This window comes from Camellia sinensis, chromosome 2, assembly GCF_055761805.1.
Source record: "Camellia sinensis isolate YWXY chromosome 2, ASM5576180v1, whole genome shotgun sequence".
NCBI lineage: Eukaryota > Viridiplantae > Streptophyta > Magnoliopsida > Ericales > Theaceae > Camellia > Camellia sinensis.
In genome coordinates, this window is record NC_138962.1 from 167,071,487 (window position 1) to 167,143,575 (window position 72,089).

Genomic DNA, 72,089 nt, shown 5'->3' on the forward strand with positions numbered 1-72,089 from the left:
ATGACAAACAAAAATCTCCATATGTACTACCTTTTTCTTTTTCAACCCTCAATCAACCACAGTTATAACTGATTGAGACTCCATATTTGTTTTTCATTTCTTTGACAATATCCACTGGATGAGTTAAAGGCTTCGTACTTACCTGTTCAAGTATCACCTAGGAAACTAAGCCGGAAGTCATCATACTATGTTTACTAGTATGAACTGCCACACTGCACATATGGTCATTGTTCTAAGTTCTTATGTAAAAGAATCCATTTGTTTTTTCAACTGAAGCATGTACATGCCACATATATCCCCTTGATTCCTTATATGCAGATTCTGCCGTAACCTTGAGCTTGTCATTTTTAACATACGTAAACTCAAAACCAACCTCAATAGCATATTTGCACAAAATAGTATGGAACTCAACCACGCCATCCTCAAACTTTTTTCTAATACTTCTAATATTATTTCGCCAACCAACTAACAATGACAATTTTTCTTGGTGAGAACAAAACTTAGAGAGTGAATTCCTTTCAATATCCATAAGCATATAACATTCACCATACTCAATATTTACCTAATTAGATAACACTTCATCCTTTTGATCAAAAGTACTACACTTAACAACTGAAACATCAATTATATCAACACCACATGTACGTACGAACAACCCTCAACATATTCAGAAAATCAATATTATTTCGAACCATACAATTCGGATGCCCCACAATACAATATGAAATAGAGATCATCTCAGGTTTCAAATTCTCCCATGTTTTACACAAAATGCCAACCAATTCCTCAAAGTTCAACTCGCATGAAACATTAATGACAATAATATCATTCCCATATTTGCAAAGCAACAATACTGTACTATCCATCTAAACTGGAAAAAAAAAAAAAACACATTCACATCAAAACACAAAAGGCTAACTATTTAACAAAAACACAGTAAAAATCACAAAGAAAATCAAATTTAATCACAAAAAATTCAATTAAATACCCAATCCATATATCTAATCCAGAGGACATTAAAAATTGAACATAACAAACTTATAATAACATGTCCATATAAAATTATGATTTTCTCTAAATTATAATAACAAATTTATAATTTTCTCTAGACTACAAATATAAGTCCAGAGAAATTTACGAACTTATATTCATTTTCAAGATCACAAAAACAAAAACACATTAACATTAAAAAGATAAAAATGCCAATTATTCCATACAAATACAGAGAAAATCATAGAAAATATCTGTTATGCTCACAAAACATTCAATTGAGAAAATTAAAAATTAAAAATAACAAACTTATGATAACATGTCCATAATAAATTATAATTTTCTCTGTGATTTTCACTAGACCACAAACTTACAATTTTCTCTATGATTTTATCTGCATTAAAAACTTATAATAACATGTCCATATGAAATTATGATTTTCTCTAGATTATAATAACAAACTTATAATTTTCTCTGGACTACAAATAAAAGTTCAGAGAAATTTACAAACTTATATTCATTTTCAAGATCACAAAAACAAAAACACATTAACATGAAAAGGCAAAAATGCTAACCATTCCACACAAACATAGATAAAATCATAGAAAAGACCTGTTATGCTCTCAAAACATTCAATTAAGAAAATAAAAAATAAAAAATAACAAACTTATAATAACATGTCTATAACAAATTATAATTTTCTCTGTGATTCTATCTGTATTAGAAACTTATAATAATATGTCCATATGAAATTATAATTTTCTCTGTGATATTCGTTGGATTATAATAACAAATTTACAATTTTCTTTGGACTACAAAGAAAAGTGCAGAAAAATAGAGAACAAAACTTAGAGAATAAAAAATGATAAGAAATTCACACTTATCTCTAGTTTAAACAAATTTCTCTTGTTTGAAAAAATAGAGAACAAAATTTTTCATTGATATGCATGTTGATAAGAAACAGAGAACAAAAAATAAACTCTAAAAATCAAAATCAACTCCACTGTGGACTCTCTCTGAAATTGATCAAAAAATAGAAAATGAAAAACGAACTCCAAAAATCAAACTCCATCGAGTTGGTCTCTCTTTAAAATTAATCAATAATAGAGAATGAAAAATCAACTCCAAAAATCAAAAACAGCATCACTGAGTTGGCCTCTCTCTCAAATTGATCAAAATTGAAAAAAAAAACCTAATTCAAAATACACTTGAAAAACTAATATGAAATCGGAATCCTTATATCAAATCAAAAATCAAAATCCATATGGAATCTCCATCGAAACACACCCGATTCAACTCCACTGGAAAACAACACAAAAACAATCAACACCACAACAATCTCCATTGTCAAGTCCACTGTAACACCTACAAATCCCTACAAATCTTCATCGTCAAGTCTATTCCCACAAAATCTCCTACAAAGCAGCAATAAAATCTTCAGTTTGTCAAAATAAACAACATATGTTATAAAGAAGGGTAAATTAGGTATTTTACAACCTAAAATAAGGTTGAGTGACCTTAGGCATAAAAAAATATTATTATAGACCTCTCCTCCAACTAAAAGTTGGGTAGGGATTTTAGACCAATTTTTCTTTTAAAAATTATACAATATTTATCAAAATAAAATAAAAATGAAGAGCAAAAAAATATAGAGAGATGAAAAGACATGAGAGACCAAGAGTGTCAGAAAAAGATATGACTTTGTAATAATTTTCCCATACTCCACCACTGTTGAAATTTTAGAAAATCAATCATTGATTGTAGACACCCAATTTTTGACCGCTTTTAAGACTTAGCATCTCAGGTTGATCACTCGATGATGAAAAGTTACGCTGTACAACCGCTCAATGTCTTCAGCAAAAAGCTTCAGTTTTGAGCTTCTAATCCCAACCTTACACCCCATTTTGACCAAAAACTATTTTAGACCTTAAAGCCCTATTTTTAAAAATATTTTTCCAAATTTTTCAACAATGTTCCAAGGCTTGCATTTCGTTTAAAATATTACACTTTTAGATAAACCGAGTAACGACAAAGTGGAAATAAGTGGAAGGGAGAAGAACTCATTGAAAAATCTTTAAAAACATCTTATTTATAGGTTTGGATTTGAAGGAAATATGAGGGGTTCGAAGAAAACTAGTTGAGGGAAAGGTTGGGCATCAAACTGTTAAGAAAGAAATGGGCATCCTTCACTAAATTAGACATATCTCTTTGTGTACTTAGAATTTAGATGTGAGGCTACCACCATTAAAACATAGACTTCTGGGGCTTCAATTTAGATTCAAGAATCACCTAAAATTGAGTCTAAATGAAGGAGACATGGCCGTTTGAAATCGGGCTTGAGAGCAATTTTTTGTGGCCGGCCGTAAAGTCATTGGCCAGCCTGCCAGGTGTCCTGGTAGGCAAATATTTACTGCCAGTTGTCCTCCCCATGTGCATGTCTTGCACCAACTATCTCTATACAGATATTTCTGACCTAAGAGGCTGTTTTTTCTATAAATACAAGACCAACCCTCTTGATTTTAGGTTAGAAAAAATTTCAAAGAGCTCAAAGCTTACAAAACACTCTCCCTCTCTATCTTGAAATATACATACACTCTACATACACTTCCTAAACCAAAAATTTGAGGCTTCTTGCTGAGGTACTTGAGCTAAAATTTCAGCCCTTGAGAGTGAAAGCTTGTTGGTTTGTGAATCAAAGAGTAACCTCTCTTCAAGAGGTATAACTTTGGCCATCTTTACACTACTTCTTCCTCTCTTTTCTTGTTGTTTTTATACTATTTTGAACTGTTTTGTGGGCTGAAACTTCTGAGTTAAAGTTACCAAAGGTGGAGAGGTTAACCACCATTCTTTGAACCTTATTCCATAAGCTTTTCTCCTTGTGTTTCCCACTTGTTTCTCAATTTTTGGCCACTGATTTTCAGAGTTTTACAAGGCTAAAACATGTGGTTTTGAGGTCCAAAAAGTGGAGGGGTTAGCCACCCCTCCTTAGGCTTGCTTACTAGCTTTAATTCTCTTCAATTTTGGCTTACTTTTCTAACTTCTCCAAACCATTTTCAGCCCTATTTTTGCTATTTTAGAACTCTTTTAGTGTGTTTACTTCATTTATGCTGTGAATATTATGCTTGCATTGTTGTAAGTCCTCATAGGTTTGGTGGTTTAGGTCTTAGACACCAACTTATTTGAGATGATAGCTAATATTTCCTAGCTTTTCATACATATACTCACACTTGTACTAATAATTTTTTCGACCTCTCTCATTTCTTGGTTTTCTTTTTTATTTGTAAAAGTTGTTTCGAACAATAGTTGTTTAAGCATGAGAAAGAGACCTTCCATGCTTAATGATTTAATCTTTTCGGAGGTTCATTACTAGGGCATTCCATCTCTCTCATGTCAAAAATAACTTCTTGTTTGACACTTCTCTTCATTAGTGGACATAACTCTCACTTTTGGGACAAAATGATTAAAGAATGGTAAGGTAATAAAAAAACGCTAATAAAATTGGACTAAAAGTGATAACAAGATAATAAAATCAAGTAGGGTTCAATCGGACGTTAATTGAACCTATTGAGCATTGGATCATTACATACTCCTAGTTATGTTAATGGTTCAAGGAGCAATGTCCACTCCTTTTCTTAATGTGAGTCTATGATAGGAAAATGTGTTGTTGGTCTTTCATTTCATGTCATTGATCTTTTGTCCAATTAGTTCATAGATCATCATGCAATAGCATTGCGATCATTGATGATTTGTGGATTGATTATACTCATCCTTGGTCAATTCCATTACAGGGAGAGGAAGAAAAGAGAAACACCTCCTGAAAACACTCTGTTTGTGCTCTATTTTCATTCTTTTGCAGCAAGGCAGAGCCCAAATACAGTCGTTGGTCGACCACTTCATTTTACACAGGCAGTGCCATTTTCATGGCAGAACAGAGCAGAGGCTTGGGTGAAAAAAGGTTAATTTTCTGACTGCGAGACAGAATAGAAACTGGCAGTAAACAGAGAGTTTCTGGAAGGATATTCTTGTTCGTATGCGTGCGACTCCACGTCTCCCGTTCCTTAATTTAGTCCATAATGAGTACTTTAATAGTAGTGTGTTGTAATTAATTACTTAAAATTATTTGAATTTGTAATAACTAGTTAAGTTAGCTCATTCATTTATTCATTCATTTGGTGTTGTAATAATTAGTTAATCCGGACACTCATTTAGACCCTCTTACATGAGGGCAAACTTGTAATATTGTGTATGTTTTCCAACCTCCATTTCTTTCTCATTTTTATTTACCTGCTTATTGTGGTTGTATAGCATCATGTTTTAATTAGCATCTTCCATGACTTCCATCTATTCGTTTTGCATGCATAAGGGTTCAGCTCATCATACTAATCAATATCAATTTCAAATTCCAATACGTGTTGTATTGCGTGTCTTGAATTGACTCACATGCCACGATAGTAGCCAAGCCTATTAATTGCATGTTGTATGTGTTGCATTAGTCACTTGCATAGTGGCGCATGCATTTTTTCTAACAATTTTCTTTCTTTTGGCTCACCTCAGATGTTTGGGTTAAGCATTTTTTGCTTTAGTATATTGTATGCATGCGATTGTTGCCATGTCAAGCATAACTATCATGAGGCTAAGTGCTTAGTTGATATATCTCTTGAATGCCTGTGGATGAAGGCTTTTCGCTTAAATTGGGATGATTTGATTAATGTACATATGAGATCACTTTTTCAAGTAATACATATTCAAAACACTTTTCAAAACAAACATGAAATCAAAGTGTTCCAACTTTTGTGAGTTAGTCTATACTTGTGTGTATCACATAGTAAAGATAGCATAATAATCGGAACAAGAGCATATAATGTAGATAAAAATCACATCATGATTAGTAAAGGCCAATCTTTGATCAGGTGAGTGGGGTACTCAATTTATGACCTTCCCCTCTCATACTTAAGTTCCCAAGCCGAGACACTTTTGGTGATGACGGACTAATGGCCTTTGACACGAGTCACGGATTTTCTAAATTTCTCAAAAATAGTTAGGTGGCGACTCTGAAATCTAGCAATGCAGTCCATTTTTGGCATCTTTGAATCAAAATTGATTTTCTAAAATGATTTGCAGAATTTGGACTCTTTTGTGTTTATCCGTTTCACATTGTACTTGTGAAATCAAATTTAGAACCACGGGAGTCCGAACTGTAGAGCTATCGTATCTGAAGAGACTAAACCCCTTTGAGGAGCACGATAAGCAAGCTACAGTTTCTGGTGACTCTACTGGGGATTTAGAGAACTTGACTTGGACTTCATGATGTGAAATTTTATCTCTCTCTATATATATATTCTTTGCATTGCATTTGCAGTCACTATGTTTTCTATCTGCTCTTCCTGGACGGCTTGCCTAAAAAGCTTGCCAAAAGGCTAGTTGGTCGTGGGCTCTACCATGTTAGAAACACAACTCTCGGATCTGGAATACCATCGTACTTCTTGATCCTTCTTTCACTTCTCGATGTTAGGTATGAGAGGTATATTAGGTAGTTTTGCTGAGGTACCATTTTTGACCAATCGGCCTAGCTGCATATAGTAAAGCCATAGTGACTGTTCCAACTTAGGACAAGATGCTCACCCGTATGTAGGATTTTGTGAAACTACTTGCTTGAAATAGTAAAGCCTAGATCACTCTAAAAACTAGGACAGAGAAACCCTAACCTCTCATAGGGGTGTTTTGAATGTTTATGTGCAAAATGTGAAATCTTTACAATTATGTGATGAAATCCTAGGAGAGTCTTAATCTTGAGGCGATTCCTTTCAAAACGTGAGGGTCATATCAGAATTAGAATTTATGTTGAAATCCAAGGGTTTGTGTTTGATATGGTTGAATTTTTAGCAAAAATCAAAACTAGGACCAAAAATTATATCTTGCTTTGTTTTGACCAGTATACCCGGTATCCTGATCTGATGGGGCATTTATTTTTAATGTTAGGTTTGTCTGAGCCAAAGAAGAAGTTGTACCTAACTCAGCAAAGGCCCAATCCATCCAATCCCAGAAAAAAAAACCCATTTAGCAAAGGTCCAGTCCATCTGATCCCTAAAAGAAAAGATCCATCTAATGCCAAAAGACCTATTCTAAAAAAAAAAAAAACCCAATCCAGTCAAACTCGTCTAGACTAATTTAGTTCAGACACATCAAGTATAACCAGGTCAAAGTCCTTGTCAGTTAGCTCTCAATTTACACCCATCCATTTCTCCGATTGCCAACTTAGCAGATCTGTGATGGCTCAAAGTCCAGAAGAAGTTGTGGCCATGATAACGACCCTAAACTAGGGAATTGCCATGCAGGATAAGACCAATGCTGAAATGCAACGCCCATCTGGGGCATCTACTACATATCTAGTCCCGGGCTGCTAGTTGAACTCTGATCTACCTCCGCCATTTGAAGATTTGCAAGGTTCGGATTTTGATAAGGGTTGGCTTAAGCTCGAGTTTTCAAACCCCTGGTGTAGCCTAATGAGGGGCTTTATCCCCTTGATATTAATGATCTTGACCCGACCTTATTAAAAATTGCTAACCTTGAGAAGCAATTCAAAAAGGCACAGGGAATTAATTGCATTCCCAATATTGAGAATGGGTACATCGAGGCTGCCGTAAGGCTCCCAGACAGATTCAAAACGCCACACATTGACCGTTTTGACGGGTCTGGAGATCCTATGGTATATATCCGACTTTTTTTGGATGTCCTGAAACCGATGGGTCTGACTAAGCCTCAGAATCTCTCTCTGTGTGGAAAAATCTTGTCGGGTATAGTAGCCACTTGGTACGCCAAGTTGGAGGATAAAATGAAGTAGAACTGGAAAGATATGGCTGAGGAGTTTGTTAATCAGTATTCTTATAATACCCAAATTGAAATGACCACCCAAGAGCTTGAAGCAACCCACCAGAATCCTAAAGAACCTTTTGTGGAATTTGTTGCAAGATGGAGAGCAAAGGCAACACAAATGACTGATCGACCTTCTGAGAGGGACCAAGTGCAGATAGTGGTGCAGAACCTTGAGCCTGATATGTTACAAAAGTTAATAGTTGCTCCACTGTTCACTTTTAAAAATTTGCATGAATTAGGGGCTCAGATTAAGAGCGCATTTAACAAAGAGATTATTCCTAGAACAAATGAACCAACAATGAGGGTGTTTTCTAGGAGTACCAATGCTAGCAGTAGCACTATTCTCAAACCCACTAAAATCAATACCGTTACTACCGATCCTAAAATTGCCAACCCCTTTGCTACTACCAACCCACAAACAACCAGCCTAACTCGAGCTCAAGGTAGAACTTTCACCTCCCTCCATATGAGCCTAACCAGCGCACTAAAAGTCTTGATGGAAAGAGGGTATCTCAAACCCCTTGATCCCCAACCTCTTCCTAACCCATTCCCTGCTAGACATAACCCACCAAATACTGTGCGTACCATCAGCAACGCGGTCATGGCATCGATCGTTGCTACCGCCTTCGTTACGAGGTTTAGAATCTCATCAACAACCAGACAATAGCTCCACTTCAAGAAGCCAATGTTACCACTAATCTACTTCCCAACCATGACCAAGTATCTCATCCTCACCTTAACCTCATCCATACATTACTTCCTAGCTTCAACCCTAGTATATATATCACCCCAGCCCACTTACCTAAGCCTAAGGTGTTCATTCCAGAAAGCATGAACTTGTGCATGATGGATGCACTTGAACCCCAATCATCTCAAACCCCAAAACTTGAACTCAAACTCCACAATAGCCCAATTCCAGTCCAAACTACTCCAAGGAGTCTGACCCAATCAATTCATCAAGACCAAGTTGTTTCAAATACATTACAGGCACCAATGGCCAAACCCGCTACTCTTGAGTTATTGGGCATGATTGAAGATCTTCAGAGAACCATGGCAGATTTAGCCTTTGGGGTCTTGGCTCCATCATCAACCATATCATATGCCAAAAAGTTCAGGTCAAAAAGCTCCCCAATCTTGGGGCGAGCTGTAGTTGGAAAAGGCCAACCTGAAGTTATCTCAAGTCTGCAGGTGATGACATATTAACAACAAATGGGCCTCGCTTTGATATAGCTACCCAATCCCTTGACCAAGCTGAAGCAAGTGGCGAGAATAGGGCTGGGACAAGTATTGATCCCTACGCACATCTTCAGTGGGCTATTAAGACTTTGAAGGTCAAAGGGTTGAACAAGCAGCAAGTACTCGCAGTTGTTACAAAGATTGTGGATGACACTTTTGTCGCTCAGGTTGGGAGCATTTTGAATTAGGAGGTAAGCCAAGAAAAGGGACGCTTTACCAAAACACCCATCTTGATTCTAGTCCCAAGCCCATGAATAAGCATCCAACACCCGCCAATCCATTTGCCAATATTTCTAACACTGATGCTTCTTTTTCTTAAAAACGAGCCTTCACCCATCTCTATATGAGCCTAATCTATGCATTGAAGGTACTGATGGAGAAAGGGTATCCCAAACCGCTCAATCCTTGACCTCTCCCTAACCCTCTCCCATATAGACATGACCTACCCAATATTGCACATCTCATTAGCAGTACGGTCACCATACCGACCGTTGCTTTCGCCTTCGCCATGAAATTCAAGACTTGATTGACAATAAGGTCATTACCTAACCTGAAAATCCTAAAGCTGTCAATAAACCTCTCATTGACTACAAAAGATTGCAATCCTATAACATAAATCCCATCCATGGCTTGCCTTGACCCCAACCAGCACAGTCAATAAGATGCGTGGGGACAACTGTAGCTCGACTTTTTCATGCCCCCTTTTCGAGAGGTCAAAATAAGCCCTTCAGTTTGGACTCCCGTGGTTCTGAATCTAATCTCACAAGTGCAATGTGAAATTGATAAACACTAAAGAGTCCAAATCCAGCAAATCTTTTAGAAAATCAATTTTGAATAAAAAATGCCAAAATTGGACTGTTTTGCCAAATACAGAGTTGCCACCAAAATATTTTGGGAAATCTAAGAAACCCATGACTCGTGCCAAAGGCCACGTGTCCATCATCACCAAGATTGTCTCAGTTCGGGAACTTAGGTATGAGAGGGGAAGGTCACGAATACATTTAAGCATCCCCGCTCGCCCGATCAAAGATCGGCCTCTACTAATCATGATATGAATCTTATGTACATTATATGTTATTGTTCTTGTGATTAGGCTAGCATTACTATGTGATGCGCACACATACAAGTATAGACTAACTTGTAATAATTAGAACATTTCGAGTCATGTTTGTTTTGAAAATCGTTTCGAAATATGTATCACCTAAAAAAAGTGATCACATATGAAAATTTACTCAAATTATTCCAATCCAAGCAAATAGCCTTCATCCACAGGGATTCAAGCAGTTTATAGCAATTAAGCACTTAGCCTCATGGCAAGCATGTTAGGCGTGACAATATCAACATTTCATGTAATTATGCTAAAGCGAATAAAGGCTCACCTAGTACTCAAAGCCAAAATAAACAAAAGAGTTAGAAAAAATGCATGATTCCTAACTAGGCAAGTTGACTAATGCAACACATGTGACATGCAATCTAAATAGGCTCAGTTACTAATATGGCATATGAACTAATTAAATAGCATACGGTCTAAGCACGTATTCAAAGAAGTATTGAACTAACAATACAGTTAGAATGATGAACCGAGCCTTGGTGCATGCAATACAAGTGGATGTAAACATGAAGTATGCTAATTGAAACATGATGTCCCTAAACTAACCATCATAAGCTAGTAAATAAAAGGGAGAAAGACCTGGGGTTGGAAGACATACACATTATTACAATATTGCGCTCTCACCAAGAAGAGTCTGAAAGAACTAAGCTAATTAACTAACTAATTAAAGCTAAGCTAAAGCTATTTAAGCTAATTATTACAAAACCGAATGAATGACTAGCTAAACTACTTAACTAGTTATTACAACACTTGAATTAACTAACTAGTTAACTAACTAATTACATAATTACAACACAAGTGCAATTAAAATGAGTAATTAAACCAAACAACTAACTACTACGTCTCGGGAAACGAGGAATGTTCATGCACATGCTCAGTTTCCACCCAAAAAACCACTGTTTTGCTTCTGAATGCGTCTTTTTACACAGTTGAACACCAAAACTGCTGCTTACTCTGTTCTGCCTTACAAACATGCTGTTGAAATTTGCATCAGTGGCTGGCCGGCCAGTGATGAAGGTTGCCTACCACCTGCTGGCCATGAAAGTGGCCTGCCGGCCACCGATGCACAGGTTCATCTTGTACAACAGAGGATAAACAGAGCACATACAGGGTATTTCAAAGGTTTGTTTGCACAACTTGCCCCTCATTTTCATGAGCAAATCCAAGGAGTAGCAAGTTCGGTTCACAAACCATCAATGGATGCAATTTTATTGCATGATGGCATGTGAAACCAAGTGTGCAAGCTCAATAAATGCAACGAAATGAGTCTCTAAAAAACCACCTCCCTATCATGAAAGATCAAGGGAAGTGATGACCTTGGAGACTTGAATCATTTCATCACTAGCAAGTATGAAATGGTCCAAGTTCCATGTGTTCAATTAACGTCCGATTGAACACAACCAAATTATTATCTTTCTCACTTTTAATTCCAAGTTACTCCATCTTAGTTTACCAACCATTCTTTAATTCAATTAAGTCCAATGGTGAATTAAAGTCCTCTAATGGAAAGAGGGCTCAAAACACAAGTTGCTTTGGATATGAAAGAAGCATCATACGGTTGGTAATAACCCCCTAAGGGATTAAACCATTAAGTATGAAACCTCAATTTCATACTTGGGCAAACAAGTGACTTGAAACCACTTTCAAAGCAAAATAAAAAGCCAAGAATGGAGGGAGGTTACAGAGATTATTAGTGCTGAAATGAAGTATGAAAAGCCCAAAATAAGTGCTATTAACTCAAATAAGTGATGTCTAAGACCTAAAACATCAAGCCTATGAGGACTATTACACTAGAAACATGCAAAACCAAACTCAAATGCAAACAATAGCCCAAAATAGTCTAAAATAAGTCATAAAACATGCTGGAATTAAGCTAACAAAAGTTAGAATAAAAGGCTAAAACATAGCAAGAGCTAGGCTAGTAAGCAAGACACAAGGAGGGGAGGTTAACCCCTCCAAATTTGGACTTCAAAACATGATTTTGGCCACTGAAATGACTCTGAAAAATAGTGTTTGAAAGCTCAAAAATTAAAAATAAAAGGATGGAAAACACAAAGGTAAAGGCCTCCAAAACAAGGTGCAAAGAAGGGTGAACCACCCCTCAACCTTTAATGGCATTAAAACCCAAGCTTTAGCCCAAAAATACAGAGTTTTTATAGCCCCATAATAGTACAAAAATGTTCTGGAATGAAGACAAAAGTAGCTAAAGTAATAAGCGAGAACATGGAGCAATTTAAGCAAGTAAACAAGCCAAAGAATGGTGGCTAACCCCTCCATTTTGGGGACTTCAACACTACTTTTTTAGTCTGTGAAAACCTCTAAAAATCAGTGGTAAAAAGCTCAAAAAAAAGTTGATGAAAAGAATGGGAAACACAAGGGCAAAAGCTTAGAGAATAAGGTTTAAGGAAGAGTGGTTAACCCCTCCACCTTTGGTAGCTTTAAACCACAAGTTTCAACCCATAAAAATAGGTTTTAAATAGCTCAAAAACAACAAGAAAAGATGGAAAACAAGTAGTGTAAAGATGGTACAAAATCAAGAGAAGGTATACCTCTTGAAAAAGAATGAACCCTTAAGCCATAAACCACCAATTTCACACTCTCAAGTGCTTCAAGAGTTCAAATTCAAGCTCAAATCATCTCAGCAAGAAGTTCTCTAGGTTTTGTTTAGAGTGTTTGGGCATAGGCTATGCAAGTTGCAAAAGAGAGAGAGAATTGTAGAGAGAGAGGATTTTTCCAAAATAATTTCTTCACTCCTAAATGTTTCTAACCTTGAAAGCAAGAAGATAGGTCCTCTATATATAGAAAATAAGAGCCTTAGGTCAAAAATATCTAAAAGGGATAGCTGGAGCTTTTGAGGGATAGTTGGAAAAAATATCTGGGTTTTACACTGGTGGCTGGCCAGCCACAAATGGTGGCTGTCGGCCACTTGCCGATCATGCTTTCAGGCTCGACTTCAAATGGGCATATCCCCCCATCCAGACTCGATTTTAGGTCATTCTTGAGTCTAAATTGAAGTCCCGGAAGTCTACTTTCCAATGGTCATAGCATCACATCTAAATTATAAGTGTGCAAAGAGATATGCCTATTTTAGTGAAGGTTGCTCAGTTTTGGTCTTAATCGGATTGATGCCTAACTTCAAACAGCCATATCTTCCTCATCCTGACTTGGCTTTATGAGATTCTTGAGTCTAAAATGAAGCCCCGAAAGTCCATTTTCCAATGGTGGTGGCCTCACAACTAAATTCTAAGTGTATAAGAGATAGGCCTGATTTAGTGAAGGCTACTCAATTCTCCTTTAACAGTTTCATGCCCAACTTCTTCCCCAACTAATTTTCTTCTTTCTCCTCCAATTTTCTTCAACTCCAAACCTATAAATAAGAGGTTTAAAAATATTTTTCAAAGATTTCACCTTCCTTCCATTTATTTCCACTTTGTCCATGTTTGGTTTACCGAAAAGTGCAATTTTTAATGAAATACGAGCCTCGAAACATCGTAAAAACATTTTCAAAAATATTTTGAAAGAGAAGGTTTTAAGGTCTAAAATAGTTTAGGTCTAAAATAGTTTTGACCCAAAATAGGATGTAAGGTTGGGATTTAGAAGCTCTTCTTGCTAAAGAAATTGAGCGATTGTACATCATAACTTTCATCATCGAGGGATCAACCTGAGGTGCCCAAGTCTTAAGGGCAGTAAAAAATGGGGTGTCTACAACAACCAGGGTGATTGGGAGGCTCAATCTGTAAGACCCAATTTGAAAGTTTGAAATCAATCTTACTAGGTGCACATGTTAATGCTGAATCGAAGGCCGGTTTGGAGCCTCCCATGGGCTACTTGAAGTTATTTTTGAAATCGGCAGACGGACTTGGAGAGTGAAAGCCCCTTTATGTCTCAAGGATGCTGATTTTTGTTTTGAGTTGTGTCCTGTAAATAGTTGAGTTGTGAGTTTTATTTTCGTTGTATTTTCTTGCATTGTTGTGTTAGTTGAGTCTTTTCTCTTGAGTCACTCTCGTGTACCCTCAGGTTTTCATTTTTCTAAATAAGAAAGCGGGAGTCAAATTTCTAATTATTTTATTGTGCCTATAGTATTTTATGTATGACCTTTTGAAAATGGAAAAATTTCAAAATTATTTTTTGAATGAGATTCCATTAATAAGATCTAGTGTTGAGAAGGATTCTTCTAATGGTTTGAGTGGGTTCTGACGTATCGGTATAAAGTCCTTCATGATTTCAAGAATTTTAAGTTGTTTCTCTTGCAAACTCGCAAAGATAGGTTCAGAATTGTGTGTGGTATTCTACATCGTCCTGGGAATTCTCTTTGCTGTTAGGCGATCATTTTGGCAAGCACAAGGCGGCTTTAGACTTGCAAGTACAAAACGACTTTCAGGCCTCATAATTGTAAAATTTCTCCCCGTGGTGTTTTCATTACTTTAAAAAGAAATGGATAAAAGAAACCAAAAGAAAAAAAAAAAAAAAAAGAAGCCAAAAGAAAGAAAAGAAAAAAGAAAGAAGAAATGAAAAGAAGAAGGAAAAGGAACAAAGAAATAAGTCAACCATCAAGCCAGGGGCATTCATTGGAATGAAATCCAATCAACTGTGATGAAATGAACTTTTGTTTGAATCCGGGGAGCCCAATGCGAGGAAGTACCACATTGCGAGAAGAATCAACTTTGCAAATGGAGCGAAAGAAAAGGACAAAGACATGCATAAGAGAATGGAGAACCAAACTCAAATCAAGAAGAAGCCAGTTCTAATGTTAGGGCAAGGATAACTATGGATCAAATTCACCACAAAAGTTATAACGCTATTCTTGAGAGGCTCGCTAGGTCGAAAACCCAAAAAGACGACCTAGGAAAAAGTTAGAGAATTAAAAATGAGAAATCAAATACATAGAGCTCGCAAGGTTGAAAATCCAAAAGAGCGACTTGTCAAAAGTTAGAGCTCAAAAAGAGAGTGTTAATACCCGAGTGAACCTCAACCATAAACAACGTTGACCAGATTCCCATCTTGGGATACGTAGGCAACTTCATCCTGAAGTTCAGTCTTAACCATATCCATCTTATCCATCTAAACCCAATAAACTTGCCCAATTTGCGTCGTCAACTTCGTATCAATCCATGAGCTATGCCGATTATTACACATACTTGCATTAGGTAAGAAAGAACTAGCTTGAATCAACAAGTGGAGTAATTTTCAATACTTGAACTTATCAGTAGAATCTTTAACTTGAGCAAAAGAGGAACCAAAACTTGAGTTTTTGTAAAATTGAGTTCTAAAGGGAACATAAGTAATACGAGGGGCACTATGAATGATCAGTCACCTTGAGTCTTTTTCTACTTTTGGGTCAGTTGTGAGTTCTATTGTGTCATGCCTGGTGTTTGTCTCGGTTTGCACTCTTTATAGAGTCACCGTAGCATGTCTGTCACTCAAAAGCGCTCTTCATTGAGTCACCCTAGCGAGTCTGTCGCTCAAGAGTTCAACAAAGTGGCAGGATCAAAATTCCATACACGAATGTTTGCTCCAAACTCAAAAATAAGTCCATTTGTGGAATTCATTGTAACATCCCAGATTTTTAATTGTTCTGTAGAATTTATACTAATATTATTTAATCTCAGTTCGGAAAACATATAATTTATTATATATTATTATGTATAATTTTGTAAAATAATATAATTATTAAAAGTTTAGGAGTCAAAATATAAATAATAATAATATAGATAATATAAATAATAATAATAATAATAATAGATGTGGTAGTAAAATAAATAATTTATTTCTGTTGGTATATGATAATGTGTAATTTAATTAAAAATCAATTAATTTATATAATTATATTAAAATATTAGGTCAAAAAGTAAGTATCTTAAATATCTATTAAGAATATGAACGAATCTATATAATTATAGTCCAATCTGCGGATTGAATTGGGGAGGGATGCGTGTTGACTGAAGAGTGGGTTCACCTCCCTATATATAGGGGGTGATTCGGCTGAAAGAAGAAAAAAAAAAAAAAAAGAAGAAAAGAGAAAGAAAAGAAAGAGAGGAAAAGAAGAGAGAAATAGTAGAAGGTGAAAAGGTCTTTGATAGTGAAAAGAAAGAGTAAGGTATTAAAGTTAAGGTGAGTTATATTATACCTTGAGTCACCAAAATGTATTTTATGTATGTTTTGACTTACCAAAATCTGTTATATACAAGTTATGTTTTTAATAAAAGTTATGTTTTAGAAAGGTTTCAATTACGCGGTTTATCTTCTGAACCCTATTTGCTTAAAAGGAAATCCATGGATATGTCTGTTTATATTTTAGAGAATATTTGGCTATGACCTTATATAAAATTATGTTTTGTAAGTACCACCACGGGAGTCCCACACCTTTGGGGACTTAAATAACCATTGGCCTCTATTTGGTTACTTGTGGCCCTCTGATCCATTGACCTCTGTTTTGTGCGGAGCAAAGTGCTGTGCGGAACTAAGTGCTACATTATTATGGGAGCCATCTCTAGAATCCGTACGAGCCACCTCTTGAATCCGTACCTTTGTTCTGTGCGGACCAAAGTGCTGTGCGGACCAAAGTGCTGTGCGGAACTAAGTGCTACACTATCGTGGGAGCCACCTCTAGAATCCGTACGAGCCACCTCTTGAATCCGTACCTCTGTTCTGACTGTCACTTCTGTGACCTCTGTTCTGTACCGTGATTATGGTGATATATTTGCATAATATCTGTATTTCAGTTTCTGTTACTTAAATGATTTCTGCTACTCAAAGGATTTATTTATATAAATGTTTTGACCTAATTAACTATCCATGGTTATTTCGTGCCCTTATACTCTTGGTATAATATTTCTCACTCTGCCACGTGCTTATAGTTTTTTATCAATTTTCAGGAAACATGCAATTCAGAAATAGCTTCTGGAAAGTCTTAGAAACGGGGTTGCGGAATAGACACACACAACACTTTTATGATATTATTTATATGTAAATATCGGCATTTTTGGTCAATATATTTTGTAATCAAAATAGAAGCTCCAATGATTATTTTGGTACCCTTACTCAAATATTTCTTCCGCTTGCGTTTATTTATTTGTTTAAGAATTGGCCGTAGGTAACTTCAGTTACTAGCCATCACGATACTTAACCCTTGGGTACGGGGAGCGGGTCGTGACAAATGGTATCAGAGCAATGGTTTATAAAAATTAAAAAAAAAAAATCATCATTGGAGCATAGGACACATGCATATTTAAGAACTAGGATAACAGGTAATTAGTACTTAAATATTATATTTTGTTAGTTGATTTAATTATATTATAATTTTATATGATTATATATATAATAATTTTTTTTTTAGTGTGCCTAATTTGTGAAGGATATTAGATATAATTTATGTTTGTTATAGTAAAAGTAGGACAAGAAAAGAAGGATGTTGGATTCAAGCACCCACCAAAATTATAATATAATTAATAAATACATATAATTTTCAGTTCAGTATTCAAAAAAAAAAAATTTATTTTGATGTTTTTAAAAGTGGGTTTAAATTATAAAGATACTAATTTTGAAACTATTTCCTGTCAACGAAAAGTTCATCTCAAAATTTTCAATTCTTGAATATAATTCTGTCATTGTGTTCTCATTTTTATCTATTTTTATCATAAACAAAACGAGGGAAAAGTTTTTAAAGTCGCTCCTTATTTCTTATTTTGGCCCAAAACAATTTTTGACAGCTAGACAGTGAGTTATTTTTGGTAAAGTTTTTTTTTGTTTTTTTGAGATACTATTTTCTATCAAATTAATCATATAATATATATTTATCAGAGTGCGTAGCGGATAACTTACACCTGTGACAAATTTCGAGGACGAAATTTTAAAAGGAGGGAAGATTGTAACATCCCAGATTTTTAATTATTCTGTAGAATTTATACTAATATTATTTAATCTCAGTTCGGAAAACATATAATTTATTATATATTATTATGTATAATTTTGTAAAATAATATAATTATTAAAAGTTTAGGGATCAAAATATAAATAATAATAATATAGATAATATAAATAATAATAATAATAGATGTGATAGTAAAATAAATAATTTATTTCTGTTGGTATACGATAATGTGTAATTTAATTAAAAATTAATTAATTTATATAATTATATTAAAATATTGGGTCAAAAGGTAATTATCTTAAATATCTATTAAAAATAGGAACGAATCTATATAATTATAGTCGAATCTGCGGATTGAATTGGGGAGGGACGCGTGTTGACTGAAGAGTGGGTTCACCTCCCTATATATAGGGGGGTGATTTGGCTGAAAAAAGAAAAAAAAAAAGGGAAGAAAAGAGAAAGAAAAGAAAGAGAGGAAAAGAAGAGAGAAATAGTGGAAGTTGAAAAGGTCTTTGATAGTGAAAAGAAAGAGTAAGGTATTAAAGTTAAGATGAGTTATATTATACCTTGATTCACCAAAATATATTTTACGTATGTTTTGACTTACCAAAATCTGTTTTATACAAGTTATGTTTTTAATAAAAGTTATGTTTTAGAAAGGTTTCAATTACGTGGTTTATCTTCTGAACCCTATTTGCTTAAAAGGAAATATATGGATATGTCTGTTTATATTTTAGAGAATATTTGGCTATGACCTTATATAAAATTATGTTTTGTAAGTACCACCACGGGAATCGCACGCCTTTGGGGACTTAAATAACCATTGGCCTCTGTTTGGTTACTTGTGGCCCTCTGATCCATTGACCTCTGTTTTGTGCGGAGCAAAGTGCTGTGCGGAACTAAGTGCTACACTATTGTGGGAGCCACCTCTAGAATCCGTACGAGCCACCTCTTGAATCCGTACCTCTGTTATGACTGTCACTTCTGTGACCTTTGTTCTGTTCTGTTCTGTACCGTGATTATGGCTATTTACTTACATAATCTATGTATTTCAGTTCTGCTATTCAAATGATTTCTGCTACTCAAAGGATTTATTTATATAAATGTTTTGGCCTAATTAACTATCCATGGTTATTTCGTGCCCTTATACTCTTGGTATAATATTTCTCACTCTGCCACGTGCTTATAGTTTTTTACCAATTTTCAGGAAACATGCAATTCAGAAATATCTTCTGGAAAGTCTTAGACGCGGGGCTGCGGAATAGACACACACAACACTTTTATGATATTATTTATATGTAAATATCGGCCTTTTTGGTCAATATATTTTGTAATCAAAATAGAAGCTCCAATGATTATTTTGGTACCCTTACTCAAATATTTCTTCCGCTTGCGTTTATTTATTTGTTTAAGAATTGGCCGTAGGTAACTTCAGTTACTAGCCATCACGATGCTTAACCCTTGGGTACGGGGAGCGGGTCGTGACATTCATAAACAAACTGAGAGTGCCCATACAATGGGCATCGCATCTATGATCATTGCGAAATGTGTATGAGGAATCCGTCACTACTTTAGAGGGGATTAGAGTACGTTCTCAACATGCTGGGACAGAAGAGAAGCTTGAGTCTGATTGGTTGGCAACTATTCCGGGATCTGATGATCCCCATTACATGTTTTTTTGCATAATGTTGAAAAAGGTGGCCAGTAACTGGACATTGGGGAAAATTTTTAGTACATCTGACCGGGCCATCCATCGAACAAGGGGCATGAACCCAACTGGTGGCCAATGACTGGACACTAGGGGTAATTTTCAGTATATCTGATCGGGTCAACAGTTGAACAAGGGGCATGAATCCAACCTTTCTCTCAGTCCACTCAGAGCCACTTGTTGGGCACTTTTCCCTAAATTAGGGTAACTCTCCTTTATGATGATTCTGATATTGATTCAGCTTTCGAAAGTTGTCTCCGGCCATTTCAAAACTCTCTTGGGATTGCCCTCTTCCCTTTGATTAATACATGTGTTTTGGATTATGCATGCATGCTCAGTTGATTTGAATTGCCTCGTGGGTTGCTCTTACTCTTGACTTTGTTTCATACTTAAACAGAGTTTTGTTGAGTTACCTTCCGGAGTGTTTTCTCAAATACATTTCAATAAGTTGTGGCAAGTTGCCTTTTACTCATTTCATAAGATACATGATACACTACTCTATGTACTGCTCATTTTCCTCTGCATACCATACATCTTTCCCCTAAATCGCACTGTTTTGTGCACTCTATATTGCACTATCTTGTGCACCTGCATCGTACTGTTTTGTGTATCCCACAACACTATTTTGTGCATTCATCTCGCATTGCACTGTTTTGTGAATTCATCGCATCACACTATTTCGTGCACCCCTATAGCACTGTTTTGTGCATTTACCTTAAATTGCACTGTTTTGTGCACCTTGCATCACATTGTTTTGTGCATTTACCTTGTATTGCACTGTTTTGTGCACCTTGCATCGCACTGTTTTGTGCATTTACCTTGTATCGCACTATTTTGTACACCTTGCATCACGCTATTTTGTGCATTCACCTTGTATCGCACTGTTTTGTGCACCTTGCATTGTACTGTTTTGTGTATTCACCCCTATAGCACTGTTTTGTGCATTCACCTTGTATCGCACTATTTTGTGCACCTTACATCGCACTGTTTTGTGTATTTACCTGGTATTGCATTATTTTGTGCACCTTGCATCGCACTGTTTTGTGTATACATTCGTATCGCACTGTTTGTGCACCTTCCATCGCATTGTTTTGTGCATTCACTTTGCGTTGCACTGTTTTGTGCATTCACCTTGTCCCTTGTATTGCACTGTTTTGTGCACCTTGCATCGCATTGTTTTGTACATTTACCTTGTATTGCACTATTTTGTGCACTATGTATCGCATTGTTTTGTGCATTCACCTTGTATCGCACTGTTTTGTGCATTCACCTTGTATTGCACTATTTAGTACACCTTACATCGCACTGTTTTGTGCATTCGTCCCACATAGCACTATTTTGTGCACCCCCATAGCACTGTTCTGTGTACCTGCGTCGCACTATTTTGTGCACTCGTGTAGCACTATTTTGTGCATTCACCTCGCATCGCAATATTTTGTGCATTCATCGCATCGCACTATCTTGTGCACCTCATAGCACTATTCTGTGCATTCAACTTGCATTGCACTATCTTGTGCACCTCACCTGAACTGTTTTGTGCGCTCACTGGGTCTAGAAGACTTTAAATCCTCTAAAGATGCAATTCTTTTGGTGTTTGTTATGCCCGAACGACTTCAGGGGTTTGCTATAGCTACCTAACTATGTTTGTAGTGAGTTCCTAGGAGACCAACTGAGATGGTGGAAACTTGAAATCGAATGGCCGAGCTTAGAACGCAAAGGTTTGAAATTTTCGAGACTAAAGTCTAGTTTAAATACCTAGGGATGTATCCTCGGCTTGAAATCTGTATGGCAGCCCTATAGGTTGAGGTAGCTTGTATGCGCCTCAATTCTGGATATTGAACCAACCTAGTCTGTCACCCTGTTGAAGAATAGGGAAAGTTGCAAACCTAGCCAAAGAAAAAAGTAGTACCTGTGGTTTGGAAGCACAAGATGAAAGACGAATTCTTAAAATCGAGAAGAAAAAGAAGATCCCTAGCAGCATAAGACGAGTCATTGCCGATTGCCAGGTACTTTTTATGGCACCACTTCCTAGTTATTACATTATATCTATCATCTATTGCCTCTATAGCATTGCATATAGCATCCATCGCATGCATATACTTTATTATCCATTACATCATACCATTTTATTACCTATACCCCTTTCCATGTTAAGCTTAGTTTGGTATGTACTCATACTTTTCACGTTAAGACATAGCTCTGCATGTGTATGCGCCTATTCTGCAAGAATTGTGGTCTGAGGGTTTTGGCACCTTTTCTGTGTTAGACGTGGTTCGTTTTGTGTCCATGCCTTTTCTAGGGAAAACGTTGTACGGACTGTATCCCCTAACCATTTTATTCATTGCATCCATTGCATCATATTCTATCTTGTTGTATCCATCCTTTTCACGTAAATGTGTTTAGGATCATTATCATCCCATTGCATTGTTATTTCCCAGAATATCTTTCCCAACAGATCATTCCTCACATATATTATACCACCCAATTACTTGTACTCTTTCTACGAAAGACATAGTTCTGTATGTGCCCGCACCCCTTTCACGTTAAAACATGGTTCTGTTATGTGCAAGCATCCATGCTGCGCTGAAGCCAATATTGAGGATGTAGAAACTTAGCCTGTGTTAGGCGTCATTTGGCTCGTGCCCACTTTTTTTCTATATAAAATGTAGTTTGATTTGCATCTCCATTCCTTTATGGTATTCGTGTGTTTTGCACTGCTTGTGGTTTGATTATTTTGTTACATTGTGTATCATTTTGCATTATGTCCCTGAACTACACTGGTTTGATTCCTTGCAACGGGATACGTAGGCAACCCTCGGGTTCAACTAACTGCATCTGCATTTTGTTTGTTTGCCCAAGTCTTACGGCCTTGTCAAAAGAAGTTGTCTTCGAGCTTTGACATTCACTCATGTCATTCCATGACTTCAAGCTCTGTCAAAGAGGAGCAACTGTCGACACCCTATTTTTGATCGTCCTTAAGACTTGGGCGCCTCAGGTTGATCACTCGATGATGAAAAGTTACGCTGTACAACCGCTCAATGTCTTCAGCAAAAAGTTTCAGTTTTGAGCTTCTAATCCCAACCTTACACCCATTTTGACCAAAAACTATTTTAGAACTTAAAACCCTCTTTTTCAAAATATTTTTTCAAATGTTTTTACGATATTCCGAGGCTTGTATTTCGTTTAAAATATTACACTTTTCGGTAACCAAATATTGCAACTTTCAGTAAACTGAGTAAGGACAAAGTGGAAGGGAGGTGAACTCTTTGAAATTTTTTTAGAAACATCTTATTTATAGGTTTGGAGTTGAAGGAAATAGGAGGGGTTGGAAGAAAACTAGTTGAGGGAAAGGTTGGGCATCAAATTGTTAAGAAATAAATGAGCATCCTTCACTAAATTAGGCATATCTCTTTGTACACTTATAATTTAGATGTCAGGCCATCACCATTGGAAAGTACACTTTTGGGCTTCAATTGGGACTCAAAAATCACTTGAAAGTGAGTCCAGATGAAGGAGATATGCCTATTTGAAATTGGGCTTGATAATAATTTTTTGTGGCCGGCCAGCCACTTTTTGTAGCCGGCCGGCCATGTGTCCCGGTAGGCAGATATTTACTGCTAACTGTCCCCCCTCCCCATGTGCATGCCTTGCACCAGCTATCTCTATATAGATATTTCCGACCTGAGAGATTGTTTTTCTATAAATTCAAAACCAACCCTCTTGATTTTAGGTTAGGAAAAATTCCGAAGAGCTCAAAGCTTGCGAAACACTCTTCCTATCTATCTTGCAATATACATACACTCTACATACATTTCCTAAACCAAAAATTTGAGGCTTCTTGCTGAGATTCTTAAGCTAAAATTTCAGCCCTTAAGAGTGAAAGCTTGTTGGTTTGTGAATCAAAGAGTAACATATCTTCAAGAGGTATAAGTTTGGCCATCTTTACCCTACTTCTTCCTCTCTTTTCTTGTTGTTTTTATACTGTTTTTGAACTGTTTTGTGGGCTGAAACTTCTGAGTTAAAGTTACCAAAGGTGGAGGGGTTAACCACCTTTCTTTGAACCTTATTCCATAAGCTTTTCTGCTAGTGTTTCCCACTTGTTTCTCAATTTTTGGCCACTGATTTTCAGAGTTTTACAAGGCTAAAACATGTGGTTTTGAGGTCCAAAAAGTGGAGGGGTTAGCCACCCCTCCTTAGGCTTGCTTACTAGCTTTAATTCTCTTCAATTTTGGCTTACTTTTCTAACTTCTCCAAACCATTTTCAACCCTATTTTTGCTGTTTTAGGACTCTTTTAGTGTGTTTACTTCATTTATGCTGTGAATATTATGCTTGCATTGTTGTAAGTCCTCATAGGTTTGGTGGTTTAGGCCTTAGGCCTTAGACACCAACTTATTTGAGTTCATAGCTATTATTTCCTAGCTTTTCATACATATACTCACACTTGGTACTGATAATTTTTTCGACCTCCCTCATTTCTTGGTTTTTCTTTTTATTTGTAAGAGTTGTTTCAAACAATAATTGTTTAAGCATGAGAAAGAGACCTTCCATGCTTAATGGTTTAATCTTTTCGGAGGTTCATTATCGGGGCATTACATCTCTCTCATGTCAAAAACAACTTCTTGTTTGACACTTCTCTTCATTAGTGGACATAACTCTCACTTTTGGGACAAAATGATTAAAGAATGGTAAGGTAATAAAAAAAGGCTAATAAAATTGGACTAAAAGTGGTAACGAGATAATAAAATCAAATAGGGTTCAATCGGACGTTAATTCAACCTATTGAGCATTGGATCATTACATACTCTTAGTGATGTTAATGGTTCAAGGAGCAATGTCCACTCCTTTCCTTAATGTGAGTCTATGATAGGAAATGGGTGTTGTTGGTCTTTTATTTCATGTCATTGATCTTTTGTCCAATTAGTTCATAGATCATCATGCAATAACATTGTGATAATTGATGATTTGTGGATTGATTCTACTCATCATTGGTCAATTCCATGATAGGGAGAGGTAGAAAGGAGAAACACCACTCGAAAACACTCTATTTGTGGTCTGTTTTCATTCTGTTGCAGCAGGGCAGAGCCCAAAAACAGTCGCTGGTCGACCACTTCATTTTACACAGGCAGTGCCATTTTCGTGGCAGAATAGAGCAGAGGTTGGGGTGAAAACAAATTAATTTTCTGACTACGAGACAGAATAGAAACTGGCAGTAAATAGAGAGTTTCTAGGAGGATATTCTTGTTCGTATGTGTGCGACTCGACGTCTTCCATTCCTTAGTTTAGTCCATAATTAGTACTTTAATAGTAGTGTGTTGTAATTAATTACTTAGAATTATTTGAATTTGTAATAACTAGTTAAGTTAGCTCATTCATTTATTCATTCATTTGGTGCTGTAATAGTTAGTTAATCCGGACACTCATTCGGACCCTTTTCCATGAGGGCAAACTTGTAATATTGTGTATATCTTCCTACCCCTATTTCTTTCTTCCTTCTATTTGTCTGCTTACTGTGGTTGTAGATCATCATGTTTTAATTAGCATCTTCCATGACTTGCATCCAATCGTTTTGCATGCATAAGGGTTCGGTTCATCATACTAATCAATATCAATTTCAAATTCCAATACGTGCTGTATTGTATGTCTTGAATTGACTCACATGCCATGATAGTAGCCGAGCCTATTAATTGCATGTTGTATGTGTTGCATTAGTCACTTGCATAGTGGTGCATGCATTTTTTCTAGCAATTTTCTTTCTTTTGGCTCACCTCAAATATTTGGGGTAAACCTTTTTTGCTTTAGCATATTGCATGCATGCGATTGTTGCCATGTCAAGCATAACTATCACGAGGCTAAGTGCTTGGTTGATATATCTCTTGAGTGCCTGTGGATTAAGACTTTTCGCTTAAATTGGGATAATTTGATTAATGTACATATGAGATTAATTTTTCAAATGGTACATATTCAAAATACTTTTCAAAACAAATATGAAATCAAAGCGTTCCAACTTTTGTGAATTAGTCTATACTTGTGTGTATCACATAGTAAAGATAACATAATAATCGGAACAAGAGCATATAATGTAAATAAAAATCACATCATGTTTAGTAGAGACTGATCTTTAATTGGGTGAGTGGGGTGCTCAATTTATGACCTTCCCCTCTCATACCTAAGTTTCTGAGTCGAGACACTTTGGTGATAACGGACTAATGGCCTTTGGCACGAGTCACAGGATCCCTAAATTTCCCATAAATATTTATGTGGCAACTCTGAAATCTGGCAATACAGACCATTTTTGGCATCTTTGAGTCAAAATCAATTTTCTAAAATGATTTGTTGAATTTGGATTCTTTTGTATTTATCCGTTTCACATTGCATTTGTGAAATCAGATTTAGAACCACGTGAGTCCGAATTGTAGGGCTATCATATCTGAAGAGACTAAACCCCTTCGAGGAGCATGAAAAGCAAACTACACTGATATATAATTTTTTTTTTCCTGCCACAACATGTAGGTAACCACTCGCCCCCGAAAAAAAAAAAAAAAAAAAAAAAACCAACTAATGAAAGAGATTTGTAAAACGAAATTTAGCCCTCGTTTGGATGAATTAATTTAACTTTATTTTTCGATTATTTTAATTTGATTAAAAAAAATATATTTAGAGATAAAGTTTAGCTTTTTTTTTTTTTTTAGTTGATTGATGATTGTGAAAGAAAAAGTAAAATAATTATGATTTGAATGTAACATTTTATGTTATTGATTAAATTAGCTTGTTTTTATCTTTATTGACTAATTTAACTAAAATACTTCATTCCAAACTAAAAACAATTGTTAATGTTTTTTTTTTGGGAACAACAATTGTTAATGTAGTGATTTTAAGGAAAAACTACAGTACGGTGGACAGATAAAAAAAAATTAGAAAAATATGTGATGTGCATGTGATTCTGTGATGAGGTGCAAGTGAAATGTTATGGGGTACAAGTCCATATTTGTGTAAATGTTTTTTTTTCTCACTCGAATGTAATTTCCTTTTTTTTTTTTTTTAATGTTGAAAAATATATAAAAGTTCTTAGATATAGAAAATATGTTTTAAAATATATATTAATAGGAGACACTGCTGGAAAACAGACTTTTAGTGGCGTTTAAGAAACGCCGCTATATCTTTCAAAAACGCCACTAATTCCTTTTGCGACGTTTAGTACCAAACGTCGAAGCTGCGGCCGTCGCTGTATCTTTACGACGTTTTAAAAACGTCGCGATATTAGAATAGGCAGCGTTTCTAAAAACGCCGCGAAATGTCCCTACCATGACGTCACTATGATTTTAGCGACGTTTTCAAAACGCCGTCATATCTTTTTAAAAAAAATTGACCATTAACTTTTTGGAGTTTAGGTGGCGTTTTAAAAACGCCGTGAAATCCTCTTTTTTTTTTTGTGAAATTGTGCTAATTTTATGTTATTAAACTAAAAAAATACCTATAATAAAATTGAATAGCCTTAATATGAAATAATAACTCCTATTCAAATAATAAATGCAGCATTATTTCACTTTCCTATTCATTTTAATATCCAATCATCATTATCCACAAAATAACATATTCAAAAATTAAATTCACAATTCTCAACCAAAAAATCAGCAGTCCTATGACAGCAAAAATCAACACCAGCCAAAAGTCACACACAGCCTTGTTCTTATCAACTAGACCAACTTGTATTACAAAAGCTTTTGTAAGATAATTTGCTTCCAAAAAATGAAAAAATGGATCATTATCCACATCCATACTAGATCTACCCATCAGGCTCCCTAGCTAAGAAGACACTGTTCACCACCCCATAATTTCCACTTACAAATGGTTGGTGCTCATCATGCCGCCATTCTTCATCAACAAAAAACTTGTACTGCACGGAAAAGAAAACAACATATCTAAACATCAGATACTAGAGATAGAAGTACACTTTTAGGATTGTTGATGTAGATGAACTCATCTCTTTGACTAAACACTGAATTTCATGATCAATTTGTTAATCTTGCACAATATTTCTGTGAATATCATGTCCGTTATATACAATTTTGAAAGAATTAAAATGTATAAAATGCATGCACCATTGTGCAACTATGGGATGCATGTTTACTTTCTTCAACCTGTATAATCTTCATATAACACAACAATATGGTGTCTCATTGAGATTTATATGTATTAGCTGCCTGTGTTATAGCAAACATACAAAGCCTTTTAGCTAATTTATAGTCTTTATTATTTGAAACAACAAATCACCCTCTTTAGTGGACAAATTGTCCATGGATCCATTTTCAGGAACATAAAGTGGCTCCAATTTCTGCTAAGCATGGGGACCCACCAATACTGATATATATTAAGTATAAAACATTTTAAGAAGAAGAAGGTGTACAATCCAAGTTAAAATTCACAAAACAGATCACCAAGCTCTTTCAACAGTGCAAGCTTCTAAGCTTACAGTAGAAAGTAGAAAATGAAGAAGAAAAAGAAGAAATTCAAACAAATCAAATATACCTCAACTTTCCCAAATCTTCTTCCAGACATCTCACATGCTCAGAAGCCTCTTCTTGGGCCTTTTTTGTAGCTTCCTGTAATGAAATATTAACAAATAGGTTAAAAACACCCAAGTAAAATAGAAGTAGACACAACCATCTATTCATAAGGCTTTTTTTTCAAATAGGTCTTCCCTACCATCATCTGCAAGAACCAAGGAGTAAGTTGAATTGGCTGATGCAAGGAAATAACCAAAAGCAAAATAATGCCTATATCCATATAATGCCACCCCCAATCATCAGGAACCCCCAATGAGGGATAGATTTGAGAAAAATAATGTCTTCAGAAAACAAATGATGATGAAGAAATAAAAATCATGTATTCAGCACGCTGATCCACTTTGCCCATATCCATGTAATAAAACAAGCAATTGAGGAGGTGGAAAAAAAATAATGACTTCAAAAAATAATGTTGTTCCATTAGTCACTATCCCCATAAATATAATTAATATACAGCTTTCACATTGTCCATCCATCTTAAAGAATCTCAGCAAGTACTATCTGACTTCAACTATATTCAGACACATTCTAAAAAAAAAATTCTCAAAGACATGCCATACCACCTAAAATTGAAACTCTTTGTTTCTGAACCAGGTGAAATTTTAGTTCAAAAATTATCCCGAGATTCACATAAAGGTATTTAGTCGTTTTCTTTTAGTTCTTGAAGGTAGTTACACAATCAGAGGTTTTCAGGATAATGCCTTTGCAAATGTTTGTCTGTGCAACAATAACTTCCCACTTTGCTAGGAAAAAGAATATCCCTATTTAGACCACCCTTAATCACACACCCACCATGTCTATATATGCATCCACTCACAGTAGAAAATGCCTATGAATTGAACAAATATCAGCACAATTATCTATGATTGAGAAGAAATCTATACGAAAGCCAGCCAAGTTTATGGTTCAATAAAAGTTTAGCAACCACTATACTTCAACAAAGTCCTCAGGACCAAACTCGCCAGAGACCCCATGACAAGAACTCCATAATACATAACGAAGATTCTTGGACGGGTCTAAGGCTATTTATGCATGCATGCACCATTAATGATTGCATCCCGGTGGTGCAATCTGAATTAATACTATTAAGCAGACTAGAAGCATATCTAGTATGAAGCATATTAATGAAGAAACCAAAAGTTTCTACAATGCTCTTGATAGATTATGATAGATTCAAGAAATACATTGCTCTCTCAAATCAATCAAAAAAATTGGCTCACAATTCAAAAAGCTGCTCAAGTTTGCCAAGTTCAGCTGGGATTCCACCAACCAATTGATTGCCATTTAATTGCCTGCAAATTAAAAGCCTTGTCAACTGAATCCAAACAATCACTTAATGTGACCTGTAAACAATAAACTGGCAAGATGCATCTTACAAGTAGCTGAGCTTTGACATATTGCCAAGCTCTGGTGGAATCGGTCCTGTAAGCTTGTTGCCATGGAGATACCTACTCAGACAAATAAATATGTGAGCACAACAAAAAAGGAGGCAACAGAAATTCATCATCTATATATCTCTCGAGTTATTAACTCACAGTTTTCCAGTGTAAGACAAATTGCCAAGAATTGGTGGAATTGGCCCAACTAGTTCGTTCTCACTTAAATCCCTGAAAGACAATAATGAAAAGGACAAGCATAAAACATCTTTTTTTTATCCCAAACATAGTTGTTCCATGGGTCGTTAAATTCAAATATATATTAAGCACACCTACAAAACAGCAAGGGCTTGCATTAGACCTATCACCTCTGGAATTTTCCCTGTCAGCCTATTTCCTTGGAGAGATCTAATAACAAGAACCATAAGCACAGTAATGTCATAATGAAAAACAGAGAAACAACATGAGGGTTAAAGCTTTTAGTTCAAAAAATGAACAGAGAAGGAAAAAGAAAAATAGAACTCCATGAATGCCATGTACCACATACATCATGAATAAGCGCCAGCTTAGTCAATAATGCAGCGCCCATTCCGCCACTAATAGAGAATGATTTTGGGCAACCCATATTGATATCTACTGCGGCAACATCTTTGCACCTGAAAGAGCAGTTACCAAGACAAAACTCTAGATTAGAGGTGGCAAAAAATAGGTAGTGGCTATTTTGTATAACCATACATACATCTTAGTCAAAATTCATATCTGACCAAATTGTTAGGTTAGACCCAGTTAGACAACAGATCCATTGGAGGGTATACAAATCTTGAAACCAAATTGAATTGTATTTTGTATAAACATATATAGCATTTTTTGCATTCTCAATTGTATCCTTATCCAATGTTCAAAACAAAATTATATCATTATTCCTATGTTTTGAGAGATTCTTACGTTTTGAGATTCTTATATCATTATTCCATTTCGAGTAAATCTGTTGATAATGGAGCAAGCTCCTAAGATAGCCAGTAAGAACAGCAAGATTGCAGACCACACGCACACCCTGAAAAATCGAATAATCAAGTATTATTAAACAGCAGATGACAATATATCATAAGCTTAGCACAAAAAATTCAAGCAATAAAACTGCTAACAGACGAAAACCATGCCAATAGTATTATATCATTTAGGAAGACTAGAAGATTAATAGCTCACCATCCAGTCCATGGAAGAAATAGTTTGTGACCCAAATCTGGTCTCTCTTTGGCAAAGTTAAACATGAATGTATACATTAGTACAGTGGGCTCCGCAACTCCCAAAATCAGTAAAGGTGGAGCATTTAATGTAAAATCATATAGCAAATAAAGGCTTGATACATATCATGATTGTAGTACATACCTGAAGCCATTTAACATCCATTCCAAAATATAAAAGAAATTTCATTTAGGTTGAGAATTATTTACAGTTAATTCCCATACCAGTGTTTCTATCTAGTTGTTCCCCAAATGAAATGACTGGGATTGCAGATGCAAAGAATATATATGTGGTAGGAGGCAAAATCCTGAAAACATAACAAGTTATATTAAAATTCACCAAAAAAGAAGAAAATGGGTTACAGAAAAAAGAAAAAAAAGAAAAGAAAAAGAAGCTTCTAAAGATCATTCTTCTTTGATTGTAGTACATACCTGAAGCCAGCTCTGAAGCCACCAGTCCAATCTTGTTTGTAACACAACAACCTGCCCTTAAGATCATTCTTGATCCTGCGAAAAGGCACAAATGTCTCTTCCATAGTGCTCTGCTCTATTATTATTATTATTATTATTATTAATTAGTTCAATGTTGTACTCTTTCTTTTTTTAACAGGCTCTTCTTGTGGGCGATCATAAATCAATCCTCTTGTAATTGCTTTAAAAAAACCTTAGTGAAAATTGCAAATTATCTGAATAAAGAGCAGTACTAAATAATAGTAAAAACAATGAATATTATTACCTCTCAAGAACATTGGGTTTTGCAAGCTCTTGTTGTATGTTCTTGGTGCCTGCTAAATGATAAGAAATTGAAGGGCACTTAACAGCGGAGGACAGCTCCATTAATAGCCTAGCCTTCCACTCCTATGAAAGGGATGGCGGTTGATAAAGGAAAAAGAATTGTAAGGTTTACCATTGGGACAATGTGAGAGGATGTGAAACCAAATTTTGAAACTAGCCTTCCAATCCTAGTACTAATTCTGTTTGTAGATTAAACTTTTGTTATGCTGATGCTTTAGTTTTATGACAAAAAACTTGATTCAGCAAAAGTGAATCTACTCACTGGTTCTGAGGGATAATCAGTTGGTGCATACCCAGCTCTGAAATAGATGACTGCAATTGCTTGACCATCACTGCAGGAGCAAAGGCTTTCAACTGGTGAAAGTAATAACTTACAAATAAAAACATCACATTGTAATCCAACAAATTTAGAACCTAAAACAAAAAACAAAAAAACAAAAAAAAAATAAAATATTTTAAGCCACAAAGCTATGTACACGAGAAGGGTTCCATCAGGTAGAAGCTCCGCTTGCTCATCAATTTCTGCCAATGTTTTCCGAATAGTTGTAACAGCATGTGTGTTACAAAGTTAAGGTAAAAGAAATAAAATAAAATAAAACACTAAAAATATGTGAAGAAAAAACTCTGAAGCTAAAAGTTTCCATCAAGATGGTATATCTGATAAATAAATCGCTGATGATAGTTATGGAAATTATTATTGTTTGACCTATAGTTATAAAAGGAGTTCAATTCTTGGCTTGACTTTTGCCACCGTTATTTGCCTTAGTGGCAGCCTTTCTCTTCCCGACCTTTCTGAAAAGAAGAGATATATATGATCCGTCATTATAATATTCTTGTTACCACTATATCCACCATTAAATATAACGATTATATGCATATAGAACTCATTTGACTCGACCTTGAAACTTCTGGTCAAGATTGTAACATTAAACAGAGTCATTCACATTAATGTAAACACCAAAAACAAAACAAACAAAAAAACCCCACAAAGATGCAACTACAACCACCAAAATGTTACACAAACTTAGCAAACCTGTCGTCAACTGGCTTCAACGCCTCCTTTGGGACCTTGATTGCTGCCCCCTTACCCTTGGCAGCCTTCATTGTTACAATTGAATGCCTTAAAAAGTAAAACAGTCTTAGATTAGAACTGAAAATCTACACAGTAATTTGTTTTAAGACCAATTTAGATCCCAAAAAAGTTAAACAAGACAAATATTCATGATAAAGTCATACAGGTCAACACAACACACACAAACATAGAGATTAATATTAACCTTAAAAAGATAAAATCAAGCATTTCTTAAAAAAAAAAATGAAATAGAAAAACTAACAAACAAACAAACAAAATAAGGAATTGAATCGATCAAAATAATCACAGAGAAACAGAACAGATGAAAAATGAATAATTAAAGTGATTTATTCTAGAAAAATTATTCCAGCAAACTGTTTTTCAGTAACTAAACAGACAGAATCACAGATTTGAAGCTCAAATAACAAACAATCAACAATCAAATTAAACTTCATAAACACAATCATATACATACATACACACACAAACACACATATATATATATATATATATATGCAATTTGTATAGATCAAAAAGAAAAACAAACCTCTGATCGAAGAAGACGAAGAGTTCCAAATCCGCGGAGATGAATCATGGAGCTGTGCTCAAAATCGAACTTCGAAATCACAATCCTGAGATGAATCACCGACCTGTAGAAGAATCGAAGAAGAATCACTAAGAGAGTGAAGAAGAATTGAGAGCCCTAAGGGCTTAAGACCTATATAGAGCCCTAAACAAAAGTATTCATTAAGCAAAACATTGATCCAAAACAGGGATAAATCACAAACAGAACAACTAACCTCTGATCGAAGATATAAATCACGGAGCTGTGCTCAAAATCAAACTTCGAAATCACAATCCCGAGATGAATCACCGAACTGAAGAAGATTCGAAGAAGAATCACTGAGGAAGAGACTGAGAAGAATCGATCCTCTGAGGGAAAGAGATTTGGAGAAACAGATTCGATTCTCTGAGAGAGAGAGAGCAAGAGAGTGAGTGAGACAGGATTTGATCGTCTTGACGGCAGTGCTGAAGATAGGGTTTTCAAAATAAAGGTTTGGAGAGACAAAAGAGGGTGGAAAGAGAAACCGGATTTGGAGGCGCTTTTTAAACGTCTTCCATTCACAAAACGGTACCGTTTTAATTTATAACAAATGCGACGTTTAAAAAACGTCGTTAATTATTAGAAAAGGTGACGTTTACTAAAACGCCGTTAATTAAATGCCGTTAAATCCTTAATTTCCTGTAGTGAGAACCGTGCTATGCACAAAAATTTTAAAATAAAAGTTATGAATTTAAATAACACATATTTTATTTATTTTTATTTTTAAAATACATGTCTCAAAGGATTTGTCCCACACGACATTCATCGGTTTGGCAACTTGGTTTTTCTAGTGAGCGAGTTGTTTTTAAGTTTTCTTTATGAGAGAAGAAATAATGTGCTTGGAATGATTTTTTTAGTTGAACAGATTGTTGTGTGGAATTTTTTTTTTAATTTTATTTTTATTCATGTGTATGATATGATATTTTGACTTTTCTTTTATGACATTTTTTTTTGTTATTTTAGCCTAAAAGTTGGCCACCAAATGGCTTTAGTTATATTTTTTTGACTATGAGTTATTTAAAGGGTTTATTATGGGCCGAATATACTTATTCATGTATTAGTCCTGTCACATCAATTGTTTTACCCTTTTTACCCTTGAGTGCGTATTGGTTGTCTCTGTTTGTTGCTCTAAATAGTGTTCTCTCTCTCTCTCTCCTTCCTCTCGACAATTTCACCAATGAAAAATGAGTCAGACTCCCTTTGTGGAGGATCCCCATAACTCCCTTACTGATCTACACCATTCATGATGTGTGGGTCCCACTCATGTATGTGTGGGGTCCACATCATAAATGGTGTGGATCACAAAGGGGGTTGTGGGGGTCCTCCACAAAGGGGGTCTCTATCATTGCTGTTTCACCAATTGGCACATACCACTCTTTTCGTCTACACCGCTCTCCTTTACCATCGTTCTTCTCCATTGCCATTAATGGTGCTTGCCTTAACCAACTAGGCCTAGTCTAGTAGTTAGCCACAATAACTTTTCTAAGGACTTAATCCTAAAGGGAGGTCATGAGTTCAACTCTCATTAGGAGAGTTGAATTAAGAGGGCAAGCACTTGGTGCTTTGCATAGGGTGGAGAGGCTATCTCTCATAAGTGCTAATCTAACAATTAATAATTGACTTTCGCTGATAAAAAAAAAAAAAAAATGATGCTTCCCCCAACCAACATTCTCTTCCGTTGCTGTCAATGGTGCTCTCCTCAACGACTGTTTTTCTCCGTCGACGCCAACATCACTCGTTTCAATCATCATCCTCATCCTTCTCCATTGCTTACCTCACACCACTATCCTCCTCCCTCATTGCCATCATCCTACTCTTCCATCATCGATCTACTATATTTGACATCGTTACTACCACCATCCCCCTCCTTCATTATGGATCTATTATATGCTATGTCAATCTTCACCAACGACTTTAGATCTAGCCATTTTCAACGCCGATGTAGTATTGTAGCCCTCGTCAACATCGAGATAGAGCCATTACATGATTGTTAGAACTCCTATTAGTGATATTGAGTCTCATCGTGACCTAGATTTGCTATCTATAAAATTGAAGAACCATTGATAAATTTATCATAAATTATTTTATTTGCTTAATTTTCTTACAAACTAAAGTGGGATTTAGTGTCAAAAATAAAAAAATGCAAAGCCAAAGATAACAAATGTATTTAAAAGTATTTCTTTTAAGTAGTTTGAAATCTTCCATGTATTTTTTGTTGTAATTTATTTACAAAGTCAGTCTAATAAATTTGTTAGTGATAAATTTATCATTGAGACAAGAATGTATTGCTTCGCCTAAGTGGTCTCTCTCTCTCTCTCTAAAATCAGATCTACCATTTGTAATTTTTTTTTTTTTTAGAAATTCTTCTGATAAATTTATCACTGATGGAAGGATAGAGAGCATATGGAAAATGCATAATTCTTGCGTTAATCTGTGACAGTAAAGACTGAAGAGGACTATTTTCTAGTAAGAATTTTTATTTTCCTACTTATCTTCCTCTCTTTCTCCTATCGCCACCAAATTTGAGAAAATGGTGACACCCTTCTTCTTCACCCTTTCTCTATCACCCAAATATGAGAAAAATTGTCATTGAAAACTATCGCTGGAGGTTGCTGGCAGTCATAGATGGTAGTTGGTGTTGGGATTTTTTTTTAAAAATATAATTAAGTATAATTATTATTTTATAAATACAAAACTTATGATATTATTATATCATTATAAGATTTTATGTCAAAACTATTATGATATTAAATATGAGTTTAATTGAAATATAATTGTGTTAATTCTTCATGGTACAATTCTCCTATAAACGCCTATAGTTTTCTAAAGGTAAAATATATAAGGAAAATATGATTTGAGCGATGAAAAGTGCTTTTGTAGACAAGAAAGACATAGCGATTTATATACTCAAGGGAGGATTTCTAAGAGTGTTGTTTATCTATTTTTTATGTATTTTTGGGTAACTTTAATTTGTGGCTTGGTTCAATCCTCCAGGTAGTCATGAATACTAGCTGAGTGACGTTGTGAGCAATTGTGTTTTTATCTCGGAATTGCTCCACTCTGATTGTACCTTTACGAGGGGAAAAAAAAAAACAATGATAACACGACTCTCAGAATCTCACAACTATTTTCTCTACACTTGTTTTGGTCTTCATATATTTTTATGATTTATTGTCATTATTAATATAATATTCATGCTCAATATATTGATAATTGTATTGTTAGACTAACAATCTAAAACTGCTTATCACTCCCAAAATTATGGATAGATCTAGCATAGTGAAATTAGTGTTATTTGGTTTTGTTAAATAGATTGTGTTGTGTTGAATTCTCTAGAAACTACGCCGTGTTTGGTTCCAATTTTTTGAATTCAATTTTCTGAACATTGAATTTTTTTGTTTTTTGTTTTTTGTATTTTTTTTTTATTTTTATTGATTTTTTTAAATATTTTGAGCAATTTTTTTACTTTTTAGATACACTTAATATAAATATAATTAAAAAATATAATATTTGTGAAAAAAATATTTAAAAAATCCACTAAATACCCAAAATATAAAATTTCAGTACATTTTCATATTCTTGTATATTTTTTGATTTTTAAAATATTTTTTTACAAATATTTTACTTTTTAAATACACCTAAAAAGTAAAAAAAAAAATTAAAAAAATCACTAAAAAAAAAATTTGAAAAATAAAAAACTCAATTTAAAAAAAAAAAAAATTTTAATTCAAAAAATTGAAACCAAATATAGAATACCTATGGACTTCCATGAGATGAAACAATTTCAGTTTAGTTTAATTTATTTCATAAAATAATTTTAAAGATGATAAAATTTCTTAGGGGGAAAAGTAGTCTTCTGACTTGTGTGAAATCATTCCTGTTCTATTAGTTAATTAATAGTTTTTGAGATTGTTGTATCTAACATCATCATCGTGTTTATATATATACATCTTGTAGATCTTTATCGTGCAATATTGTTGTTCGGACTTAATTAGCTTCAGTCCTTCACGAAGTGTTTGTTTGAATTGTGTTTGTATAATTCCTGTTTGCTACTTTTATTGTGTACTGTTTGATTCAAATTTGAAAATTGAGAATTATCATATTATGAACTGTAATCATTGGCATATGATCTAATCTGACTTGTGAATGTGTATTGTAATCTTATTGCTTAATTCTTAGTTGTCCTAGAGCATCATTTCTTTACATTGTAATCTAATATCATTCTATCTAAAAATATTTATTGAAATTTCAATATTTCATATTAGCTGTTATAAATCCATTTGACCAGAAATTATTGTGCTACTAAATTGAATGGTTTAATTGTGGTGTGAGTTATTATTTGTATAGTTTTCAGATTCTTGTTGTATGAAAATAAAATCAAGCTATGTGTGATATTTTAAAGGTGAGAAATGTGTGAAATAGTTTTCAATTTTAATATAAGTGTGAGCAGAAAAATATTTCTTAGGAAAATTAAAATTTTGACTCAAGTACATAGTTTTTATTTAAAGATGAGTTGCATTACTTATTAATAGTAAAATATGAATGGTTGATAGCCTCCACTACAAAATATTAAGGTTTTGGGAATCAAAATTTAGGGACAACTATTTTTTAGAGATCAAATATTTTTGTTGCGAAAAATATCTTTATTGCCTCCGTTTGGGAAGTGGGTTGGCTTTTTGGCTTTTTAGCTTTTTTAGCCTGGGCTATTTTAGCCTGGTTTGGGAAGGACTTTTTGGTTTTTTTGACTTTTTTTGTGAGAGATGATTGTAATGATTATGGGTTGGATTTGATGTTTTGTTTTTTGTGGCTAAAATAGCCTATTTTGTTTTTTGTGGCTATTTTAGCCCCAAACCAAGTTTCCAAACAATGCCATTATATGTTTAGCAACGAAAATTAGACATTAGTAATTAATTATTATTTATTTGAGACCAAATTTTTTGTCTAAAAAAATAAACTATTTTGAGATCAAATTATTTTGTCCCTAAAAATCTATTTATTAGTGACATTTTCAAAATTTTGTTGCTAAAAGCCTTATTTTGGACTTTTCGAGACGACCTTTTAACAACTATATTCACGATAATAGAAATTGGTCTATAAATGTCTTTTGCAATAAATTTTTTACTTTTATATACTAACATATTTAATTTTTAAAACTCTCATATGTTATAGTACTCGGAGATGTGAACAGCCAAGTGCTTAAGGTTTTCTTATGGGAAAAAACCCCTTTCTTCTTCTATTTCATGGTTTTGCTAAGCGAAATATTCAAAAGGTTTTCATTGTAATTAGACTTTTAATAAATAAAATTAAGATTAGTTCTTTTGAGCAAGGAGAAAATAAGGTGGGATTCACAAAAAAAAAAACCTCACTTTGGCAATTGCGGATTAGTTCTTTGCCGTTACAAATTTAATTAGTATTAAAGATTTCGGTTACATTTTTAAATTCTGTTTTATGATCAGCCTTGATTTAGAAATAGTGACTAGATTAAAAAATTTCAAAATAAACTGATTTAGAAGTAGTGAATAGGTTAAAAAAAAATTCAAAATAAATTAAATATATTATAAAATTAATGAAAAGTACATTGAGTTTTACAATTTTTTTGCATCCATGTCCTTTTACAATAGAGTAATGTTAGGGATACTAAATTTTTTACTAAACAAATAACCAAATGTCTCACATGGGTGTGGAGTCCATAATTTTGTAAACCTCACACTCATGTGAAACATTTAATCATTTATTTAGTAAAAATAATTGAGACCTTCCTTTATAATATCCGTGTGTTAGGTAAGATCCACTTGATGGATTGGTAAAATTTAAATGGCCGATGAATTTTTTTTGGTTAGTTTCTATAACAAAATGATTTTTTTGGGTTAGCCATGGCACCCCAACTAAGCCTTAGTAATGAGCCGGTCCAATCTTGTTTTAAAATTTAAGGATTAGACTGGTGGTTGACTAGTCAATAGGACACGGTTGGATTGACCTGTCCTAGATTGTTAAGGCTTAAATTCTACCCATGAGCCTAAAAATACGAGTTTATGAGTTTTGAGCTAGGCCTGACCCATATGCGTGTTGTAATTTGGGTTATTATTGTTATTATTACTGTTGTTATTATCACCCATGAGCCTAAGAATTATAGGTACTAATTTCTAATTGGCATGCTATTCATATTATCTCAATTTTAATGTTGTCTTACAAGGTATACATCCACAAAGTGATTTTAACAAAAATGAAAGAAAATAGAATTCCTCAGTCATCATCATCATATAGCACTACAAGAATTAGTACTTTTGGCGACTAAATTTTTAGACGTCAAAAGTCATGTTTTAGTCTTCGAAGGTTTTTAGCGACTAAAAGTTTTGGTCACCACATTAGTCGATGACCAATTGTTGGGAAAGGTTTTTGGCGACTAAAAAAATTTTTGTCGCCAAAAGTAATAAATGTGGAAAGCCGTATTTAATGAAAGTCGTATGCACGGCTAGGAGGGAGATCTTTTGTATCTTTCAAGATCCACCCTACAATATGGGGTAAAAAAGCCAAAATAAGTGATTTTAGTCCTTATAAAAAAAAAACGGATTCTTGAACCTCTTTCACGCTCATGTCACGTCAAGGTACGACAAAAGAAAAGATTACAAAATTTGATCCAATTTATTGTAATCGATTAGTTAATATGTTGGTTAACCATATTCTGAAACACAGGAAAAAAAATCATTGGCTTATTGAATTATCTATCAAGGCATGAAAAAGATTCAACGAAAGACAAAAACAAATCAGGGACATGATATTCGTCAGGGTGGTTGGAACCCTGTATTTCGTCGAAGACCAGGTCAATATGGAGAGGTTGGTCAGGTGTACACGATCTTCGTCGACGACATTCCGGATTCAATGAGTCCGAGAGGCTTATTCACTCTGTTCTCAAACTTTGGTGTGGTCAAAGATGTTTTCATCCCTGCCAAAAGGAGAAAAACGACAAAGACCAGATTTGGTTTTGTTAGATTTGATTGTTCGGTTGCAGCAGGGATTGCAATCCAGAAAGCTAACGGTGTATGGTGTGGTGATAAAAGTTTGAAGGTGAAAAAGGCAGACTTTGGGAAAGAGAAGGATATGCCAAACAGAAGAACTGGGGTACAAAAATCAGGTGGAGGAACAAGCTTTATTAGTGCTGGTACTGGAGGGCGAAGAACCTATGCTGAGGTGCTTAAAGGTGGAAAAGTTGATAGCGGGAACAACATTAGTATCAAAGCGGAGGAATATGCTGTTGGTTGGTTACTTCTGACTGCAGTAATCAAATTTAAACCTCATTGTAGCTTTGAAGGGTTCAAAACTGAATGCCATAACAGAGGTTTTAAGGATATACAGATTAGGGAAGGTGGAGGAAGGAATGCTTTTATCACTTTTAAATCACAAGTGGAGCTACAGCAAGCATTGAAAAACCCTGGTGAGTGGTTATTGGAATGGTGTGATGCAATTACTCAGTGGAAGAAAGGTATGCGGTTAGAAAATGAAAGATTAGTTTGGTTAAGTTGTTTTGGTATGCCTCATAATCTTTGGAATGTTACTAACTTTCGCAAAATTGGAGATGCATGTGGGAAAGTTGTTCAGTTTGATCACAATGTAATGAGCATGGAGTCTCTCAAATGTGGTAAAATTAGAATTTGTACTACTCAATTGGAACGTATTGATAAGTTGGTTATTCTGGAACGTGATGGAAGTTCCTACCCTGTTCGTGTGGTTGAGGTTGGGGAGTTGTTAACAGAATCCATGGATGGTGGTGATCACAGTTCTACAGTGCCTCATGGTATTTGGAAGAAGGGTGATGACGTGGAAATTATTATGGGTGATGTGGATAGAAACATTGACATGGCAAATGGTAATAAGACTTCTGAGGGGTTGGTAGGGTCTGTCTCTAATCACATGTGTAACTCAGCCTCCATATCGGTAGTTAATGAGACCGTTGCTGAGATGGGAAGTTGTGATCATGCTCTGGTTCATTCTGTCCCCAATGTAAATGTACAGGCATCTTTATTAAGGGAGGCTGAAGAGAGTGAAAGACGAGGCGTTCAGGTGCTGCCATCACCTTCTGGGCCTAATGGGTTTATTAGAAGCTTAAGTGCTGGTGATATTAATCAGCCCAATATACTTTTGGAAGTAGTTCTGGATCAAGCCCAATTTGCTGGGAAAAGTCTGGGGCATGAGATGGATAAGGCCATTCCTGTTGTGGAGGGTAACCAGAATGTAGAAGATGAGGATAATGCCAGTACAGGGGATGAGTTCAGCCCAAGTGAAGAAGAAGGGGAAGTGGATCAACCAGGTATTTATGATTGTGCTTTTAGTGCAGAAGCCAAACAACATGAGAGAAGAGTGCAGGGTAAGTTCGGGAGGAAGAGGAAAAAGGGGATCCTTTTCAGGAATGGCTTCCAACGTGGTGCCCTTGTTCGTGCAGCTACACTGGCATCTTCATCATCTTTATCCATCAGTAATAATTTTTGTAAGCAAAGGAAAACCAGAAATGAAGCTGAGGCTATAGTTCAGATGGGTAAGACTCGGGGCCTTGAAATGAATGGGCAAGGGGTTGAAACTGAGGAGCGGCGAATACGGTTGGAACTTGAAGAAATAAATAGTGCTAAGGCAAAGGAAAATCAGAAAAGGAAAATCAGAAAAGAAGCTGAGGCTACCATTCAGTTGGGTAAGGCTCTGGGTTTGGAAATGAATGGGCAAGAGGCTGAGATTGTGGAGCGAGTAATTCAATTGGAACTTGAAGATATGAGTAGAGCTAAGGTAACAGGGGTGGAGCCAGGTGCTTAGTTGGAGCATTTGGTCGGTGGCTATAGTGCTAAGTTGTTTCCTCATGAAAATTTTATCCTGGAATGTAAGAGGGCTGGGGAGGGCAGATAGAAGGCAAAGGTTAAAGGAATTTTTGAGGTTGAAATAGGTGGATATGGTTTTGCTGCAAGAAACAAAAAAATCTAGTCTAGATGCTGCTTTTGTTAGGTCATTGTGGCCTATTGATTTAGTGGAATATATGAATGTAGATGTAGTTGGCAGTGCGGGTGGGCTCCTCTGTGTCTGGAACCCTTTGGTTTTTTCATTAAAGAATTGTTGCTGTTCCAGAAACTTCATTCTTCTGGCAGGTACTATGCATTCTTCAATTAACTGTGTTATTGGAAATGTATATGCTCCAAATGAAGATTCCAATAGAAGGAGGTTATGGGATATCCTTTTTAATTTGAAGTCTTTGTTCCCTAATCCTTGGTGCCTAGGGGGAGATTTTAATGAAGTTAAAAGTATTAGTGAAAGAAAAGGGTGTGTTAGAATGGACAAAGGTATGGTTGAGTTTGGAAACTTCATTAATAATCTGGAATTGGTGGATATCCCAATGTTAGGTAGGCTTTTCACTTGGGGTAATTCACAAAGCTGGAGTAGACTTGATCGGTTTTTGGTTAACCCTGAGTGGTTAGAATGGTTCAGATATAAGGTTTGGGGATTACCTAGATTGTTTTCTGATCATTGTCCCATTTTGATGATGGTTGATGCTAGGAATTGGGGCCCTAAACCTTTCAAGTTCATCAATGCTTGGGTGTTACATCCTAATTTTCTTGATGTAGTCAAAACAACATGGGAATCAACAATTGTTCATGGTTGGGCTAGTCATGTAATTATGGAGAAGCTGAGAGCTCTAAAAGGGGTTCTGAAAAGATGGAATGTGGAAGTGTTTGGGGACGTTGAATCAAGATTAACTGAAGCTGAAAGTACTTTACATTCTCTGGATTTACAATCTGAGTTGAGGGGATTGACTGAGGAGGAAGAGGGTAGAAGAAAGGAGGTACTGGGTCAAGTTTGGAAGCTTAGAAAAAGAAAGGAATGGTTGTGGGTGCAAAAATCTAGAATGAACTGGGCTTTGAAAGGGGACAGAAATACGAGATTTTTTCATCTTATGGCCACTAAAAAACAAAACAGAAATTCGATTGCATCTCTAATGGTGAATGGGGTTGAGGTGGAGGAACCAAGTGCAGTCAAACAAGTAGTGTATTCTCATTTTCAGGATTTATTTTCTGAACATTGGACGTTGAGGCCAAGAATAGGTGGAGATTTTAAGAAGATTGATGCTACTCAAGCAGTGACTATTTTGGAGGGAGAATTCACAGAGGAAGAAGTTTGGGGTGCTATAAAAGTCTGTGACGGGAACAAAGCCCCTGGGCCGGATGGTTTCAACATGATGTTTTTTCAAAAAGGGTGGAAATTCTTGAAAGGTGACATTATGAAGTTCATGAAGGAGTTCTATAATAATGGTAAATTGGGTTATGGGGTTAATTGTTCTTTCATTTCTCTTATCCCCAAAAAGGAGAATCCTAGTTCCCTTCTTGAGTTTAGGCCTATTAGCTTGATTAATTCTCCATATAAGGTGCTGTCTAAGGTCTTGGCTAACAGAATTAGGCAAGTTCTGCCTTCTGTTATTGATAAAGCTCAGTCCGCTTTTGTTGGGGATCGAAATATTATGGATGGGGTGCTTATAGCTAATGAGGTGGTAGATTGGTGGAAAAAATCGAAGAAGAAGGGCCTTATTCTTAAATTAGACTTTCAAAAAGCATACGATACTGTTAATTGGAATTGCTTGTTGCATATGCTTTCTAGTTTTGGCTTTGGTTCAAGATGGATTCGATGGATGAAGGAGTGCATGGAATCTGCTAGAATTTCCATTTTGGTGAACGGCTCCCCTTCCGCTGAGTTCTGTCCACAAAAAGGGTTAAGACAGGGTGATCCTTTGTCCCCGTTCTTGTTCAATGTTGTTGCTGAAGGTCTGCATATTCTGCTGTCAAGGGCCAAGGGGTTGGGGTTTATAAGAGGTGTGGTCGTGGGTAATAGAGCTGTGAATGTGTCCCATCTCCAGTTCGCTGATGATACTATTATATTCTGTGAGGCTGAGTGGTCAGAAATCATGACAATCAAACGAATTTTACGGTGTTTTGAAGTGGTATCGGGGCTGAAAATAAATTTTCATAAGAGTTTGATTTGTGGAGTCGGAGTGAAGAGTGGGTTGGTGGAGGAGTTTGCAGAAACACTTAACTGTTTGAGTCACAAATTACCTTTAAAATATCTTGGAATGCCTCTTGGTGCTAATCCTCGCAGGAAACAAACATGGCAGCCTGTTGTGGATCGAGTTAAAAAGAAACTATCTGGGTGGAAAAGTAGGCTGTTGTCATATGCTGGAAGGGTCACACTTATTAAATCTGTCTTGTCTTCCTTGCCTGTTTATTATATGTCTTTGTTTAAGATTCCAGAGTGTGTTGCTAAACAACTTGATAAGATTCAAGCTAGGTTCTTGTGGGGAGGGGATGAATCTAAACGGAAAATACATTTGTTAAAATGGAAAGAGGTGCAGCTGAATAAGAAGCAAGGTGGCCTTGGAATAAGAGATATCAGGTTGTTAAATTCATGCTTTCTTCTCAAGTGGTGGTGGAGATATGCTCTTGAAAATGATGCTCTGTGGAAATCTGTGATTTGTGCTAAATATGGGATATTGGGGGGCCGATGGTTTCCTCCAGTGCAGGATTTGTGTTCAGTTTCTTCTATTTGGAAAGATGTTCTTGATGTGTCATGTTTAAACCCTTATTTGTTTAACTTTTTTCGGGAAAATGTGGAGATTAGGATTGGTGATGGTTGTAGGGTAAATTTTTGGGAAGATACTTGGTTGGGATCATTAAGTCTCAAAGCCCAATTTCCAAGGTTATATCAACTGAATGTAGATAAGGAGATAAGTTTGAAGGATCTGATATATCGCAGAATTAGTAATAATTATTGGTGTTTCAATTTCAGAAGGCCTCTTTTCGGATGGGAAGAAGAAGAGATGATTAGGTTGCAAAGTCTGCTGGGTGTAGGTCCTAGCCTTGATGTTAATCAAAGGGATTCAATTCGGTGGAAGGCTGAGCAGTCAGGAACCTTTAAAGTTGGCTCTGTGTATAATTGGTGCCAAAACAGAGTTGGGCCTGCCTTAGGTAATTATGAGCTGGTCTGGAATAATTTTGCTCCTCCTAAGGCCAAATTCATTTCTTGGCTTGCTTGGCGGGGTAGGTTGAAAACATCTGATTTTCTAAGTAGAGTGGGAGTTTTGAGAGGTTCGAGGAGTCTATGTTGCGTGCTGTGTAAAGTTGAGGAGGAGACTTGTAATCATCTTCTTTTGTCTTGTAACTTTGTGTGGCGTGTGTGGTCTAACATCATGGCATGGTGGGAAATCCAATGGGTGTCTCCAGGTTCTTTCGAAGGCTTGATGAACTGGTGGTTGGGATGGAGGCTCAAGAAAAAGGTAAAGGAGGTTTGGTGGGTTGTTTTTATTTCGGTCGTTTGGTCTTTGTGGAAATATAGGAATGACTGTGTTTTTAATAATGTTAATCCTGATGCTGATGCTTTGTCTGAGCTTATTAAAATTAGAGTGGCCATGTGGTTCAAAATTTATGATTCGGGGTGTTGCTTCTCCATCCAAGAGATAGTGTCAAATATAAAATGGGTGAGACATATGTCTTAAGTTCAGAGGAGGCTTTGCTGTTATTGTGTCAAGGTGGGCTGTTGGGATGCTCCTGCTCAGATTTGAAGTGAAAGTTTATTTTCTGGGGTGGTGTTGCTGATTTGGGTTGTAACTCCCTTCACTGTTAATGTTTTCAGCTACTAGTATGGCATTTGGTGGTGCTCAGGTCTGCTAAATGGGGCTCAGGGTGATGAAATGGTGCTCAGGGGAGTTAAATTTGGAGTTGTTGCTGTCAATAATGGTCTTGTACTAATATGCTAATTGTTGAACTGATATTTTGTGTTTGTGATGATGGTGAATTTTGTTTTGTGAGGATTTGGGAGTTGGTGGTTAAGCATACTTGCTGCTATTCAGCTCGAAGGTGTAGTAGTGGTGAAGTTGGGTTATGCAATAGTAGGTTGAACTAATAGGTTGTGCTGCACTGATGCTCATTCGATGGAATGTGCTCTGTTGTTTCAGTTGGCTGATGTTGATCTATCTGAGCATGTTGGACCTGATCTGCTGTAGTGTAGCAAGCTGAAAATGAGTAATTTTGTGCTGAACTGTTGTAGTATGGAATTGAACTGCTGTAGTGTTGTTGTGCGGAACTGATGGTGAATAGGAGTATTTTTGTACTACTTCTGGAGCAGTTTGTTCTAACAGTTGCTGCCTTGGATTTGTTTGTCTTGGCCTTTGAAAGAAGGAGTGCTGCTGGTCTGTTTTGCTGTCTTATGGTTCTGTTCTGGCTACCTTGCGTGTTAATTTCTTAGTGTTGCTAGAAGAGTGCAACAGTTTTGGGCTACAAAAGTTGTATAGAAGTCTTGGTTTTGGTTTGTTGCTGGTGTCTGTCTGCTGCTGGCTATCTTGGGTGTTTATTTCTTTAGTGTTGCTAGGAGAGTGCAACAGTTTTGGGCTACAAATTGATGCAACTTTGGGTTACAAATTGGCAGATTTGGAAGGCTGTGTGTTTGGGTGATTTTTTATTTTTTATTTCTTTTGTTTTTGTTTCTTTGTTTTGGATTGGTTTCTCGCCAATCTGTGGGTTTAGTGCTAGCAGATGATTGTGCTTCTTCCTTGATGCCAACCTAGTTGGGATTGTGGAGTGTTAGCTATGATGCTTTTTGCACTTCCCTCCTTTATGGTTGTATTTTGTTGCTTGTTTTTGCTCTTTTCATCAATAAAGTTTTTTTTCTTTGTTGATCAAAAAAAAAAAAGACAAAAACAAATCCACTTTCTGTTTTACGTCAAGCAATACGTAGAGTAACTCTTGATATAGCAGTAAAATCAAGATATGTAGGTGGATCGACTCATCAAGTTCCCATTGAAATAGGATCCTGTAACGCCCCAAAATAATTGCGATAATCCACCCACAATGTTAATTACATAATAACATGCGATGAAATAGTTATCTTCCATTAATCTCAATTATTTGTAAAAAAAGAGGGAAACATTTACAAATACAAATTCATAAGTCTAATTTTGAATCTATAGCATATGTTACAACAAGAGATAAGATATGAAAATAAAACAGATAATAAATACCCTAAAGTCTTACAACTTTCCAAGACAGTACTTGGTTACAATAAAAGTAGAATTTAAGTCCAATATAGTTAAAGGCCCTTGACTTGTACAAAACATATATAAAAATCAACAAAATGAAGCTCTTGCTCCAACTACTGCCAAGCTATTGCCTTAGCAGAGGGATATCATCAGTACTTGAAATGTTTTTCCCATATAGGGTGAGCCAAAACCAAGTAGAAATAATTTAGCACAATATATAAATCTTAACAAAGCTATAAGGTGAATACATATGCAATACTCGTGCCAAAATATTATATATATATAACTATGCAATGCCATGTTAATATTACAATTCATTTCCTTTACAATAGAAAACAAGGCAGTGAATCATACTCTGGGAATCTCAAACAAATACAACCTTTCATGGAAATTTCGTCTGCGGGAAACCGTGAACCGACACTCATGTAAACATAGGCTATACAAGCACTACTATTGCCATTTTATGGATATTTCGTCCATGGGATCGGCACCCATGTATACGCGTAGTTTTTAGGACTTATGGACATTCAAGCCAACTTATTTTAACGAGACAATACATGTATTCCAGATTTATCCCTTTTTCTCAAAACGATAAACATTTTCAATGTATAAGTGTGAGATAATGCCCAATGCAAATGAATGAGAAAATTGTTTCAATTCTTCTAATTCTCATGCAATTTCTACAACAATTATAGCTATCCTCCACCGATAGTACAAAACAAATATTTCTAAACAGATAAACAATTTTCAATAAAGATAAACTTTTCAAATTTCAAGAGATGAGTGATAATATATATCTAATTCCACCATCCTCATCAATATCAATCAAATTTCACAATTTCAATATTAATTTCATTATTTATACAAAATCAACATTTGTGTCATTTAGGGCCAAACCCCATTTTTCTTCATAAATCAATCCCAAGGATAAAACATACTATTTCATCAGCACTCATCCTCATTTACAATTCCAAAACCATTTCCACAAATTTATTTGAAAACCTCTTTTTTGATTTTTTCCCAAAACCCTAGGCGTGTTCCAAAATTTCCAAAATCGCAATATTGTTTAGAAATAACAAATAACTAAGTTAAAACTCATAAAAGGTGCGAAAAATCCCTACCTCAAGCTTGGAAGATGATTGAAGTAGTGATGGAAACTCAAAGAGGATTAATCCACCTATGTAGTAAATGTGGGTCTTATACAATTATTAGGTTATTTATACATGTATTTGGATTATGATAATAGAGTTCAAAATCTATTAGGATGCCTAGTATATAAAGGATTTAGTTAACTAATTGTATAGAACTAGAAGTCTCATAAATAGACTATTATAAATAGTTATAAGGTTTTCTTGAGGGAGATTGAGTGGTGAGGGAAAAAATAGAAATGCATGGGTTAGAATAGCATGAGGGCACTGGGGTGAGCAAGAACCTAATTATCTTTGAATATGGGGTTCAAGTAGTAGCGTGGGATTTGAGTGTTTTAACAATTTCACATGAATTTTCCATTTTTATCATAGTAGAATCTCTCTCTTGTGCATGTAGGTAATTAGAGTCGAATTACGTAAATTTGTGTGTGATTATTTTTTTATTTTGGTGTGTGTGAATGTGTTTCCGTTTACGGTAGTGGGAAATGATATAAATCCTAACATAAATTACACTAACTTCCCATCAGATTCGAAGGAAATAGAGGCAATTATTTAACAGTATATTAGAGAAAAAAATTACAAATTAATAAAAAAATTTATAATATTAATTATTAATATTTATAATATTTTTTACTTTTTGGTGAATAAGTTTTGCTGACACCATGTCACAGTAATTTTTCCAAGGAACTACAAGTAGTTCCACAATTTTAATATAATTACATTAATTTTCTTTTTAGTAAGGTTAAATGGACAAAAATTAATACACATGATATGAAAACGCTATGATAAACAAGAAATAATATATATTTGAGTGTGAAAAATAATAGCATTCAGTGTGTTTGGTTTGAGTTTTCTGAATTAAGTTTTTTGAAAACTGACTTTTTTGGTTTTTGTGTTTTTAGTAAATATTTTTTAATTTTTAAATTTTTTTTACTTTTTTAGATGTACCTTACTTAGATATATCTAAAAAGTAAAAAATTTGTGAAAAAATATTTTAAAAAATTAATAAATACAAAAAAATACAAAAAATGAACTGAATTCTTGTATTTTTTTTGCATTTTTGGTATTTAGTGAATTTTTAAAAGATTTTTGTTACAATTTTTTTACTTTTTAAGTATATTTATGTTAGGTGTGTCTAAAAAAAAAAATTGCTTAAAATATTAAAAAATTCAGTAAAAAAAAAACGGAAAATAAGAAAGTAAAATTTTGTGAAAAGTATTTTTTGAAAAGTAGAAACAAGCAAAGTGATTATTATTTTTTCATCCATGTAACTAACAAATTATTGATGAGTGTTATGCAAATTAAAATCTCAAGATAACTTGATGTAATTACGTTAAAATTGTGAGACTTTTGTATTTTCTCTAAATTTTAAGAGAAGCCAATGTAATTTGTCTAATTTTTAAAGGAAAAATTACATTTGAGTGGAATAGTGAGAAAAAAAAATTATTTTTATGGTGGTACAATTCTATTGTGTGCATAGTACAAATATATTTATTTGTCTGGTGTAATTCTTATTGTGTATCAGAGTCGCACTAAATATTTATTTTTATTTTTATTTTTATTTATATTTATAGTGTAATTTTTTTTTTCCATTGCTTTATATATTTGTAATTTTCTGTTTTCAATGCACCAATTATGTAAAAGATTACATTTAATTCTGTAATTAAATTCTGTAAATAAATAAATAAATAAATACTGATAAAACAGGCATCTCGTGTGGGCGTGAATAATCATAACCATTGTCTTGAACAATCATGGAGAGAGAGAGAGAGAGAGAGAGCTCCTTCTCCTTTATCTTTGTCAGCCTTCATCATCATCATCATTATTTTGATTATTATGGTGTTCATGAGATACCTAATTCTGAGGCCCAGTTAATTATTAACTTTTTCTAGTCACATACACACAGAGAGACAGCGACAACTATTTATAAAGAAGATGACCATTTTAACTGCTTTTGGTTTGGAGGTGGTTCCCTATGGGCATAGATGTGGGGTTATACATTTATAGAGCATGCATTTGGAGGGTGCTTCTTTATAGAGCAAGTAATGCATTCTTGTCATTATTGGTTGAACATTTCCATGTGAGGCACAGTGTTTTCAGTCGTAAGGAATGTGCATGTATGTATATACTACTCCATCCACTGTCATTATAATCATTCTTTCTTTGTCACATATATATATATAAGGAAAATCATAAATAAGTGAGATTTCGCGGAAAAAATATTTCATTTTTACGGAGTGTAATTGTGGGTTTGGTTTGATTTTTTTAAAATTATTTTAAGATGAGTTTCATTTATTTTTTGATTTCTTATATTTTAGTCATTTTTTTGTACTTTTTAAATATACATAACTGAGATGCATTCAAAAAGTTTACCAAAAAAAAAAAAACCTTTAAATTTTGAAAAAAATCACTAAAAACAAAGGAACATTCAAACAAAAATCTATTTGAAAATATTTCATCTTTATGAAGTGTATTGTCTGTTTGGTTTGATTTTTCAAAAATTATTTTTAGACGAGTTTCATTTATTTTCAATGAGTTTCTTATATTTTAGTCATTTTTTTGTACTTTTTAAATATATCTAGTTGAGATGCATTCCAAAAAAAAAAAAAAAAACCCTTAAATTAAAAAAAAAATCACTAAAAACAAATGAAAATGCGAATAAAAATCTATGTGCATTTTTTTTTTTTGGATTCTCATTTGTTTTTAGTGAATTTTTTTTTTTCATATCTTAGTTAAACTTTTTTACTTTTTAGATGTATCTAAATTTTTTTAAAAATATATATAGTTAATTTCAAACAAAAACCCCCATGATTTTATGTGTTTTTCACTTTAAATCATGTTTTATTCTTTGTTACCTTACGCAGACGGACGGATGGGGTACATTGAAATACGGATGAAACTTTAGTGTTTAATTTGTCGAAATTGAAATATTGTGATTTAAAGTGAAAAACACATGAAACTTTGGAATTTTTTTGGTAATTAATCCAAAAAATATGACTAAGATATGAAAAAAAAAAAGGTTCAATAAAGACAAACTAAAATTGATTTAAAAATAATTTATGAAAATTGAAATCAAGTAAAGCCTAAATCTCTTTAGGATATGGCATATATGGCTTATGGGGCGGATATTTATGGCTTCGTTTGACATAAGATTTTTTGGCTATTTTAGTTGTAAAAAAATAAAATAGATTAAAAAATTAATAAGATAAAATATTACATTCAAATTATAATTATTTCATTTTTTCTCTCACAAAAATCAAAAAGATCAAAAAGTTCATCCCAAACGAAACTTTTCAACCCCAAACTAAAATAACCAAAAAAATATAAGAAAATTAACACACATCCTAAACGAAGGCTATGTGTGTTAGATTTTCACCCCCAAAACTAGTCATGTATAGTGGTTACAACATGCATGGAGCTCATTAACAAAACCATTCATCTAGCTCATTAACAAAACCATTCATCTGGAGTGCAAGGGTAAATTACACCCAGTTTTTGTATGTGAAGACCATTTTGCTAATCCAGTGGAGGGTAATGGGGTGAGAAAAATCGGGCTGGGTGATTGTAATAGCAGCTCCAAAGTGGACTTAAGCAGAGCTGAGGAAAATGACTTCACAGATGGGGGATGCAAGAGGAAGGACGATGTTGATATAGTGCCAAATCAGTTTGCCTTGTCTGATGATGCGGTGCCTTCCTCCATTGAAGTGGCTCAAAGGAAGGAGCTTCCTCAATGCAACAGTAGAGAGATGGTGGGCACAGTTGTTGAGGAGACATGTGGTGATGTGGCGGCCAGCAGACCTAATGGAATAGGTGGGAAAGCAGCAATGATGGAGGAGTGTGCACCCTGTCCAAAGAGAAATGACCATTCACTGAGGTGTGCCGAGCACGCTTCTGAAGCTGGTTTGTTCAAAAGTCTCAGCGGATCGCCAGGTGGGTTTGGGCCTGGTATTAATCTGGAAGTTGCCTTGGGCCCTCCGTATAATGAGCTTTTAGTTCAAGGACCTATTCGTATGCCAGTTGAAAATCAAGGTAACAGGGCATGTGATAAGTCTTTATTACACGGGCCTCTCTTATCGGTTGGTTCAAATGGGTCAAGCAATCAAGGCAATGTTCATAGTCCTGCTCCTTTCCTCAGCCCAAATCGGTCGGCCAAGAAAGCTGGGAAAAAGAAGGTTCAGATGGAAGGTTTTTCTCGGTTTTCTCGACTCTACGGTCACCAATCTGCAGCTATCGGTAGGCTTCCCTCCAAGTCCGTTATCTTCAGGCCAGCAGCAGTGTCTGAGGGTGTATCAAGCTCGCATAGCTATCTCCTCAAGGAAGCGCAGGCCACTGTCAAATTAGGGAAAGAATTGGGTATTAATTTCTGTGGGCAAGAAGAGGGTGTGGTTGAGAAGATTCTTGAGCTGGAGCGTAAGGACAAAGAGAGATTTTTAAAGGATGGAAATGTTTAGCTGTAATAGCAGTGTGCAATGGGTGTGTGAGGTTGGGTGTTTGTAGTGTGCGGTGTATCAGAGTAGAAGAGTAGTTCCATGGGTGTATCGGTTGGGTGTTTGTAGTGTGTGGTGTATTAGATTGCAGTGTGCAGTGGGTGCTTCTGATAAGTAGTGTTTCTGATAAGTAGTGTGCAGGGTGCAGTGGTGTTTGTAGATTGGGTATTTGTCCTTGGGTGTATTAGATTGCAATGGATATAAGTAGTGTTTTTGATCTCGGGGGGTTGGGAATAAGTAGTGTGCTGCTCAGTGGGTGCAATATAAGAAGTGTGAGGTTGTTATCAAGTGGGTAGTGTTCAGCTCAGTTCTGCTCAGTGTTTTACTTGTATTTTGTGGGGATTGTTAGTGAGGCTGTTATCCTCTGTTTTTATGTTAAGTTCTTCTTAACCTCTATTTTTATTCTATGTATAAAAAAGTGTGAGGCGGAGGGGGCTGGTTGTTTGGGCGCGAGTAGCAGTAGTAGGGGTAGTTTGTACCTTCCGAATCTCTCTCGGTGCGCCTCATCTTCCTGTACTCTTAATTTTATGCTGTTAATGAAATTTTCCTTTGCTGATCAAAAAAAAAAAAAAAAAAAAAAAAAAAAAAAAAAAAATGTATAGTGCAATTAATTTCAGATTGTACCGCTGATATACAATTAGCCCATATCTATGTACATGATATACAACACTTCTAATTTTTCAGTACGAACTATAATTTATGGTACATCCAAATAATAAACAAATCAAAAATTTTAAATTACACTATTTTAAAAAATCCTTTCAAAAATCTTTTAACGAATTTCTTAAAGAGGATCTTCCATGCCTGTGCCGGTTGGTCAATTTGGGTTGGTTATTGCGTGGAGTGCACAACAGTCATGGTTGTGCAATTAAATTGGTCTATTTCGTGACTCATTTTGATAATTCGAACAGTTCGCATTTTAGAATACATCAAGTAAAACATACCTGTAAAAAATCAAATTAATCGGATATCATTTACCTTTTCATATATTTATATTTGTATTCATTTTAATATTTTAAATCACAATTATTATTTATTTTTATAGATACAAATGTGAGTAGATGAATGGATAAATAATATCCAATTAACTTGATTTATTGCAAATATATTCTATTTAATGTATTATAAAATATAAATAGTTCAAATTATCAAAATTGACCAAAAAATAAGCTTATTTAATTACACAACAATGATTACTGTGCATCCAAGACAACAATCACCTCAAATCCCAGCCATGATAGCAGAAAGATATAGTATGATTTATAGTATTTGAAGAGGAAAAAGATGATGATGATGACGATCATGATGATGATGGAATAGAAGGCTTCCAAAGGAAACCAAAGTAACCACTCCACATAATGAGTTATCCATCATTCGGCATTACTGCACCGAGATATATATATATATATATATATATTAGCAGGAATTCTTTTTAGAGAAAAAAAAAGGGCATAATTTATAATTTAAAATACGTTTGTTTTATTACTTTTTTAAACATTGATATTTAGACGTTATTCTAAATAACTTATTTTTATTTTATAACCTCTCAAATTAATATTTAGATATTTCATTAATATTTAAATATTAATATTTAACTATAAAAATCCAAATTAAAATAATATTTGAGTATGGTGTTTGGTGAGTAAAAGTTACAAATTTCATTGTTACTATTTAGATATTTCAATTCTACATTTTAAGTAATTAAATTTTTTAATATTACTATTTAGATTTCATGTTAAATTTTTGCTTCATATTCAAGTTATTCTCAATTTTTTTGGTTCTTACTTAGATTTAACTTAAATGTGTGAGAAATATTATCATATTGAACAAAACCAACACTTTCATGATGTGTATTTTTATAATTTGATAAATTTACATTGAAATTATAAGGCTTAACTACTCTACAACATTTTGCTTGATATAATAGTAAGTATAAATGTGTGTGTGATGTGTACTTGAAAATCATGATTTAAGTGAATTAATTAAAGAACCAATAATGAAGAGTTATGTATATATCAACATTTCATAAATTCATGACAAAACAATATTTTACTATATATAATAGTAAATAAAGATTTAATTGGGTTGGAACAATTTAAGTTTTCGGCTCCATTTCTAATTTAAAATTATGTCAAACTATTTTATTGGTCAAGACCTGACTTGTGAAAAAAACTCTGGTTTAGGCCTGATATATATATATATACACTAGCGCATATCTGTGTTTGAAGGCACAATGTAAATAATATTAGCATTAAAATATAATTGTAATCCCAACACTATTTAAATTTATTTTTTAATTTGATAAAATCACAAATTTATTATAAAATTTTGGAATTCTCACAAAACTTCTCACGAAAACTCGCTTTTGCTTATATAATATATAGCTAGCTAGATAGATGTGCCTAACATACATATAATTTCTACGGGCATGCATACAATACTGCTTTTTCTTATATAATTATATGGAAATTATATGTTGCCCATAATGTCCTACTGTATTACGGGCATACATACATTGTATGGAAATATATGTAAAATATATTGAACAAAAAGGAGAAAATAAAAAAAAAAACAAATAGAGAGAAAAATAAAAACGGGAAAAAATAAAAAAAATAAAAAGAAAAGAGAAAGGAAGGCGGGATCATGGGATCATTAAAGGAGGGGTGTGAGAAAAGGAAAAAGTATTAGAGAGGGAAGCAGGAAAGTAGAAAATGTATATGTAAAACATTTTTTGGAAAATATATCTCAGTCATTGTTTTATAATTTGAACAGATTTGAGCCATCCAAATGTCCTAATAAGACAAAAATATGTTAAAGATTAAAAAACCGTCCTACTTTATTATATAAATGTTGAAGATTCATATGAGGTCTAAATTTACGAAGTCTATTAGGTATTCAGTATATTTAAAAATAATAATTAATTGTTCAAATTCATTTAATTTGTGGACTAAAAAATTCATTAATGTAATCTCCATTACACACAGTAAAATCTGTCTCCTAATTCTGGGATTGCAGACTTTTCCATATAATATGAATAAAAATAAGTGAACAAAAAGGAGAAAATAAAAAAATAAACAAATAGAAAGAAAAATAAAAATGGGAGAAAATAAAAAAATAAAAAGAAAAGAAAGAGGAAGGTGGGATCATGGGATCATAGAAGGATGGATGAGAAAAGGAAAAAGTAAGAGAGAGAAGCTAGAAAATAAAAAAAATACATGTAGGATATTTTTTGAAAAATATATCTCAGTCGTTGTTTTATAATTTGAATAGATTTGAGCCGTTCAAATGTCTTAGTAGGACAAATTCAAAAAACATCCTGCTTTATTATATAGATATGGAAATTATATATATGCCAATAAATGTCCTAGTGTATTACAGACATACATTGTATGAAAATATGTGTAAAATATATTAAACAAAAACTAGAGAAAAAAAAAAAACAAATAGAGAGAAAAATAAAAACAGGAGAAAATAAAAAAAATAAAAAGAAAAGAGAGAGGAAGGCGGGATAATGGGATCATGGAAGGAGGGGTATGAGAAAAGGAAAAAGTAAAAGAGAGAGAAAAGCAGGAAAGTAGAAAATGTATATGTAGAACATTTTTTGGAAAATATGTCTTAGTCATTATTTTATAATTTGAACAGATCAGAGCCATCCGAATGTCCTAATAAGACAAAAATAGGTTGAAAATTCAAAAACCGTCATGCTTTACTAAAATACTAGTGTATACCCGTGCCTGAAGGCACGGTGTAAATAATATTATGATTATAATATAATTGCAATCCCAACACTATTTTAATTTATTTTCTAATTTGATAAAATCACAAATTTATTATAAATTTTGAAGTTCTCACAAAACTCTTCACGAAAACTCGCTTTTGCTTATATAATATATAGCTAGATAGATAGGTGTGCCTAGCATACATACAATTTCCACATGTATATAGATAATATTGCTTTTGCTTATATAATTATATGGAAATTATATGTATGCCCATAATGTCCTAGTGTATTACGGGCATACATATATTATATGAAAATATGTGTAAAATATATTGAACAAAAATGAGAAAATAAAAAAAATAAACAAATAGAGAGAATAATAAAAACGGGAGAAAATAAAAAAATAAAAAATAAAAGAGAGAGAAAGGCGGGATCATGGGATCATGGAAGGAGATGTGTGAGAAAAAGAAAAAGTAAGAGAGAGAGAAGCAGGAAAGTAGAAAATGTATATGTAGAATATTTTTTGAAAAATATATCTCAATCATTGTTTTATAATTTGAGCAGATCTAAGTCATCCAAATGTCCTAATAGGACAAAAATATGTTGAAGATTCAAAAACTGTTTTGCTTTATTATATAGATGTTAAAGATTCATATGAGATCTAAATTTACGAAATCTATTAGATATTCAATATATTTAAAAATAATAATTAATTGTTCAAATTCATTTAATTTGTGGACTAAAAAATTTATTAATATAATCTCCACTACACACAATAAAATATGACTCCTAATTCTGGAATCGCAGACTTTTTCATATAATATGAATAAAAATAAGTGAGCAAAAAAGAGAAAATAAAAAAATAAACAAATGGAGAGAAAAATAAAAATGGAAGAAAATAATAAAAAAAAAAAAGAGAGAGAAAAAAGTGGGATCATGGGATCATAGAAGGATGAGTGAGAAAAGGAAAAAAGTAAGAGAGAAGTAGAAAAATAAAAAATGTACATGTAGGATATTTTTTTAAAAACATATCTCAGCCGTTATTTTATAATTTGAATAAATCTGAGCCAACCAAATGTCCTAGTAGAACAAATGTGTGTAGGACAAATTCAAAAACTATCATGCTTTATTATATAGATATATATTGTACCAAAATATTGGACCATTGTATCATTAAAAGATGAAGTGTCTATTTACTTTAAATTTTAAATATTTTTTATTTTCTTAAGTTATGTGTAATTCATATTTAAACAACTTTTTTAAATATATATTTCGAATAGAAAAACAATTAACAAATAAATGAGAAAAATTCAGCAACTTGAGAAAAATATATTGAGATTTTCATCATCAATTTAAGAAATAGAAAGTTTTCATATTGTTGAAAATTCCAAAGATTCTCTAATTAATGGACAAAATGTGAAAGATATTGCCATATTGATAATTAAAATTTAAAAAATAAAAGAGAGCTAATGAGAACCAATAATATAATGACACTTAGATTTTTACACTATAAAAATTAAAAAATTTGAGAAAAATATATTGAAATTTTCATGACAAACACTTCACAACATTTTTACTTATATTATAATATATATATATATATATATATATAGGATTTAGGGTTTATATATACATATTTTATATATTTTTAATTAATTTCTAATTTGAAAATAATTATCTTATGAAAGAGAATGATATAATGGTATTAGTGATGTAAAACGTTGAACACACAAATAATTGGGTGTCATTTTGGGTGATCTAAAACGCTTAATACTTATATAATTGGGTAATAGATTGTTTTAAAAAACTCTTTTGATTATTATTTTTATCTATTATTTAATTTTATTCAAATTTTTTTTTTATTTGCAAGTAACAACGTAATAAGAAACAATAATGTTGATGATAATGGTGAGAAAGAAGATGAAGAGAAAATAGTTGAAAGTTAAGAGAGAAATTGATACTTGAATATGAAGAATAAGTGATTAGGGTATACTATGAAAAAGAGAATAATATTTTATTTTAAAATTTAATGTGTATTATATTTATTAAGAAATATATATTAAAATATAATAAAAATTAAAATTTTAAAATTTTAATTCCTGTAAATAGAATAAGCCACGAAAGTGTTAAATCAAATCTCAATGACCACTTCATCATTATTTGTTACTTTTTCCTAAAATAGGTCCAACTTACCATGATCTTTTGACCCCAACCCCCTAGGCCCAAGACCAACCTGTAATCAACAGTTCGGCCCAAAGTAGGTCAAGCGAACATCCGATTAGGCTATATAGCTATAAAGGTGCTACCTGATTACGGCCTATATAATTGTAAATCAAAAGTTATTCCAGATGTTAGTCAAATCTGAAAAAAAAATAATAATAATAATAATAATAAATAAATAAAATAGAGGTTATTTGTATTCATTGGAAACCCCAACCTTCAGACCGACCACGTAAACAACCTCTAGAGGAGTTGAAAGAGGCCCGACCAATCCATCAATACAAGGTGAGGATACGTAGCAAAATCAAGGATGGTCCTCTGCCAGTAACTGTCACCATTTGAAGTATGTGTTTGGTAGCTTTTAGAAAACGTGCAAAAAGGTAAGGGTCACATGGCGCTCGCCGGTTGGCCAAAGCGTTACATAATTATTCCCTCAATTGTGTAGAGAAATCTTTTAAGAGGAAGAGATAGCCAAGAGTGTAAAAATGCCCGGCTCATCAGGAACTCAGGCTCGGTTCGGCCAGTTGTCGAGTTTAGCAGGCTTCTGCTAAAAATAAAGTTAGGCCGGGTTGGCCTCTTAGCATAAAATTGCAGTCCAAGTCTAAGCCTAAGCCTAGGCTTAGGGATACTTGGCCTTGGGCTGGACTATCGGACTTGGGCTTAGACTTGGGGCGGGTTTGACTAATTTTTAATTTCTTTTTACCAAAAAATTTATTTTTTCCCCACCAAAATAGCTTGGAAATGAAAGTGAGCCTTGGCGGGCCGGGCCTCAAAATAGACACCTAGGGTCCCAGGGCCAATTTTTCACCCATAGGGATAGTGCGCATATATAAGGGGAAGAACTTCTTGCAAAATAATTCATTCTAAAACATCTTAATCTCCGATATGTTCTTCTTCATGTTTGTATTTAGAGTGCTGCTAGTAGGACTTATTTTTCTTTTTTAAACTCCCATCTCCTTTATTTATTTTTTTAATTCCGATTTTGTGCAAACATGAAGTTCTATTTTATCCTCATCCCTACCCTTCTAAACCTAATTTCACAAACCTTAACCCTAGCCATTCCCATCACCTTCGGCCGCCACCATCGCCCACCGTTCCAGTCACTACTTGCCACTGTCGCAACCAGCCACTACCTCTATCGACAAGCACCCCCAACCCTTCCTCTACCGTCGTAGCCTATCTCCCAACTCTATGTTGCCACTGTAAATCTATCACTACCACCGTAACCTATCTTCACTACCTCTGCCAACAAACACCCCTTCTTCTTCTAATTCTCGCTACAAAACCCTTGCCCAACTGTCGCGTCACCATCATCTTCGTCGCGTTGCCATTGCTTTATTCTCTCTCTCTCTCTCTCTCTTGATCTCTTTCACGGTGGCTAGGGTTTGGCGAAGAAGTTACGAAGTGGAGAAGATGAGAAGGAGGAGGAAGAAGAAGAAGGTGTGATCGACGATGGTGATGGGTGGTGATGGCAACGGTGCGATGATGGAAAGGACAAAGAAGAAGAAGAAGAAGAAGAAGAAGAAAAAAAAGAAAGAGAGGGCTTAATAGTAAAAGAAGAAGAAGAAGAAAGGTTACGTTGGTCGGACGTGAAGGGGAGGAAATCGCCAGTGAGTGGGCTGCAAATTGGTTGCCGGAGGCAGCGACAGTAGTGTCGGAGGTAGTGGTCGAGAGTGGGGGCAAGGGTTTGGGCTTGGGTTTGGGTTTGGGTTTGGGTTTGGGGATATAGTTGGTATTAAAGTGGGGGGTTTAAAGAGAAAAAGTAGGGAATTCATTTTGTTAGATGAGGGTTCACAAAAATGGAAGGGCCAAAGCAAAGAGATAGGTATTAATAACAATCCTTTTATTTATTTATTTATATTTATATTGTAATTGTTGTTATTATTGTTATTATACCCTTTAGAAATCTCTTTCTAAATTCAATATCCAAATATAATATAAATTTGTTGTTATGTGATTCTGGACAACTACGAAGTACACAATATAAATTTGTCCTTATCTCCTTTTTGTTTATTTTAATTCGTAGACATTATATGAAATGAATCCACATTATTAGTTACTATTAAGTACACATAGAATCTACCAACTTATGCTTAGGGAGTAAGCAAATGGTACCAAACTTGACCGACAATTGTTTGCCAAAAAGAAACTTTTACTTTACATATATTAATTTATCTTTTATTTGCAAATGGTTATAAAAACAAGGGAAAATTTTATATGTGGTTTTTATAATTTGTCTTTTGTATAAATTTAGTCTCAATTGTATTAATTTTGCAATTGATATTTTCATATTGTGTTAATTTAGTCTAATTAATAATACATCTGTAAAAATTAGATTTGAAATTAAGAGAGAATATAAACAATCCATTCCCTTCGAAGAGATTGAGGGATTGACACCCAATTTAAAACAATTTATTCCTTTTTTAATGGGCTATTTTGCACTTAATTTTTGTCCAATTTTATAATGGAAGTTATCAATTAGATTAAATACACAACACAAAAAATTCAAGAGTAAAATTGATAAAATTAACCACTAGGGGTGGCGGTGGCGTGGAAAGGCACTGGCCTTTCACACAAGTGAGCAGGGCTCGAGTTTTAGGGGGCAGAACTAGCGTCCCATTTATTTGGTAAACCTAATTATGCTAGACTCCGTTCGTGACTCTGTCTCTTGTGTCGGGGGTTGATGCATTCCCGCTTACCCTGGTGGTGAGTCATTTCCTTTGAGTTAAGATAAATCTGGCCATAATACATGAACCTAGGGATTGTAATGATGCCTCCAACGAGCACCTCTTTTTTAAGCCTTAGGGCATTTTTAACAGTTCAAAAAAAATAAAATAATAATAATAAAATTAGAATTATAAAGATTAAATTGACCCAAACAGTAAACAATAGAGACTACAAGTGTATTTTTCCCTAAATATATATCAAATTAATTAATCTTTTAATTTTACATGTATGTGCACAAAATATTAATTTGAAAATGAAGAAAGAACAGCCCTATTGGCATAGCAGTAGTTATGACACAATTTGGTAACTTTTATAATTTTTATTTTTATTTTTTTTTCCAGTAGGAGAGCTTTCAATTTTTTATGAACTATATTTACGATTTCTTTAAATTAAAAATAGTACTAAACGAGTTTTTATTTATAATTTAAAAAATTTTGTGAACATGAGTATAAACATTACCAAACGACTCCCATCTCGACAAATAACTAGTTTGAAAAATTATTTAGTAAACTTGAGGCATTATCGAATGTTTAAGATATTGGTGTCTGTTAAATACAAGAGAGAACTGCCGCCCTTAAAATGAAGATAATAGATCGTTTCACATACCAAAAATAAACTCTAAACTGTACCAATTTTTTTAGAATAATGGCAAATCTAGATATCGATCCACAAGAACAATTGTGAAATTAAACTAAATAAATTGTCAAATTCCTAAATTAATTATGATGAAAGAGATAGTTGTTCATAACTTAATGATAATTAAATTAAACAAAGCGATTAAACTAGCGATTATAAATGAAATTGGAATTACTTATTGTGAAAAAATCTAGGGTAATGAATTCACCATTAGTTAGATAAATAAGGTTTTAATTTGAAAATCAATTATAATATGGTTCGAACGAAATAATACTTCGCAATTACAAGCTCAGAGCATTGATCAAGAAAATTATCACATTCAACGTAAGGGCATGAACCATCTCAAGTAATACGAGTCGTTCGCTCTAAACTAGGATAGTAATACAACTCGTTTCTCATAGCATGGGTTATCTTATACCTTGAATATGAAAAAATAGAAAATCAATAAATGGAAAGCATTCAACAATCATAGAAAGTAGAATACTTAGAGATAATAAAAAATATATATTTCAAACTTCTTAAATATCATACAATTTGTTCAAACCTTTATATAATCAAAAAGCAAAGAGAAAACCCAATTTACTTGGCTAGGGTTTCATCAAAACCCTAGAAAGAGGAGACTAACCACTCATAGAGGAGTGTGAAGAAGTAAAATAAGAAGAACCCTCCATGGAAATTGCCTTTGAAGCTTGAGAATCCTTTTTTCCAAACCCTAGCCTCTTCTCTCTCTTGGAATTTTCAGAACCTTAATCCAGCCTTCTTTCTGTCTTTTTATACCTCTAGCATTTTCAAACAGATTTAAAACATCGTGCACAATTTTCAAGGCACGACTGCATGTGCGGGAAACACCACCGCATGTGCGGAGAAGGTTTCGTACGTGTGGAAAAAACCTGCCACACGTGCAATTTTTGCAGTAGCTGATTGGCCTATTTGGTTGGGCCGCACATGTAGAAATGGTCCTCCGCACGTTCAGCAAGCCCTTTTCTGGCTAAAATGTTGTGTTTTTGGTCATTTTGTGCTCCAACTACATCTAACCTGATTGGCATTAAACAGATATAAAATATTCAATTTGATTGGCAAGTAAGGTTAATGGATCCTAATTACCGGCCTCAGTGTTGCACAATTCGGCCTCAATCAGAAGACATTGCTCAGTTTGCTATGGACTACCTAAATAAATACAAGTTGGTTCTGAATACATCAAACCAATTCCCAAACAATCAAAATTACCAATCTAAATCATCAAGCATGTACGAAAGTGATTTAGATTATTGTTTCAAAAAACAATAAACCGACACAAACGATTTTTACGTAGAAAAACCATAATTGGAGCACCTTCAATTGTGATTAAAAAACAACGAGCGAAACACTACAAATCAATCCACTATAAAGGAAAGAAAAAATATAAAACAACCAAACAAATTACTCAAACTCTGTCAATTTGTCTTCAACGATTTGTATCTCTTCCACCACAACCTTCGTCTTAGAATTGATTAGATTGATGTTGATTCCACAATATCCATGTCAATTCAACGACTGCGCACAGCTTCGAACACCTTCGAACACTCCACGCTTGAATCTCCGGATTCCACCAAAGAATAACACTCTTGAAGATGATTACTCAAACAACCCTTTAATGTGAATTGTCAAACCATGTGAGTTTAATACTTAAGCATACATAAAAGGAAAACTAGTAAAATAGTCCCAAAAGAAAACCCTAGAGCCCTCAAAACAGATCTAGCAAAGTTAACCCTAGAACGGACTGAAACACAAATATATAGAAAATAGAGGCCGCGAAGGTTGCTCGAGCGAAGACTCTCTCGCTCGAGCGAGGAACCAATTATGCGTGAATTTCTTAAGTGGCGTCGCTCGAGCCAAGCTTCCTTCGCTCAAGCGCACAAACTTCCTTCCTAGAACTTTTGCAGACAAAGACAACTCTTGGAAGCAGGACTTCTTCGCTCGAACGAGCAAGGCAAAACAACCAGGAACCTTACAACTCGATAAACAATGTTTGTTCGTGGTATTGACAAAACTAAGGGACCTAACAATCTCCCCCTTTGTTAATTCTCGGACAAAACATTCTAACACAGTTTCTTAAAAAACACACACACTAACTAAACACACAACCAACTAACTAAATAACCTTGACGAAATATCTGCAAAAATAGATAAACAACACCATGGGAATAGAGAGAGTAATTCATTAAAATCAAAAACCATATCGAGACATAATGAATGGAAACTAAATCAAAATCCCAAAATCCCAAATGCAAACAGATATATGCCTAGTATTCAAAATCCACAACTATATCCCAATATAGCAACCATCATGCAAATAGATATATATACCCCAACCAATACTTCCCTTTTTTGTCCATGAAAGACAAAAGAAAAAGTAGATACAGTCCAAACATAAGAAAAAAAGCTGTCCAAAAACAAACACCACTGTGAATCTGGTAGAGGCGACGGCTGCATCTGTAACAAAGAAAGTATTTGAGTAAGCATGGTGGTTTGCTGATCGAGGCGGCCGTCAAGCGTATCGAGCTGATCAAGGCGATGGGTGATAGACTGCTCGAACTGCTGTAACTGTTCACTAAACGAATGAGGACGCAACTCAGGTGCACCGGCAGTGGCTGTATCAATCTCGGCCTTCTCGACAAGTGGATCATCATTTGCATCAGACACCTTGACTCCCTACAAACTCCTCTTGACTTGGGCTTGACTCTATGAGACGGTCCGTTTGGTGATAGATTTAATGGGAGAGGCAAACTCATCATCATTAAGGGTGGGGACACCAAGAGATGTAAGAAACCGAGTGAGGAAACACTCATAAGGGAGACCCAAAGACTTGCGACCCTCAAACACACTAATCATTTTGGAGACTATCATTTCAGACAGGTCGATGTGAAAGTGGTGATCAATACAAGACAACACATAACCCTGATCTTGGGTAAGTGAGAAGAATGAGAAGTAACATGGATGTTGGCACAAATGATGATGTTTAGGAGACGGAAACGGGGAAGAAGCTTATCTTGATAAATGAGAGCCCCACCAACCCAAGTCCGGGGAGTGCCATAAAGTTCAGCGGCAACCTGATCAAAATCAACAAAGCTGCGGGTAAGAAAATGATAGTGACAGTTTCGGACTTCCGGAAGATTAAGAAACTGCCTAATGACTTCGTTATCTATGCCCAAGGCTTTGTTACAAACCCAAGCGTGAAAAGAGGGGGCTATTTCCTTGCAAATGGAGTGCATATTGCAATAGCATTCTCGGACTCAGCTAAGATTTTGTGGACCAGAAAAAACCAAGGCTTGGTCATCTCCCTAAAGCATCAAACAGAGGTCGGATCGGAATAGACTCAAATGCACTAGGGTGGACATTGCGTTCTAAGTGAACTTTCCTAGAAACATAGAAATCTCGACAAATGATGGATTTTACCTTGGATTGGAATTTGTCGGTATTGAAATTGGGGCGTGACACGGTGGTTTTACGGCGTTTAGAGGACTCAGCCATGGCTGACCGACAATAGGAAAAGATCACCACAAAACCCCAACCCACCAAGACAGAAACCAAGGAACACCCAAATCCCATTAGAATTCCCAAAAACAAACATAAGAGCACAACACAAATCATTAGTCCAACAGGGTTTAAAAATAAAATTCACAAAACCAAAGCATTATATCAATAACTGTAAGAGCAAGGTAAGTATAGATACAGAGCTAGATCAAGTCCCAAAACCAAACAAATACAGTAGTACGAGAGATATAAAGACAGTAGATTAAGGAAACCAACAACAACACAATGCACTGAGAACATCATAAATTAGCAATTAAAACTCATGGCAAAACAATGGTAAAACAAAAATGAAAGCCTTAAAACCAAACCCTAACAATGAACCCTAGCAAAAATGAACCAAACTGCTAAACAAAAATAAATAGAGAGACAACAAGCCAAAAGATCATAAACGAACCCAACAATGAAGATGAACCCTAGAAAACACAGACGAAGCAGAGCAACACAAGAAATAAGGAGGACGAAAAAAAAAGAAAGAAAAAGAAAGAAAGAAAGACTTACCAACAATGAAGATGCAAGACGGATTGATGAGAGAAACACCCAAAATCGAGGAAAGACAAATGGATGAACAGCAATGAAGATGTAAATGCCTTAGGGAAGAGAGAGAGAGAGCAAACGATGTAAATGGGGAAAAATAGGACTAAAGAGGCTAAAGAAACTATTTAAACCTTAACAGGTCGCTCAAGCGAGAATTTTGTCGCTCGAGCTAAGACACTTACGGGCACGAGATAGCTCAAGCCCAAAAAACAAGCACCCAGAATCTATGCCATCTGCAAAAGAACTGGGTTGAAATAATGCTCGCTGGAGAGCAAGCTTGAGCGAAGAAGGGGGGGAAAAAAAAAAACACTCACACTATTAAGTGAGAGTTGAAACAAAAGGAAATGAGCTCAATAGTAAGAATGTGACACTAAGATGCGATAATCCACAAACCATAAAGCCTGCAAACTTGTAATATTGACAATATGAAGCATAATATCATGAGCAAATCAAATAAATATTGATCAATGAGCATAAGCTACATGAGAATGCACGACTCAAATGCAATCATGAGAGCTCACAAAATGAATGTGTGTGTGTGCAATCCTGGAGAGGCCACAGAGCTAGAGTTAATCATTGTAGTGATCAGATGGCTGGACCTCTGGCAAGAGTAACTAGACATCACAGAGAAAAGTCAAACCACTAGGAATCAAGGGGTACTTGTTGAGTAAACGCGGAGGCTCTCCCTTAATCAATGAGTTCCATTTTTTTTTTTTTGACTTTTCTTTCCAGTGGGCACTCACTGGTGGCATGCACGCTCAAGAGTATGGAGACCAAACCAGAGAAGCAAGGAATTAATGAGGATGGCCTGGTTGGTGCATCCGAGGTAGCCTTTTTCTAATGCTCGGATATCAATAAACTGGTAGAGGAACCGTAGAAGTGAAAAAATGATGGTAGACGGTTAAGAGACTTAACATCACCCATGATATGCCAGTATAGGTCAATTCCTCTAAAAATGTAAAAGAGACACTGTTAGTGGTCCATAGAGAACTTTGATCACTTATGCTGCAATAGTTTATCTCAAAGATGTGTACAGAATGAGATCATGAAGTCAATGAGCATGAGCATTCAGAATGAGCTATGAACAAAGAAGAATGAAAATTTTCAAGTAGCATGGGAGGTGTTTATATGAGTCTAAATGCAGAGATGACAGGAATCTATGACAATGAGATTATAGCATCCAAGTAAACATAAAGCCAATCATGCTCACCCACTCAAGTAACAGGTCACACCCTAGTGACTAAGCACAACACCCAAGGTCTTTCTAAGGAACTGAAACCTAAGAAGATCAAGGGATTTTGTAAAAATATCATCATTTTGATGCTTAGTGGGTACATGTTCAAGAACAACAAGGCCCTCTTCCATTAACTCTCGAATAAAATGATAACGAATGTCAATGTGTTTGGTGTGAGAGTGTTGGACTGAATTTTTAGAAATATTAATGGCACTAGTATTATTACAGAAGAAGGTGATAGTGTTCTGATCTATACCATAATCATAAAGCATTTTCTTCATCCACAACATTTGGGAACAACAACTCCTTGCAACAATGTACTCAGCTTTAGCGATCGAAAGAGAGATGCCATTTTACTTTTTGCTATGCCAAGCAACCAAATTATTCCCAAGATAAAAACACCCTCCAGATGTGCTCTTACGATTATCAATACACCCTACCTAGTCAGCATCAGAAAAACCAATGATTTCAGCTGTAGTGTCGGTCGAGAACCAAATGCCATAACCCAATGTCCCATTAAGATACTTAATGATGCGTTTGATTGCAAGAAGATGAGACTCTTTAGGACAGGCTTGGTAACGGGCACAAACACCTACACTAAATACAATGTCAGGTCGACTGGCTATGAGGTAAAGAAGACTCCCTATCATACTCCTATAAATGGTAGGATCAACATCAGTACCAGATGAATCTTTGGAAAGGTGAAGACTGGTGCTCATGGGAGTACGAGCATGTTTGGCCGACTTTAGACCAAACTTTGACACAAGGTTTTTGGCATACTTAGTTTGAGAAACAAACATACTTGAAGGAGGCTGTTTAATTTGAAGACCTAAGAAATAAGACAACTCTCTCATCATGCTCATCTCAAACTCATGTGTCATGCAATCCGAAAAATATTTCACAAAATGATCAGCAGTGGATCCAAACACAATATCATCAACATAAATCTGAATAACAAGTATATGAGACTTAGTATGTTTAACAAATAAAGTCTTGTCCACACTACCCCTTTGAAAATCATTATCAAGAAGAAAGGTAGTAAATCTCTCATACCAAGCCCGCGGGCCTTGTTTCAACCCATACAAAGTCTTGTCTAACTTGTAGACATGGTTTGGACATTTTGGGTCCTCAAACCCTTTTGATTTCTCTACATAAGCCTCTTCTTTCAAGTACCCATTCAGAAAGGCACTTTTCACATCCATTTGAAACAATTTGAACCCAAGAAAGCATGCAACACCAAGTAAAATACGAATAGATTTGAGACGTGCAACTGGGGCAAACGTTTCATCATAGTCAACACCCTTTACTTGAGTATAGCCTTGAGCAACCAACCTAGTTTTATTTCTAACCACAGTACCATTCTCATCAGATTTATTTTTAAAGATCCACTTAGTACATATCATATTCATGTCTCTAGGTCTGGGAACAAGAGTCCAAACTTTGTTATGTTCAAATTGACCTAACTTTTCATGCATAGCATTGACCCAACTATCATTTAGTAAGGCCTCTTTTATATTCTTAGGTTCAATTAAGGAAACATAACACATATGAGATACCTCTTCCCGAATTTGTCTTCGGGTTTTCATTCGATCTGAGACATTTCCAATCACTTGTTGAGTTGGATGATTCAGTTTCACCCTTGCTGATGGTTTGAATTTCGGACTTGTAGTGACAGGAGCATCAAAAGTGGTGTCTCTTTGTGCACTCTTTGGACTCGGACTTACCTTAGAAGTTGGTGATGGCTTACCTTCTTGAGCTTGGACCTCAACTTCTCCTTGACATTGTAGTTCAGTATCTAGGATTGGAGACTTACCATTTTCTTTCTCATTTATCGTTGAAGTAAGAGAACTTGTGTCATTTATAACCACATTGCTCGATTCCATTAAAGATAGAGTTCGCAAGTTATAGACATGAAAGCTCTGCTAGTGGTTGAACATCCTAGAAAAATACCTTCATCACTTCGGGAGTCAAATTTGCCCAAAGGCTCTCTATCTTTGAAAATGTAACATTTACTCCCAAAAGTTTTGAAGTATTTTACATTAGGTTTCAATCATTTCCACAATTCATATGAAGTTTGTAAAGTGTCGGGCTTTAAATACACACGATTCACAACATAAACATCGGTATTTAAGGTTTCAGCTCAAAACTTTGGAGGAACTTTCTTACTCAAGAGCATGACCCTAGCCATCTCTTGAACAATCCTGTTTTTCCTCTCAACAACTCCATTTTGTTATGGAGTAGTCGGTGTAGAAAATTCATGCTTAATTCCATGCATATCACAAAAATCCAAAAACGAACTATTTTCAAACTCACAACCATGATCAGTTTGGATTCTTATGATACGCCCAATAGAAACACTCTGTTCATTTTGGAAAGGACTAAGACTTAGAAAGCATCAAACGTATCTGATTTTTCTCTTAAAAAATTTACCCATGAAAAACGAGTATAATCATCAACGTTTAAAAAAATGTATCTTTTACCTCCAATGCTTTCAGTGCGGGTGGGTCCCATAAGATCCATACGAACCAGTTCCAGAGGACGTTTGGTTATGAAGCTATTCACCTTTTTATAAGGGGCACATGATTGCTTCCCAAGTTGACATGGTCTACACACATGGTTCACATTCTTACCCAGTTTAGGTACTCCTCTCATAAGCTCTTTGTTGGCTATCTTAGTTAAGTCTTTGAAATTTATGTGACTTAATCTTTGATGCCACAGATCAATATTACTTGTGATGGCTGAGTGGCAAGTGAGATCATTAGTGGTAACAATCCCAAAGCAGTTATCTGATGTGCGAAACCCATGCATGACAGTATTTCCCTTCTTATCTAAAATTTCACATTTATTTTTTGAAAATAATACTTTATGATGGGAATCACACATTTGACTAATGCTTCAAAGATTTTCTTTAAGGCCATTTACAAGTAATGCATTTTCGAGCTTGGGAAGACTAGCCACACTTATAGAGCCCTTACCAATAACTCTAGAAGTGCCACAATCTCCAAAAGTAACAATTCCTCATTTATATTTTTCAAGAAAAGTGAAGTAGGATTTGCCACCAGACATATGACGAGAGCACCCACTATCAAGATACCATAAGCATGAGTCACATGCTTTTAGAGTAGTGTGAACAACAAAACAAGTCAAGTAATCCTTTCTCACCTGTAACACCCCGAAAATTGGGCAGGGTATATCTATTTATGTAACAAAACCCACATAATAGACAAACACACACACACACACACACACACATATATATATATAGCTACCTATTCCATACATTCATTTCCATTAAATCCTAAATGCCAAATATATACTATTCACATCTCAATGCCCTAGTTCCAATCCCAAGCATACATTTTACAACAAGTATGAAATGGAAGCCAAACAGATAATAAGTGCCCTATAGGCTTACAAATTTATCCAAGAACATTCTTGGTTACACAAAAGAGATTTTCAACTCAACGCAAATACAGACTTGGGCTTACATTCAACAAATAACAATAAAACAAAAATGAAGCCTTAGCTCTGAGTCCTCCAAAGTCAATGCCTTGGCGGAGGCATAGCACCTGTACTTGAAATGGTTTCCCTTATAGGGTGAGCCACAGCCCAGTAGAGATATACTATATAACATATGAACCATGACAAGACTAAAGATGAGTATGCTCATGCCATGCTTATGATAAGACAAGTTATCTCTCTTTTTATAAAGCATGCAATACTGAGACGCAACAACAGATATAAAACCATTTCCATTTTAAACTATATCTATTACATGAATACATGCTTTGTGAATCTATAGGTGAGTGTTTAGAAGTAGGCCCTAATGCACTACCACTGTCATTTTTACTAGTAAACTGGAAGGCTCGACACCTAACCGTGCGGTTCCACATCCCCTACCCCGATTCACCAAGTATTCATCTTTTCGCAAACATATACATTTACAAACATTTCTAAAAAACAAATACGTTTCGAATGAAATGAATGTAATGCAATGTCCAATGCAACAAATGAGAGATGTGGTTCGATTTACCTAAGTCTCATGCCTTTCTACAACAATCATGGCTATCCTCCACTGATAGCCCAAAACAGATATTTCCAACCAAATATTTAAATAATTAAATTTCAAAAATTTTGATAAATACAATCTATTTCACATCTCATCAAATATGAATAACTACACTAGTTTTCATATCACAATCACGCCCGGTAACCTCTCAAGGCCTATTTCTAACCGTGTCAGTTTTGTTCCAACAGATACATTAAGCAAAATAATACCGTTAATGCCCAAGAAAACATCATTTTCTTTCCA

The 72,089-nt window shown here is 34.7% G+C and overlaps 1 protein-coding gene across 7 annotated transcripts; it reads right to left on the minus strand.

Moving 5' to 3' along the window:
• Positions 1–27,375: 27,375 nt before the first annotated feature.
• LOC114272586 (boron transporter 1-like) lies at positions 27,376–34,085 on the minus strand. 7 transcript variants are annotated; one of them, XM_082916080.1, is made up of 15 exons: positions 33,641–34,085; positions 33,388–33,490; positions 32,802–32,888; positions 32,475–32,560; positions 32,245–32,290; positions 32,031–32,100; positions 31,710–31,831; positions 31,406–31,520; positions 31,199–31,281; positions 30,936–30,981; positions 30,675–30,783; positions 30,277–30,385; positions 30,066–30,137; positions 28,316–28,389; positions 27,376–27,683 (listed from the first exon to the last, which is right to left on the minus strand). In XM_082916080.1, exons 7-11 carry the CDS (start codon positions 31,720–31,722, stop codon positions 30,687–30,689), a joined length of 354 nt encoding a protein of 117 aa, XP_082772206.1. In that variant the 5' UTR covers positions 31,723–31,831; positions 32,031–32,100; positions 32,245–32,290; positions 32,475–32,560; positions 32,802–32,888; positions 33,388–33,490; positions 33,641–34,085; the 3' UTR covers positions 27,376–27,683; positions 28,316–28,389; positions 30,066–30,137; positions 30,277–30,385; positions 30,675–30,686. The 7 variants fall into 7 exon arrangements, with proteins under 7 accessions (XP_082772206.1, XP_082772207.1, XP_082772209.1 ...); XM_082916081.1 differs by adding an exon at positions 28,493–28,528 and having other exon boundaries at positions 32,245–32,560; XM_082916083.1 differs by having other exon boundaries at positions 31,406–31,515; positions 32,245–32,560.
• Positions 34,086–72,089: the final 38,004 nt, after the last annotated feature.

Coding starts and splice junctions, on each gene's coding strand:
- LOC114272586 (XM_082916080.1), bottom strand. Junction 31,282..31,405: donor GGCTTCAGAGCTGGCTTCAG/GTATGTACTACA, acceptor TTATGTTTTCAG/GATTTTGCCTCCTACCACAT. Junction 30,784..30,935: donor TTTCTTCCATGGACTGGATG/GTGAGCTATTAA, acceptor TCGATTTTTCAG/GGTGTGCGTGTGGTCTGCAA.